Source organism: Columba livia, chromosome 18 (assembly GCF_036013475.1).
Source record: "Columba livia isolate bColLiv1 breed racing homer chromosome 18, bColLiv1.pat.W.v2, whole genome shotgun sequence".
NCBI classification, from domain to species: Eukaryota; Metazoa; Chordata; class Aves; order Columbiformes; family Columbidae; genus Columba; species Columba livia.
In genome coordinates this window covers 1,295,195-1,367,283 of record NC_088619.1, presented here as the reverse complement: position 1 = coordinate 1,367,283, position 72,089 = coordinate 1,295,195, and the positions used below count along the sequence as shown (strand labels likewise).

Here is a 72,089-nt window from a genome sequence, read left to right as displayed (position 1 = left end):
ATAGAGCACCCTAGACACAGCACCCCAGATACAGTGTCCCACAGAGAGCATCCCAGATACAGCATCCCAGATACAGCATCCTAGATACAGCATCCTAGATACAGCATCCCAGATACAGCATCATAGATACAGCATCCTAGATACAGCATCCTAGATACAAAATCCCAGATACAGCATCATAGATACAGCATCCTAGATACAGTATCCTAGATACAGTATCCCAGATACAGCATCCCAGATACAGCATCATAGATAAAGCATCCCAGATACAGAATCCCAGATACAGAATCTCAGATGCAGCATCCCAGATACAGCGTCATGTATACCGCATCCTAGATAAAGCATCCCAGATACAGCATCCAAGATACAACATCATAGACACAGCATCCTAGATACAGCATCCTAGATACAGTACCCCAGATATAGCATCCCAGATACAGCATCCCAGATGCAGCATCCTAGATACAGCATATCAGATAGAGCATCCCAGATAGAGCACCCTAGACACAGCACCCCAGATACAGTGTCCCAGAGAGAGCATCCCAGATACAGCATCCCAGATACAGCATCCTAGATACAGCATCCTAGATACAGCATCATAGATACAGCAACCTAGATACAGTATATTAGATACAGCATCCCATATACACCACCCCAGATACAGCATCCTAGATAGAGCATCCTAGATACAGCATCCTAGATACAGCAGCCCAGATACATCATCCCATATACAGCATCCTAGATACAGCATCCTAGATACAGCATCATAGATACAGCATCCTAGATACAGCATCCCAGATACAGCATCATAGATACAGCATCCTAGATACAGCATCGTAGATGCAGCATCCTAGATACAGCATCGTAGATACAGCATCCTAGATACAGCATCCAGATACAGAATCCCTGATACAGCAACCTAGACACAGCATCATAGATACAGCATCCTAGAGACAGCATCCTAGATATAGAATCTCAGATACAGAATCCCAGATACAGCATCCCAGATACAGCAGCCCAGATACAGCATCCTAGAGACAGCATCCTAGATACAGCATCCCAGATACAGCATCCCAGATACAGCATCCTAGATACACCATCCCAGATACAGCATCCCAGATAGAGGATCCCCAACACACCATCCCAGATACATCATCCCAGATACAGCATCCCAGATACAGCATCCTAGATACAGCATCCCAGATACAGCGTCCTAGATACAGCATCCCAGATACAGCATCCTAGACACAGCATCATAGATACAGCATCCTAGATACAGCATCATAGATACAGCATCCTAGATACAGCATCCCAGATACAGCATCCTAGATACAGCATCCTAGATACAGCATCCTAGATACAGCATCCTAGATACAGCAATCCAGATATAGCATCCCAGATACAGCATCCCAGATGCAGCATCCCAGATACAGCAACCCAGATACAGCATCCTAGAGACAGCATCCTAGATACAGCATCCCAGATACAGCATCCCAGATACAGCATCCTAGATACACCATCCCAGATACAGCATCCCAGATAGAGGATCCCCAACACACCATCCCAGATACATCATCCCAGATACAGCATCCTAGAGACAGTATCCTAGATACAGCATCCCAGATACAGCATCCCAGATATAGCATGCTAGATACAGCACCCCAGATACAGTCTCCCAGATACAGCATCCCAGATACAGCATCATAGATACAGCATCCTAGATACAGCATCCCAGATACAGCGTCCTAGATACAGCATCCCAGATACAGAATCCCAGATACAGCATCCTAGACACAGCATCATAGATACAGCATCCTAGACACAGCATCATAGATACAGCATCCTAGATACAGCATCCCAGATACAGCATCCCAGATACAGCATCCTAGATACAGCATCCTAGATACAGCATCCTAGATACAGCATCCCAGATACAGCATCATAGATACAGCATCCCAGATATAGCATCCTAGATACAGCATCCTAGATACAGCAACCCAGATATAGCATCCCAGATACAGCATCCCAGATGCAGCATCCTAGATACAGCATCTCAGATACAGCATCCCAGATACAGCATCCTATATACAGCACCCCAGATACAGCATCATAGATACAGCAACCTAGATACAGTATCCTAGATACAGCATCCCATATACACCACCCCAGATACAGCATCCTAGATAGAGCATCCTAGATACAGCATCCTAGATACAGCAGCCCAGATACAGCATCATAGATACAGCATCCTAGATACAGCATCCTAGATACAGCATCCCAAATACAGCATCCCAGATACAGCATCCTAGATACAGCATCCCAGATACAGCATCCCAGATACAGCATCCTAGATACAGCATCGTAGATACAGCATCCTAGATACAGCATCCAGATACAGAATCCCTGATACAGCATCCTAGACACAGCATCCCAGATACAGCATCCTAGATACAGCATCGTAGATACAGCATCCTAGATACAGAATCCCAGATACAGCATCCCAGATACAGCATCCCAGATATAGCATGCTAGATACAGCACCCCAGATACAGTCTCCCAGATACAGCATCCCAGATACAGCATCATAGATACAGCATCCTAGATACAGCATCCTAGATACAAAATCCCAGATACAGCATCCTAGATACAGCATCCTAGATACAGCATCGCAGATACACCATCATAGATACAGCATCCCAGATACAGCGTCCTAGATACAGCATCCTAGATACAGCATCCTAGATACAGCAACCCAGATTTAGCATCCCAGATACAGGATCCCAGATACAGCATCCCAGATACAGCATCATAGATACAGCATCCTAGATACAGCATCCCAGATACAGCATCCTAGATACAGCATCCCAGATACAGCATCCCAGATACAGCATCCCAGATACAGCATCCTAGATACAGCATCCTAGATACAGCAACCCAGATATAGCATCCCAGATACAGCATTCCAGATGCAGCATCCTAGATACAGCATCTCAGATACAGCATCCCAGATACAGCATCCTATATACAGCACCCCAGATACAGCATCATAGATACAGCAACCTAGATACAGTATCCTAGATACAGCATCCCATATACACCACCCCAGATACAGCATCCTAGATAGAGCATCCTAGATACAGCATCCTAGATACAGCACCCAGATACAGCATCCTAGATACAGCATCCTAGATACAGCATCATAGATACAGCATCCCAGATACAGCATCCAGATACAGAATCCCTGATACAGCATCCTAGACACAGCATCATAGATACAGCATCCTAGAGACAGCATCCTAGATATAGAATCTCAGATACAGAATCCCAGATACAGCATCCCAGATACAGCATCCCAGATACAGCATCCCAGATACAGCATCCTAGATACAGTATCCCAGATACAGCATCCCAGATACAGCATCCCAGATACAGCATCCTAGATACACCATCCCAGATACAGCATGCCAGATAGAGGATCCCCAACACACCATCCCAGATACATCATCCCAGATACAGCATCCTAGAGACAGCATCCTAGATACAGCATCCAAGATACAGCATCCCAGATACAGCATCCTAGATACACCATCCCAGATACAGCATCCCAGATAGAGGATCCCCAACACACCATCCCAGATACATCATCTCAGATACAGCATCCCAGATAAAGCGTCCTGGATACAGCATCCCAGATACAGAATCCCAGACACAGCATCCTAGACACAGCATCATAGATACAGAATCCTAGATACAGCATCCTTGATACAGCATCCCAGATACAGCATCCTAGATACAGCATCCTAGATACAGCATCCTAGATAGAGCATCCTAGATACAACATCCTAGATACAGAAACCCAGATATAGCATCCCAGATACAGTATCCCAGATGCAGCATCCTAGATACAGCATCCCAGATACAGCATCCCAGATACAGCATCCCAGATACAGCATCCCAGATATAGCATGCTAGATACAGCACCCCAGATACAGTCTCCCAGATACAGCATCCTAGATACAACATCATAGATACAGCATCCTAGATACAGCATCCTAGATACAAAATCCCAGATACAGCATCATAGATACAGCATCCTAGATACAGTATCCTAGATACAGCATCCCAGATACAGCATCCCAGATACAGCATCATAGATAAAGCATCCCAGATACAGAATCCCAGATACAGAATCTCAGATACAGCATCCCAGATACAGCGTCATGTATACCGCATCCTAGATAAAGCATCCCAGATACAGCATCCAAGATACAACATCATAGACACAGCATCCTAGATACAGCATCCTAGATACAGTACCCCAGATATAGCATCCCAGATACAGCATCCCAGATGCAGCATCCTAGATACAGCATCTCAGATAGAGCATCCCAGATAGAGCACCCTAGACACAGCACCCCAGATACAGTGTCCCACAGAGAGCATCCCAGATACAGCATCCCAGATACAGCATCCTAGATAGAGCATCCTAGATACAGCATCCCAGGTACAGCATCATAGATACAGCATCCTAGATACAGCATCCTAGATACAAAATCCCAGATACAGCATCATAGATACAGCATCCTAGATACAGTATCCTAGATACAGTATCCCAGATACAGCATCCCAGATACAGCATCATAGATAAAGCATCCCAGATACAGAATCCCAGATACAGAATCTCCGATGCAGCATCCCAGATACAGCGTCATGTATACCGCATCCTAGATAAAGCATCCCAGATACAGCATCCAAGATACAACATCATAGACACAGCATCCTAGATACAGCATCCTAGATACAGTACCCCAGATATAGCATCCCAGATACAGCATCCCAGATGAAGCATCCTAGATACAGCATATCAGATAGAGCATCCCAGATAGAGCACCCTAGACACAGCACCCCAGATACAGTGTCCCAGAGAGAGCATCCCAGATACAGCATCCCAGATACAGCATCCTAGATACAGCATCCTAGATACAGCATCATAGATACAGCAACCTAGATACAGTATACTAGATACAGCATCCCAAATACACCACCCCAGATACAGCATCCTAGATAGAGCATCCTAGATACAGCATCCTAGATACAGCAGCCCAGATACATCATCCCAGATACAGCATCCTAGATACAGCATCCTAGATACAGCATCATAGATACAGCATCCTAGATACAGCATCCCAGATACAGCATCATAGATACAGCATCCTAGATACAGCATCGTAGATGCAGCATCCTAGATACAGCATCGTAGATACAGCATCCTAGATACAGCATCCAGATACAGAATCCCTGATACAGCAACCTAGACACAGCATCATAGATACAGCATCCTAGAGACAGCATCCTAGATATAGAATCTCAGATACAGAATCCCAGATACAGCATCCCAGATACAGCAGCCCAGATACAGCATCCTAGAGACAGCATCCTAGATACAGCATCCCAGATACAGCATCCCAGATACAGCATCCTAGATACACCATCCCAGATACAGCATCCCAGATAGACGATCCCCAACACACCATCCCAGATACATCATCCCAGATACAGCATCCCATATACAGCATCCTAGATACAGCATCCCAGATACAGCGTCCTAGATACAGCATCCCAGATACAGCAACCTAGACACAGCATCATAGATACAGCATCCTAGATACAGCATCATAGATACAGCATCCTAGATACAGCATCCCAGATACAGCATCCTAGATACAGCATCCTAGATACAGCATCCTAGATACAGCATCCTAGATACAGCAACCCAGATATAGCATCCCAGATACAGCATCCCAGATGCAGCATCCCAGATACAGCATCCTATATACAGCACCCCAGATACAGCATCATAGATACAGCAAACTAGATACAGTATCCTAGATACAGCATCCCATATACACCACCCCAGATACAGCATCCTAGATAGAGCATCCTAGATACAGCATCCTAGATACAGCAGCCCAGATACAGCATCCTAGATACAGCATCCAAATACAGCATTATAGATACAGCATCCTAGATACAGCATCCCAGATACAGCATCCCAGATACAGCATCCTAGATACAGCATCGTAGATACAGCATCCTAGATACAGCATCCAGATACAGAATCCCTGATACAGCATCCTAGACACAGCATCATAGATACAGCATCCTAGAGACAGCATCCTAGATATAGGATCTCAGATACAGAATCCCAGATAGAGCATCCCAGATACAGCATCCCAGATACAGCATCCTAGATACAGCATCCCAGATACAGCATCCCAGATACAGCATCCTAGATACACCATCCCAGATACAGCATCCCAGATAGAGGATCCCCAACACACCATCCCAGATACATCATCCCAGATACAGCATCCTAGAGACAGTATCCTAGATACAGCATCCCAGATACAGCATCCCAGATACAGCATCCTAGATACACCATGCCAGATACAGCATCCCAGATAGAGGATCCCCAACACACCATCCCAGATACATCATCCCAGATACAGCATCCGAGATACAGCATCATAGATACAGCATCCTAGACACAGCATCATAGATACAGCATCCTAGATACAGCATCATAGATACAGCATCCTAGATACAGCATCCCAGATACAGCATCCCAGATACAGCATCCCAGATACAGCATCCTAGATACAGCATCCCAGATACAGCATCCCAGATACAGCATCCCAGATACAGCATCCTAGATACACCATCCCAGATACAGCATGCCAGATAGAGGATCCCCAACACACCATCCCAGATACATCATCCCAGATACAGCATCCTAGAGACAGCATCCTAGAGACAGCATCCCAGATACAGCATCCCAGATACAGCATCCTAGATACACCATCCCAGATACAGCATCCCAGATAGAGGATCCCCAACACACCATCCCAGATACATCATCCCAGATACAGCATCCCAGATAAAGCGTCCTGGATACAGCATCCCAGATACAGAATCCCAGATACAGCATCCTAGACACAGCATCATAGATACAGAATCCTAGATACAGCATCATATATACAGCATCCTAGATACAGCATCCCAGATACAGCATCCTAGATACAGCATCCTTGATACAGCATCCCAGATACAGCATCCTAGATACAGCATCCTAGATACAGCATCCTAGATAGAGCATCCTAGATACAACATCCTAGATACAGAAACCCAGATATAGCATCCCAGATACAGTATCCCAGATGCAGCATCCTAGATACAGCATCCCAGATACAGCATCCCAGATACAGCATCCCAGATACAGCATCCCAGATATAGCATGCTAGATACAGCACCCCAGATACAGTCTCCCAGATACAGCATCCTAGATACAACATCATAGATACAGCATCCTAGATACAGCATCCTAGATACAAAATCCCAGATACAGCATCATAGATACAGCATCCTAGATACAGTATCCTAGATACAGCATCCCAGATACAGCATCCCAGATACAGCATCATAGATAAAGCATCCCAGATACAGAATCCCAGATACAGAATCTCAGATACAGCATCCCAGATACAGCGTCATGTGTACCGCATCCTAGATAAAGCATCCCAGATACAGCATCCAAGATACAACATCATAGACACAGCATCCTAGATACAGCATCCTAGATACAGTACCCCAGATATAGCATCCCAGATACAGCATCCCAGATGCAGCATCCTAGATACAGCATCTCAGATAGAGCATCCCAGATAGAGCACCCTAGACACAGCACCCCAGATAGTGTCCCACAGAGAGCATCCCAGATACAGCATCCCAGATACAGCATCCTAGATAGAGCATCCTAGATACAGCATCCCAGATACAGCATCATAGATACAGCATCCTAGATACAGCATCCTAGATACAAAATCCCAGATACAGCATCATAGATACAGCATCCTAGATACAGTATCCTAGATACAGTATCCCAGATACAGCATCCCAGATACAGCATCATAGATAAAGCATCCCAGATACAGAATCCCAGATACAGAATCTCCGATGCAGCATCCCAGATACAGCGTCATGTATACCGCATCCTAGATAAAGCATCCCAGATACAGCATCCAAGATACAACATCATAGACACAGCATCCTAGATACAGCATCCTAGATACAGTACCCCAGATATAGCATCCCAGATACAGCATCCCAGATGAAGCATCCTAGATACAGCATATCAGATAGAGCATCCCAGATAGAGCACCCTAGACACAGCACCCCAGATACAGTGTCCCAGAGAGAGCATCCCAGATACAGCATCCCAGATACAGCATCCTAGATACAGCATCCTAGATACAGCATCATAGATACAGCAACCTAGATACAGTATACTAGATACAGCATCCCATATACACCACCCCAGATACAGCATCCTAGATAGAGCATCCTAGATACAGCATCCTAGATACAGCAGCCCAGATACATCATCCCAGATACAGCATCCTAGATACAGCATCCTAGATACAGCATCATAGATACAGCATCCTAGATACAGCATCCCAGATACAGCATCATAGATACAGCATCCTAGATACAGCATCGTAGATGCAGCATCCTAGATACAGCATCGTAGATACAGCATCCTAGATACAGCATCCAGATACAGAATCCCTGATACAGCAACCTAGACACAGCATCATAGATACAGCATCCTAGAGACAGCATCCTAGATATAGAATCTCAGATACAGAATCCCAGATACAGCATCCCAGATACAGCAGCCCAGATACAGCATCCTAGAGACAGCATCCTAGATACAGCATCCCAGATACAGCATCCCAGATACAGCATCCTAGATACACCATCCCAGATACAGCATCCCAGATAGACGATCCCCAACACACCATCCCAGATACATCATCCCAGATACAGCATCCCAGATACAGCATCCTAGATACAGCATCCCAGATAAAGCGTCCTAGATACAGCATCCCAGATACAGCAACCTAGACACAGCATCATAGATACAGCATCCTAGATACAGCATCATAGATACAGCATCCTAGATACAGCATCCCAGATACAGCATCCTAGATACAGCATCCTAGATACAGCATCCTAGATACAGCATCCTAGATACAGCAACCCAGATATAGCATCCCAGATACAGCATCCCAGATGCAGCATCCCAGATACAGCATCCTATATACAGCACCCCAGATACAGCATCATAGATACAGCAACCTAGATACAGTATCCTAGATACAGCATCCCATATACACCACCCCAGATACAGCATCCTAGATAGAGCATCCTAGATACAGCATCCTAGATACAGCAGCCCAGATACAGCATCCTAGATACAGCATCCTAGATACAGCATTATAGATACAGCATCCCAGATACAGCATCCCAGATACAGCATCCTAGATACAGCATCGTAGATACAGCATCCTAGATACAGCATCCAGATACAGAATCCCTGATACAGCATCCTAGACACAGCATCATAGATACAGCATCCTAGAGACAGCATCCTAGATATAGGATCTCAGATACAGAATCCCAGATAGAGCATCCCAGATACAGCATCCCAGATACAGCATCCTAGATACAGCATCCCAGATACAGCATCCCAGATACAGCATCCCAGATACAGCATCCTAGATACACCATCCCAGATACAGCATCCCAGATAGAGGATCCCCAACACACCATCCCAGATACATCATCCCAGATACAGCATCCTAGAGACAGTATCCTAGATACAGCATCGCAGATACAGCATCCCAGATACAGCATCCTAGATACACCATGCCAGATACAGCATCCCAGATAGAGGATCCCCAACACACCATCCCAGATACATCATCCCAGATACAGCATCCGAGATACAGCATCATAGATACAGCATCCTAGACACAGCATCATAGATACAGCATCCTAGATACAGCATCATAGATACAGCATCCTAGATACAGCATCCCAGATACAGCATCCCAGATACAGCATCCCAGATACAGCATCCTAGATACAGCATCCCAGATACAGCATCCCAGATACAGCATCCCAGATACAGCATCCTAGATACACCATCCCAGATACAGCATGCCAGATAGAGGATCCCCAACACACCATCCCAGATACATCATCCCAGATACAGCATCCTAGAGACAGCATCCTAGATACAGCATCCCAGATACAGCATCCCAGATACAGCATCCTAGATACACCATCCCAGATACAGCATCCCAGATAGAGGATCCCCAACACACCATCCCAGATACATCATCCCAGATACAGCATCCCAGATAAAGCGTCCTGGATACAGCATCCCAGATACAGAATCCCAGATACAGCATCCTAGACACAGCATCATAGATACAGAATCCTAGATACAGCATCATATATACAGCATCCTAGATACAGCATCCCAGATACAGCATCCTAGATACAGCATCCTTGATACAGCATCCCAGATACAGCATCCTAGATACAGCATCCTAGATACAGCATCCTAGATAGAGCATCCTAGATACAACATCCTAGATACAGAAACCCAGATATAGCATCCCAGATACAGTATCCCAGATGCAGCATCCTAGATACAGCATCCCAGATACAGCAACCCAGATACAGCATCCCAGATACAGCATCCCAGATATAGCATGCTAGATACAGCACCCCAGATACAGTCTCCCAGATACAGCATCCTAGATACAACATCATAGATACAGCATCCTAGATACAGCATCCTAGATACAAAATCCCAGATACAGCATCATAGATACAGCATCCTAGATACAGTATCCTAGATACAGCATCCCAGATACAGCATCCCAGATACAGCATCATAGATAAAGCATCCCAGATACAGAATCCCAGATACAGAATCTCAGATACAGCATCCCAGATACAGCGTCATGTATACCGCATCCTAGATAAAGCATCCCAGATACAGCATCCAAGATACAACATCATAGACACAGCATCCTAGATACAGCATCCTAGATACAGTACCCCAGATATAGCATCCCAGATACAGCATCCCAGATGCAGCATCCTAGATACAGCATCTCAGATAGAGCATCCCAGATAGAGCACCCTAGACATAGCACCCCAGATACAGTGTCCCACAGAGAGCATCCCAGATACAGCATCCCAGATACAGCATCCTAGATAGAGCATCCTAGATACAGCATCCCAGATACAGCATCATAGATACAGCATCCTAGATACAGTATCCTAGATACAGTATCCCAGATACAGCATCCCAGATACAGCATCATAGATAAAGCATCCCAGATACAGAATCCCAGATACAGAATCTCCGATGCAGCATCCCAGATACAGCGTCATGTATACCGCATCCTAGATAAAGCATCCCAGATACAGCATCCAAGATACAACATCATAGACACAGCATCCTAGATACAGCATCCTAGATACAGTACCCCAGATAGAGCATCCCAGATACAGCATCCCAGATGAAGCATCCTAGATACAGCATATCAGATAGAGCATCCCAGATAGAGCACCCTAGACACAGCACCCCAGATACAGTGTCCCAGAGAGAGCATCCCAGATACAGCATCCCAGATACAGCATCCTAGATACAGCATCCTAGATACAGCATCATAGATACAGCAACCTAGATACAGTATACTAGATACAGCATCCCATATACACCACCCCAGATACAGCATCCTAGATAGAGCATCCTAGATACAGCATCCTAGATACAGCAGCCCAGATACATCATCCCAGATACAGCATCCTAGATACAGCATCCTAGATACAGCATCATAGATACAGCATCCTAGATACAGCATCCCAGATACAGCATCATAGATACAGCATCCTAGATACAGCATCGTAGATGCAGCATCCTAGATACAGCATCGTAGATACAGCATCCTAGATACAGCATCCAGATACAGAATCCCTGATACAGCAACCTAGACACAGCATCATAGATACAGCATCCTAGAGACAGCATCCTAGATATAGAATCTCAGATACAGAATCCCAGATACAGCATCCCAGATACAGCAGCCCAGATACAGCATCCTAGAGACAGCATCCTAGATACAGCATCCCAGATACAGCATCCCAGATACAGCATCCTAGATACACCATCCCAGATACAGCATCCCAGATAGAGGATCCCCAACACACCATCCCAGATACATCATCCCAGATACAGCATCCGAGATACAGCATCATAGATACAGCATCCTAGACACAGCATCATAGATACAGCATCCTAGATACAGCATCATAGATACAGCATCCTAGATACAGCATCCCAGATACAGCATCCCAGATACAGCATCCTTGATACAGCATCCTAGATACAGCATCCTAGATACAGCATCCCAGATACAGCATCATAGATACAGCATCCCAGATATAGCATCCTAGATACAGCATCCTAGATACAGCAACCCAGATATAGCATCCCAGATACAGCATCCCAGATGCAGCATCCTAGATACAGCATCTCAGATACAGCATCCCAGATACAGCATCCTATATACAGCACCCCAGATACAGCATCATAGATACAGCAACCTAGATACAGTATCCTAGATACAGCATCCCATATACACCACCCCAGATACAGCATCCTAGATAGAGCATCCTAGATACAGCATCCTAGATACAGCAGCCCAGATACAGCATCATAGATACAGCACCCTAGATACAGCATCCTATATACAGCATCCCAAATACAGCATCCCAGATACAGCATCCTAGATACAGCATCCCAGATACAGCATCCCAGACACAGCATCCTAGATACAGCATCGTAGATACACCATCCTAGATACAGCATCCAGATACAGAATCCCTGATACAGCATCCTAGACACAGCATCGTAGATACAGCATCCTAGAGACAGCATCCTAGATATAGAATCTCAGATACAGAATCCCAGATACAGCATCCCAGATACAGCATCCCAGATAGAGGATCCCCAACACACCATCCCAGATACATCATCCCAGATACAGCATCCCAGATACAGCATCCCAGATATAGCATGCTAGATACAGCACCCCAGATACAGTCTCCCAGATACAGAATCCCAGATACAGCATCATAGATACAGCATCCTAGATACAGCATCCTAGATACAAAATCCCAGATACAGCATCATAGATACAGCATCCTAGATACAGCATCCTAGATACAGCATCGCAGATACACCATCATAGATACAGCATCCCAGATACAGCATCCCAGATACAACATCCTAGATACAGCATCCCAGATACAGCATCCCAGATACAGCATCCCAGATACAGCATCCTAGATACAGCATCCTAGATACAGCAACCCAGATATAGCATCCCAGATACAGCATCCCAGATGCAGCATCCTAGATACAGCATCTCAGATACAGCATCCCAGATACAGCATCCTATATACAGCACCCCAGATACAGCATCATAGATACAGCAACCTAGATACAGTATCCTAGATACAGCATCCCATATACACCACCCCAGATACAGCATCCTAGATAGAGCATCCTAGATACAGCATCCTAGATACAGCAGCCCAGATACAGCATCCTAGATACAGCATCCTAGATACAGCATCATAGATACAGCATCCTAGATACAGCATCCCAGATACAGCATCCCACATACAGCATCCTAGATACAGCATCGTAGATACAGCATCCCAGATACAGCATCCAGATAAAGAATCCCTGATACAGCATCCTAGACACAGCATCATAGATACAGCATCCTAGAGACAGCATCCTAGATATAGAATCTCAGATACAGAATCCCAGATACAGCATCCCAGATACAGCATCCCAGATACAGCATCCCAGATACAGCATCCTAGATACAGCATCCCAGATACAGCATCCCAGATACAGCATCCCAGATACAGCATCCTAGATACACCATCCCAGATACAGCATGCCAGATAGAGGATCCCCAACACACCATCCCAGATACATCATCCCAGATACAGCATCCTAGAGACAGCATCCTAGATACAGCATCCCAGATACAGCATCCCAGATACAGCATCCTAGATACACCATCCCAGATACAGCATCCCAGATAGAGGATCCCCAACACACCATCCCAGATACATCATCCCAGATACAGCATCCCAGATAAAGCGTCCTGGATACAGCATCCCAGATACAGAATCCCAGATACAGCATCCTAGACACAGCATCATAGATACAGCATCCTAGATACAGCATCATATATACAGCATCCTAGATACAGCATCCCAGATACAGCATCCTAGATACAGCATCCTTGATACAGCATCCCAGATACAGCATCCTAGATACAGCATCCTAGATACAGCATCCTAGATAGAGCATCCTAGATACAACATCCTAGATACAGAAACCCAGATATAGCATCCCAGATACAGTATCCCAGATGCAGCATCCTAGATACAGCATCCCAGATACAGCATCCCAGATACAGCATCCCAGATATAGCATGCTAGATACAGCACCCCAGATACAGTCTCCCAGATACAGCATCCTAGATACAGCATCATAGATACAGCATCCTAGATACAGCATCCTAGATACAAAATCCCAGATACAGCATCATAGATACAGCATCCTAGATACAGTATCCTAGATACAGCATCCCAGATACAGCATCCCAGATACAGCATCATAGATAAAGCATCCCAGATACAGAATCCCAGATACAGAATCTCAGATACAGCATCCCAGATACAGCGTCATGTATACCGCATCCTAGATAAAGCATCCCAGATACAGCATCCAAGATACAACATCATAGACACAGCATCCTAGATACAGCATCCTAGATACAGTACCCCAGATATAGCATCCCAGATACAGCATCCCAGATGCAGCATCCTAGATACAGCATCTCAGATAGAGCATCCCAGATAGAGCACCCTAGACACAGCACCCCAGATACAGTGTCTCACAGAGAGCATCCCAGATACAGCATCCCAGATACAGCATCCTAGATAGAGCATCCTAGATACAGCATCCCAGATACAGCATCATAGATACAGCATCCTAGATACAGCATCCTAGATACAAAATCCCAGATACAGCATCATAGATACAGCATCCTAGATACAGTATCCTAGATACAGTATCCCAGATACAGCATCCCAGATACAGCATCATAGATAAAGCATCCCAGATACAGAATCCCAGATACAGAATCTCAGATGCAGCATCCCAGATACAGCGTCATGTATACCGCATCCTAGATAAAGCATCCCAGATACAGCATCCAAGATACAACATCATAGACACAGCATCCTAGATACAGCATCCTAGATACAGTACCCCAGATATAGCATCCCAGATACAGCATCCCAGATGCAGCATCCTAGATACAGCATATCAGATAGAGCATCCCAGATAGAGCACCCTAGACACAGCACCCCAGATACAGTGTCCCAGAGAGAGCATCCCAGATACAGCATCCCAGATACAGCATCCTAGATACAGCATCATAGATACAGCAACCTAGATACAGTATACTAGATACAGCATCCCATATACACCACCCCAGATACAGCATCCTAGATAGAGCATCCTAGATACAGCATCCTAGATACAGCAGCCCAGATACATCATCCCAGATACAGCATCCTAGATACAGCATCCTAGATACAGCATCATAGACACAGCATCCTAGATACAGCATCCCAGATACAGCATCATAGATACAGCATCCTAGATACAGCATCGTAGATGCAGCATCCTAGATACAGCATCGTAGATACAGCATCCTAGATACAGCATCCAGATACAGAATCGCTGATACAGCAACCTAGACACAGCATCATAGATACAGCATCCTAGAGACAGCATCCTAGATATAGAATCTCAGATACAGAATCCCAGATACAGCATCCCAGATACAGCAGCCCAGATACAGCATCCTAGAGACAGCATCCTAGATACAGCATCCCAGATACAGCATCCCAGATACAGCATCCTAGATACACCATCCCAGATACAGCATCCCAGATAGAGGATCCCCAACACACCATCCCAGATACATCATCCCAGATACAGCATCCCAGATACAGCATCCTAGATACAGCATCCCAGATACAGCGTCCTAGATACAGCATCCCAGATACAGCATCCTAGACACAGCATCATAGATACAGCATCCTAGATACAGCATCATAGATACAGCATCCTAGATACAGCATCCCAGATACAGCATCCTAGATACAGCATCCTAGATACAGCATCCTAGATACAGCATCCTAGATACAGCAACCCAGATATAGCATCCCAGATACAGCATCCCAGATGCAGCATCCTAGATACAGCATCTCAGATACAGCATCCCAGATACAGCATCCTATATACAGCACCCCAGATACAGCATCATAGATACAGCAACCTAGATACAGTATCCTAGATACAGCATCCCATATACACCACCCCAGATACAGCATCCTAGATAGAGCATCCTAGATACAGCATCCTAGATACAGCAGCCCAGATACAGCATCCTAGATACAGCATCCTAGATACAGCATCATAGATACAGCATCCCAGATACAGCATCCCAGATACAGCATCCTAGATACAGCATCGTAGATACAGCATCCTAGATACAGCATCCAGATACAGAATCCCTGATACAGCATCCTAGAGACAGTATCCTAGATACAGCATCCCAGATACAGCATCCCAGATACAGCATCCTAGATACACCATGCCAGATACAGCATCCCAGATAGAGGATCCCCAACACACCATCCCAGATACATCATCCCAGATACAGCATCCCAGATGCAGCGTCCTAGATACAGCATCCCAGATACAGAATCCCAGATACAGCATCCTAGACACAGCATCATAGATACAGCATCCTAGATACAGCATCATAGATACAGCATCCTAGATACAGCATCCCAGATACAGCATCCCAGATACAGCATCCTAGATACAGCATCCTAGATACAGCATCCTAGATACAGCATCCCAGATACAGCATCATAGATACAGCATCCCAGATATAGCATCCTAGATACAGCATCCTAGATACAGCAACACAGATATAGCATCCCAGATACAGCATCCCAGATGCAGCATCCTAGATACAGCATCTCAGATACAGCGTCCCAGATACAGCATCCTATATACAGCACCCCAGATACAGCATCATAGATACAGCAACCTAGATACAGTATCCTAGATACAGCATCCCATATACACCACCACAGATACAGCATCCTTGATAGAGCATCCTAGATACAGCATCCTAGATACAGCAGCCCAGATACAGCATCATAGATACAGCATCCTAGATACAGCATCCTAGATACAGCATCCTGGATACAGCATCATAGATACAGCATCCTAGATACAGCATCCCAGATACAGCATCCCAGATACAGCATCCTAGATACAGCATCGTAGATACAGCATCCTAGATACAGCATCCAGATACAGAATCCCTGATACAGCATCCTAGACACAGCATCGTAGATACAGCATCCTAGAGACAGCATCCTAGATATAGAATCTCAGATACAGAATCCCAGATACAGCATCCCAGATACAGCATACCAGATAGAGGATCCCCAACACACCATCCCAGATACATCATCCCAGATACAGCATCCCAGATACAGCATCCCAGATATAGCATGCTAGATACAGCACCCCAGATACAGTCTCCCAGATACAGCATCCCAGATACAGCATCATAGATACAGCATCCTAGATACAGCATCCTAGATACAGCATCCTAGATACAGCATCCCAGATACAGCATCATAGATAGAGCATCCCAGATACAGCATCCTAGATACAGCATCCTAGATACAGCATCCTAGATACAGCAACCCAGATATAGCATCCCAGATACAGCATCCCAGATGCAGCATCCTAGATACAGCATCTCAGATACAGCATCCCAGATACAGCATCCTATATACAGCACCCCAGATACAGCATCATAGATACAGCAACCTAGATACAGTATCCTAGATACAGCATCCCATATACACCACCCCAGATACAGCATCCTAGATAGAGCATCCTAGATACAGCATCCTAGATACAGCAGCCCAGATACAGCATCCTAGATACAGCATCCTAGATACAGCATCCCAGATACAGCATCCCACATACAGCATCCTAGATACAGCATCGTAGATACAGCATCCCAGATACAGCATCCAGATACAGAATCCCTGATACAGCATCCTAGACACAGCATCATAGATACAGCATCCTAGAGACAGCATCCTAGATATAGAATCTCAGATACAGAATCCCAGATACAGCATCCCAGATATAGCATCCCAGATACAGCATCCCAGATACAGCATCCTAGATACAGCATCCCAGATACAGCATCCCAGATACAGCATCCCAGATACAGCATCCTAGATACACCATCCCAGATACAGCATGCCAGATAGAGGATCCCCAACACACCATCCCAGATACATCATCCCAGATACAGCACCCTAGAGACAGCATCCTAGATACAGCATCCCAGATACAGCATCCCAGATACAGCATCCTAGATACACCATCCCAGATACAGCATCCCAGATAGAGGATCCCCAACACACCATCCCAGATACATCATCCCAGATACAGCATCCAAGATACAGCGTCCTGGATACAGCATCCCAGATACAGAATCCCAGATACAGCATCCTAGACTCAGCATCATAGATACAGCATCCTAGATACAGCATCATATATACAGCATCCTAGATACAGCATCCCAGATACAGCATACTAGATACAGCATCCTAGATACAGCATCCCAGATACAGCATCCTAGATACAGCATCCTAGATACAGCATCCTAGATAGAGCATCCTAGATACAACATCCTAGATACAGAAACCCAGATATAGCATCCCAGATACAGTATCCCAGATGCAGCATCCTAGATACAGCATCTCAGATACAGCATCCCAGATAAAGCATCCTATATACAGCACCCCAGATACAGCATCATAGATACAGCAACCTAGGTACAGTATGCTAGATACAGCATCCCATATACACCACCCTAGATACAGCATCCTAGATAGAGCATCCTAGATACAGCATCCTATATACAGCAGCCCAGATACAGCTTCCTAGATACAGCATCCTAGATACAGCATCATAGATACAGCATCCTAGATACAAAATCCCAGATACAGCATCCCAGATACAGCATTCCAGATACAGCATCCTAGATACAGCATCGTAGATACAGCATCCTAGATACAGCATCCAGATACAGAATCCCTGATACAGCATCCTAGACACAGCATCATAGATACAGCATCCTAGAGACAGCATCCTAGATATAGAATCTCAGATACAGAATCCCAGATACAGCATCCCAGATACAGCATCCCAGATACAGCATCCTAGAGACAGCATCCTAGATACAGCATCCCAGATACAGCATCCCAGATACAGCATCCTAGATACACCATCCCAGATACAGCATCCCAGGTAGAGGATCCCCAACACACCATCCCAGATACATCATCCCAGATACAGCATCCCAGATACAGCGTCCTAGATACAGCATCCCAGATACAGCGTCCTAGACACAGCATCATAGATACAGCATCCTAGATACAGCATCCCAGATACAGCATCCTACATACAGCATCCCAGATACAGCATCCTACATACAGCATCCCAGATACAGCATCATAGATACAGCATCCTAGAAACAGCATCCTAGATGCAGCATCCCAGTTACAGCATCATAGATACAGCATCCCAGATACAGCATCCTAGATACAGCATCCTAGATACAGCATCCTAGATACAGCAACCCAGATATAGCATCCCAGATACAGCATCCCAGATGCAGCATCCTAGATACAGCATCTCAGATACAGAATCCCAGATACAGCATCTCAGATACAGCATCCCAGATACAGCATCCTATATACAGCACCCCAGATACAGCATCATAGATACAGCAACCTAGATACAGTATCCTAGATACAGCATCCCATATACACCACCCCAGATACAGCATCCTAGATAGAGCATCCTAGATACAGCATCCTAGATACAGCAGCCCAGATACAGCATCCTAGATACAGCATCCTAGATACAGCATCGTAGATACAGCATCCTAGATACAGCATCCAGATACAGAATCCCTGATACAGCATCCCAGATACAGCATCCCAGATACAGCATCCTAGATACACCATCCAAGATACAGCATGCCAGATAGAGGATCCCCAAGATACCATACCAGATACATCATCCCAGATACAGCATCCTAGAGACAGCATCCTAGATACACCATCCCAGATACAGCATCCCAGATACAGCATCCTAGATACACCATCCCAGATACAGCATCCCAGATAGAGGATCCCCAACACACCATCCCAGATACATCATCCCAGATACAGCATCCCAGATACAGCGTCCTAGATACAGCATCCCAGATACAGAATCCCAGATACAGCATCCTAGACACAGCATCATAGATACAGCATCCTAGATACAGCATCATAGATACAGCATCCTAGATACAGCAGCCCAGATACAGCATCCTAGATACAGCATCCTAGATACAGCATCCCAGATACAGCATCATAGATACAGCATCCCAGATACAGCATCCTAGATACAGCATCCTAGATACAGCATCCTAGATACAGCATCCTAGATACAGCAATCCAGATATAGCATCCCAGATACAGCATCCCAGATGCAGCATCCCAGATACAGCATCCCAGATGCAGCATCCTAGATACAGCATCTCAGATACAGCATCCCAGATACAGCATCCTATATACAGCACCCCAGATACAGCATCATACATACAGCAACCTAGGTACAGTATCCTAGATACAGCATCCCATATACACCACCCCAGATACAGCATCCTAGATAGAGCATCCTATATACAGCATCCTAGATACAGCAGCCCAGATACAGCATCCTAGATAAAGCATCGTAGATACATCATCCCAGATACAGCATCCCAGATACAGCAGCCCAGATACGGCATCCTAGATACAGCATCCCAGATACAGCATCCCAGATACAGCATCCCAGATACAGCATCCTAGATACACCATCCAAGATACAGCATGCCAGATAGAGGATCCCCAAGATACCATACCAGATACATCATCCCAGATACAGCATCCTAGAGACAGCATCCTAGATACAGCATCCCAGATACAGCATCCCAGATATAGCATCCTAGATACACCATCCCAGATACAGCATCCCATATAGAGGATCCCCAACACACCATCCCAGATACATCATCCCAGATACAGCATCCCAGATACAGCGTCCTAGATACAGCATCCCAGATACAGAATCCCAGATACAGCATCCTAGACACAGCATCATAGATACAGCATCCTAGATACAGCATCATAGATACAGCATCCTAGATACAGCATCCCAGATACAGCATCCTAGATACAGCATCCCAGATACAGCATCCTAGATACAGCATCTCAGATACAGCATCCCAGATACAGCATCCTATATACAGCACCCCAGATACAGCATCATAGATACAGCAACCCAGATACAGTATCCTAGATAAAGCATCCCATATACACCACCCCAGATACAGCATCCTAGATAGAGCATCCTAGATACAGCATCCTATATACAGCAGCCCAGACACAGCATCCTAGATACAGCATCCTAGATACAGCATCATAGATACAGCATCCTAGATACAAAATCCCAGATACAGCATCCCAGATACAGCATCCCAGATACAGCATCCTAGATACAACATCGTAGATACAGCATCCTATATACAGCATCCAGATACAGAATCCCTGATACAGCATCCTAGACACAGCATCATAGATACAGCATCCTAGAGACAGCATCCTAGATATAGAATCTCAGATACAGAATCCCAGATACAGCATCCCAGATACAGCATCCCAGATACAGCATCCCAGATAGAGGATCCCCAACACACCATCCCAGATACTTCATCCCAGATACAGCATCCCAGATACAGCATCCCAGATATAGCATGCTAGATACACCACCCCAGATACAGTCTCCCAGATACAGCATCATAGATACAGCATCCTAGATACAGCATCCTAGATACAAAATCCCAGATACATCATCATAGATACAGCATCCTAGATACAGTATCCTAGATACAGCATCCTAGATACAGCATCCTAGATACGGCATCCCAGATACGGCATCATAGATACAGCATCCTAGATACAGCATCCTAGATACAGCAACCCAGATATAGCATCCCAGATACAGCATCCCAGATGCAGCATCCTAGATACAGCATCTCAGATACAGCATCCCAGATACAGCATCCTATATACAGCACCCCAGATACAGCATCATAGATACAGCAACCTAGATACAGTATCCTAGATACAGCATCCCATATACACCACCCCAGATACAGCATCCTAGATAGAGCATCCTAGATACAGCATCCTATATACAGCAGCCCAGATACAGCATCCTAGATACAGCATCCTAGATACAGCATCCTAGATACAGCATCCTAGAGACAGCATCCTAGATACAGCATCCTAGATACAAAATCCCAGATACAGCATCCCAGATACAGCATCCTAGATACAGCATCGTAGATACAGCATCCTAGATACAGCATCCAGATGCAGAATCCCTGATACAGCATCCCAGACACAGCATCATAGATACAGCATCCTAGAGACAGCATCCTAGATATAGAATCTCAGATACAGAATCCCAGATACAGCATCCCAGATACAGCATCCCAGATACAGCATCCTAGATACAGCATCCTAGATACAGCATCCCAGATACAGCATCCCAGATACAGCATCCTAGATACAGCATCCCAGATACAGCATCCCAGATACAGGATCCCAGATACAGCATCCCAGATACAGCATCCCAGATACAGCATCCTAGATACAGCATCATAGATACAGCATCCTAGATACAGCATCGCAAATACAGCATCCCAGATACAGCATCCTAGCTACAGCATCCTAGATACAGCATCCTAGATACAGCATCCAGATACAGAATCCCTGATACAGCATCCTAGACACAGCATCATAGAGAGAGCATCCTAGAGACAGCATCCTAGATATAGAATCTCAGATACAGAATCCCAGATACAGCATCCCAGATACAGCATCCCAGATACAGCATCCTAGAGACAGCATCCTAGATACAGCATCCCAGATACAGCATCCCAGATATAGCATCCTAGATACACCATCCCAGATACAGCATTCCAGATAGAGGATCCCCAACACACCATCCCAGATACATCTTCCCAGATACAGCATCCCAGATACAGCATCCTAGATACAGCATCCCAGATACAGAATCCCAGATACAGCATCTTAGATACAGCGTCCTAGATACAGCATCCTAGATACAGCATCCTAGATACAGCATCCCAGATACAGTATCATAGATACAGCATCCTAGATACAGCATCCTAGATACAGCAACCCGATATAGCATCCCAGATACAGCATCCCAGATGCAGCATCCTAGATACAGCATCTCAGATACAGCATCCCAGATACAGCATCCTATATACTGCACCCCAGATACAGCATCATAGATACAGCAACCTAGATACAGTATCCTAGATACAGCATCCCATATTCACCACCCCAGATACAGCATCCTAGATAGAGCATCCTAGATACAGCATCCTAGATACAGCAGCCCAGATACAGCATCATAGATACAGCATCATAGATACAGCATCCTAGATACAGCATCCTAGATACAGCATCCTAGATACAGCATCCCAGATACAGCATCCCAGATACAGCATCCCAGATACAGCATCGTAGATACAGCATCCTAGATACAGCATCCAGATACAGAATCCCTGATACAGCATCCTAGACATAGCATCATAGATACAGCATCCTACATAAAGCAACCCAGATACAGCATCCCAGTTACAGCACCCTAGATACAGCACCCTAGATACAGCATCCTAGATACAGCATACCAGATACAGAATCCCAGATACAGCATCCCAGATACAGCATCCCAGATACAGCATGCTAGATACAGCACCTCAGATATAGTCTCCCAGACACAGCATCCCAGATACAGCATCTCAGATATAGCATGCTAGATACAGCACCCCAGATACAGTCTCCCAGATACAGCATCCCAGATACAGCATCCATGATACAGCATCCTAGATACAGCATCATAAATACAGCATCCTAGATACAGCATCCCAGATACAGCATCCCAGATACATCATCCTAGATACAACATCCCAGATACAGCATCCCAGATACAGGATCCTAGATACAGCATCCCAGATACAGCATCCCAGATGCAGCATCCTAGATACAGCATCTCAGATACAGCATCCCAGATACAGCATCCTATATACAGCACCCCAGATACAGCATCATAGATACAGCAACCTAGATACAGTATCCTAGATACAGCATCCCATATACACCACCCCAGATACAGCATCCTAGATAGAGCATCCTAGATACAGCATCCTATATACAGCAGCCCAGATACAGCATCCTAGATACAGCATCCTAGATACAGCATCCTAGATAGAGCATCCTAGATACAGCATCATAGATACAGCATCCTAGATACAAAATCCCAGATACAGCATCCCAGATACAGCATCCTAGATATAGAATCTCAGATACAGAATCCCAGATACAGTATCCCAGATACAGCATCCCAGATAGAGGATCCCCAACACACCATCCCAGATACATCATCCCAGATACAGCATCCCAGATACAGCATCCCAGATATAGCATGCTAGATACAGCACCCCAGATACAGTCTCCCAGATAGAGCATCCCAGATACAGCATCATAGATACAGCATCCTAGATACAGCATCCTAGATACAAAATCCCAGATACAGCATCATAGATACAGCATCCTAGATACAGTATCATAGATACAGCATCCTAGATACAGCATCCTAGATACAGCATCCCAGATACGGCATCATAGATACAGCATCCTAGATACAGCATCCTAGATACAGCAACCCAGATATAGCATCCCAGATACAGCATCCCAGATGCAGCATCCTAGATACAGCATCTCAGATACAACATCCCAGATACAGCATCCTATATACAGCATCGTAGATAGAGCATCCTAGATACAGCATCCTAGATACAGCATCCTAGATACAGCATCATAGATACAGCATCCTAGATACAGCATCCCAGATACAGCATCCCAGATACAGCATCCTAGATACAGCATCATAGATACAGCATCCTAGATAGAGCATCCAGATACAGAATCCCTGATACAGCATCCTAGACACAGCATCCCAGATACATCATCCTAGATACAGCATCCCAGATACAGCATCCCAGATACAGGATCCTAGATACAGCATCCCAGATACAGCATCCCAGATACAGCATCCTAGATACAGCATCCTAGATACAGCATCCCAGATACAGCATCCCAGATACAGCATCCTAGATACAGCATCCTAGATACAGCATCCCAGATACAGGATCCCAGATACAGCATCCCAGATACAGCATCCCAGATACAGCATACTAGATACAGCATCATAGATACAGCATCCCAGATACAGCATCCCAAATACAGCATTCCAGATACAGCATCCTAGCTACAGCATCCTAGATACAGCATCCTAGATACAGCATCCAGATACAGAATCCCTGATACAGCATCCTAGACACAGCATCATAGAGACAGCATCCTAGAGACAGCATCCTAGATATAGAATCTCAGATACAGAATCCCAGATACAGCATCCCAGATACAGCATCCCAGATACAGCATCCTAGAGACAGCATCCTAGATACAGCATCCCAGATACAGCATCCCAGATATAGCATCCTAGATACACCATCCCAGATACAGCATCCCAGATTGAGGATCCCCAACACACCATCCCAGATACATCTTCCCAGATACAGCATCCCAGATACAGCATCCTAGATACAGCATCCCAGATACAGCATCCTAGATACAGCATCCGAGATACAGAATCCCAGATACAGCATCCTAGATACAGCATCCTAGATACAGCATCCTAGATACAGCATCCTAGATACAGCATCCCAGATACAGCATCATTGATACAGCATCCTAGATACAGCATCCTAGATACAGCAACCCGATATAGCATCCCAGATACAGCATCCCAGATGCAGCATCCTAGATACAGCATCTCAGATACAGCATCCCAGATACAGCATCCTATATACTGCACCCCAGATACAGCATCATAGATACAGCAACCTAGATACAGTATCCTAGATACAGCATCCCATATACACCACCCCACATACAGCATCCTAGATAGAGCATCCTAGATACAGCATCCTAGATACAGCAGCCCAGATACAGCATCATAGATACAGCATCCTAGATACAGCATCCTAGATACAGCATCCTAGATACAGCATCCCAGATACAGCATCCCAGATACAGCATCCCAGATACAGCATTGTAGATACAGCATCCTAGATACAGCATCCAGATACAGAATCCCTGATACAGCATCCTAGACATAGCATCATAGATACAGCATCCTAGATAAAGCAACCGAGATACAGCATCCCAGTTACAGCACCCTAGATACAGCACCCTAGATACAGCATCCTAGATACAGCATACCAAATACAGAATCCCAGATACAGCATCCCAGATACAGCATCCCAGATACAGTATGCTAGATACAGCACCTCAGATACAGTCTCCCAGATACAGCATCCCAGATACAGCATCTCAGATATAGCATGCTAGATACAGCACCCCAGATACAGTCTCCCAGATACAGCATCCCAGATACAGCATCCCAGATACAGCATCCTAGATACAGCATCATAAATATAGCATCCTAGATACAGCATCCCAGATACAGCATCCCAGATACATCATCCTAGATACAACATCCCAGATACAGCATCCCAGATACAGGATCCTAGATACAGCATCCCAGATACAGCATCCCAGATACAGCATCCTAGATACAGCATCCTAGATACAGCATCCTAGATACAGCATCCCAGATACAGCATCCCAGATACAGCATCCTAGATACAGCATCCCAGATACAGCATCCCAGATACAGGATCCCAGATACAGCATCCCAGATACAGCATCCCAGATACAGCATCCTAGATACAGCATCCTAGATACAGCATCATAGATACAGCATCCTAGATACAGCATCCCAGATACAGCATCCCAGATACAGCATCCTAGATACAGCATCCTAGATACAGCATCCTAGATACAGCATCCAGATACAGAATCCCTGATACAGCATCCTAGACACAGCATCATAGATACAGCATCCTAGATACAGCATCCTAGATACAGCATCCCAGATACAGCATCCCAGATACAGCATCCTAGATACAGCATCCCAGATACAGCATCCCAGATACAGGATCCCAGATACAGCATCCCAGATACAGCATCCCAGATACAGCATCCCAGATACAGCATCCTAGATAGAGCATCGTAGATACACCATCCTAGATACAGCATCCAGATACAGAATCCCTGATACAGCATCCTAGACACAGCATCATAGATACAGCATCCTAGAGACAGCATCCTAGATATAGAATCTCAGATACAGAATCCCAGATACAGCATCCCAGATACAGCATCCCAGATACAGCATCCTAGAGACAGCATCCTAGATACAGCATCCCAGATACAGCATCCCAGATACAGTATCCTAGATACAGCATCCCACATACAGCATCCCAGATAGAGGATCCCCAACACACCATCCCAGATACATCATCCCAGATACAGCATCCCAGATACAGCATCCTAGATACAGCATCCCAGATACAGCATCCTAGATACAGCATCCCAGATACAGAATCCCAGATACAGCATCCTAGATACAGCGTCCTAGATACAGCATCCATCCTAGATACAGCATCCTAGATACAGCATCCTAGATACAGCATCCCAGATACAGCATCATAGATACAGCATCCCAGATACAGCATCCCAGATACAGCATCCTAGATACAGCATCCTAGATACAGCAACCCAGATATAGCATCCCAGATACAGCATCCCAGATGCAGCATCCTAGATACAGCATCTCAGATACAGCATCATAGATACAGCAACCTAGATACAGTATCCTAGATACAGCATCCCATATACACCACCCCAGATACAGCATCCTAGATAGAGCATCCTAGATACAGCATCCTAGATACAGCAGCCCAGATACAGCATCATAGATACAGCATCCTAGATACAGCACCCTAGATACATCATCCTAGATACAGCATCATAGATACAGCATCCTAGATACAGCATCCCAGATACAGCATCCCAGATATAGCATCCTAGATACAGCATCCTAGATACAGCATCCTAGATACAGCATCCAGATACAGAATCCCTGATACAGCATCCTATACATAGCATCATAGATACAGCATCCTAGATAAAGCAACCCAGATACAGCATCCCAGATACAGCATCATAGACACAGCACCCTAGATACAGCATCCTAGATACAGCATACCAGATACAGAATCCCAGATACAGCATCCTAGATACAGCATCCCAGATACAGCATGCTAGATACAGCACCCCAGATACAGTCTCCCAGATACAGCATCCCAGATACAGCATCCCAGATACCGCATCTCAGATATAGCATGCTAGATATAGCACCCCAGATACAGTCTCCCAGATACAGCATCCCAGATACAGCATCCCAGATACAGCATCCTAGATACAGCATTATAAATACAGCATCCTAGATACAGCATCCCAGATACAGCATCCCAGATACAGCATCCTAGATACAGCATCCCAGATACAGCATCCCAGATACAGGATCCTAGATACAGCATCCCAGATACAGCATCCCAGATACAGCATCCTAGATACAGCATCCCAGATACAGCATCCCAGATACAGGATCCCAGATACAGCATCCCAGATACAGCATCCCAGATACAGCATCCTAGATACAGCATCCTAGATACACCACTAGATACAGTAAGTTTTTTTGGGGGGTTTTCAATTTCCTCTGTTGACACGTCGTATAACAACTGTTTGCTGCAGTGCTCATGAATTAACAGGAGGATGATTGCAGAAATTGTTTGGCTTTTGGTTTATTGAAAAATTATGATTTAATTCAAAAATCAATAAGATCTTGCAGTGGTCTTCTAATACCTAGTGACAGCTTTTTAATGTACTGGTTTGGAACTTTGAGATGCTATTGGATATGCAGTGGCTGTTCCATTGTGGAATAGTGCAGGAGTAAACTCTTGCATTTCAGCATTCCTGGCAGATCTGCAGCTTGATAAAGACCTCAGGCTGTTTGGTTTAATCAGACTTTTGTAGATCCCACCTTCACTGCTCAAAGCACCGGCTGCCAATGTGTTTTCTGGTGTTGTCACTGCTTTCTGAGCAAAGACGGCAGAGGCAGCAGCTCTGCTGGTTTTGTCTGTTTGATTGAAACATGGGTATCTGCAGGAACTTTAACCTGAAAGCTCAGAAAGCTGTGGTCGGTGGTATATCTTTGTGATGTTTGTAGATTCTTCTGTAGATGTCCTTATGCCAACGAGCACGGAACGTTTGTGAGTGTGACCTGCTGTGCGGACAGCGCCGCTCCGGCGGCTCCGGGCCGGGAGGGGGGGCGGGGCCCGGTGGCGGGCGCGGACGGGATTGGCTCCTGCGCGGGATGGGCGGGGCCACGCTGCAGAAGCGCGCGGGCCGAGGAGCGCGTGCCGCCGGTGCGTCGGCGGGAGCAGCGCGCGAGGAGCGGCGGGGCCGGCGGTGAGCGAGGGGCGGGCGGACAGCGGGGAGACTGGACGGGGCCGCCCCGGTCCCGGCTGAGGGGGGAGGCTGGAGGGGGAGGGCCGGGCTGGGTTCGGCAGGAGGAAGGCGAGGGCCAGCCAGCCGCAAGAGCGCGGCCCCGGGCCGGGCCGGGCAAGGGGCGAGGGGGAAACACGCGGGCGGCTGTGAGGGAAGGGAGCCCCGGGCTGAGCGCTGCGCGGGGCTCGGGCGGGGCCGTGGGGCGGAGGGGGGAGCCCGCGGTGCCGCAGGGCAGAGGGAGGAAAGCGAGCGGGAGGGGGCAGCGCCGGGTCGGGAGCGGCGCAGGCGGGGCCGGGGCCGCCGTGGGGGCGCCAGGGGGCGCGAGGGGCGGGGGCGGCGCTGCCGCGGGGAGGGGCCGGGAACGGGGGGAGCGGCGGGAGCGGCGGAGGAGCCTGAGGGCGGGACGGCGCGGAAGGAGCTTGGGCGGGAAAGGCTGAGGGAGCTCAGGGAGGGGGGTGTTATAAATAAGAGCCAATAAATCGATTTTGAGCCAATCAATCGATTTTATTTAGGAAGCCGTAATTAGGCAAAACAGCGCTGGGTGACCGGGGGAAGCTCAGTTCCGCCAACAGGCACACCACTCAACTTTTCGTGTGTGCTTATATATGTTATACGCTCGTTCACACGCTGGGAATTTCCGTCTCTGGAACTTTGTTATCTGTGGCACCATCCGGGAGTCCTGTTACCTGTGGCACCATCCGGGAGTCCTGTTACCTGTGGCAGCATCCGGGAGTCCTGTTACCTGTGGCACCATCCGGGAGTCCTGTTACCTGTGGCACCATCCGGGAGTCCTGTTACCTGTGGCACCATCCGGGAGTCCTGTTACCTGTGGCACCATCCGGGAGTCCTGTTACCTGTGGCACCATCCGGGAGTCCTGTTACCTGTGGCACCATCCGGGAGTCCTGTTACCTGTGGCACCATCCGGGAGTCCTGTTACCTGTGGCACCATCCGGGAGTCCTGTTACCTGTGGCACCATCCGGGAGTCCTGTTACCTGTGGCACCATCCGGGAGTCCTGTTATCTGTGGCACCATCCGGGAGTCCTGTTATCTGTGGCACCATCCGGGAGTCCTGTTATCTGTGGCACCATCCAGGCAATCCAGGCATTGGCTTAACTACTACTACAAGGTGCTACAAAACATAATCAAACTTGCACAAGCGCAGTTACTGCTTACAACAATATGCATAATATAATTGAATCCTACTCGATTTGTTCAACATTAACAATTTTGACCATCACTTATTACAATTCCCCCCCTTTTTTTTTTTACTCATTTATTTGTTGATCAAATCGAATTACCGCTTTTCGGGCTAGTAAGGTCATTTCAGCTTCTTCATCAGTTCCATGTTTCTGTAGCAGCATAAGGTGTACCGGCTCTACACGGTTTTTAACTAGTCCAATAAGTCGATTTAGGATACAGGGTCCAAAGGTTAGGGTGAGTAATAATATCATCAAGGGTCCAGCTACTGTGGATAGCAATGCAGTTAGCCACGGGGACTGAAGAAACCAAGACTCGTACCACCCTTTTGCAGCTTCTCTTTCCCTTTTTCTCTGTTCCAGTCTCTCCCTTAATTTTGCCATTGAATCTCGGACTACCCCTGTGTGATCTGCATAAAAACAACACTCTTCCTTCAAGGCTGCGCATAGTCCACCTTGCTGTAAGAAAAGGAGATCCATCCCTCTCTGTTTTGCCACACCACTTCAGATAGCGAGGTTAGAGATCTCTCTAAGGCGGTTATGGAGTTTTCAATTTTCTCTAGGTCCTCATCTATCGCAGTCTTCAAGGAACTGAATCCTTGATTTTGTTGAACAAGTGAAGCTCTCCCTGTTCCTGCTCCGGCTGCCCCTAACCCTAGCAACGTGGCTATAGTAATGGCTGTAATGGGTTCCCGTTTGGTATGATGGAGCCCTGTATCCCAAATATCATACATTACATTTTCTTGATGATACAATATCCTTGGGATGATGGTAACTAACATGCAATACTCTCGGGAACTGTTGAACACCTTTAAAGACACACATGGAGTAAGTCCCGTCCTAGAACATATCCATTTTGTTCCATTTGGGGGAATAATATATCCTGTGGTTTCGTTAAGGCTCGGTACGATATTCCCACAAAGTGGTCTCTTGGAGTTTGGTACTTTCCCTATACAAGTCCCTATCCCAGTTACATGTCGCATAGTTATCCCTCTTTTCTGCTTTTCCCAAGGACATTGAATAGGCACAGACTCCTTGTTTATGGTATACCGACGATTATCCCCCATAGCTTCATAAAAGGGTGGATTAACTTTATAACACAACCAGCAACCAGTGGTTAAGTTGGGTTGAGTATAGTTTAGGGTTTGATAAGTAGCCCGGATAATTTCCCATAGAGGATTCAAAGATTCCGAGGCTTCAGTATTCAGAGATTTCAAGGCTTCAGTGACAGTTTCCTCTTTTACTATTATATTCTCCTTCTCTACTGTCCTTGTCTCCTTACCCAGAGGGGGAGGGGATTTTACTACTGGATTGGGACCTATCGCTCGAGGGGTCGGTTTAACTTCTTCCTTCTTTATGAAGAACATGCCTCCCCTATCATCACCCGGTTCATAATACCGCATTCCCCAGGTTTTCCCAACAAGCCATCCACTATGTTCAGGGTTTGTTATGTTAAGGAATATATATTCACACTCGCCATCACTGTCCCGCTCGTTTCGGTTGCGAGGATAACCGGGTTTTAGTCGGCGGCCTTGGTTCACGACTCCCGAAGGAGGAATGCATCCTACAGGTCCCCATCCAACCTTTAAGAACTTATCAGTATTTGCCGGAGGAATTGGCCAGCTTGAGGCAATCGTTTCACACCCCCAGTAAGCGCAGTAATAGTGTCCTGGGGTATTACAATACGAGGGCCCTGTGCTGGGGCACATATAAAACCCCATTTTGTTAAGGCATGGCTCAATCTGAACTAATTGGCAGAAGGTTGCAGTAAAAGAGGGTGACCCTGATGTGGTCTGTTGTTGTATTATCGTTTGGTCCTCCCATCGATCCATTTAAAAGGTTGGTGAGAACTCCCCTGCTTTATTGCTATTATTACCGGTAAGGTAAGGAGGATTAGGGAGAGCGACCCGGCCCCTGGTTGGCTGAAAATCAGCCAGTGGAGGTTCATTTTGTTGAGGGTTGTTCTGCTTAACGGAGCTGCTTTATTTTAGGAGTCTTCGGAGGCACTTGCCAATCCCCACAAGGATACCCCTCTGCCTTGCCCTGGGCCTACTCTGTTGCTTCAGAGTAGCCGGGTAAGTTTTCTTCTCGGCAGCAGTTGTAGTCTTCAGGGGACTGCCTCCTGAATCCTCTCCTTGTTCTGTCACAACCCACTTTTCAATATTCAATCCAATAGGGCTATTTTGAATACCAGGTTTTGGCCACTGTCCCAAATCCTCACAGGGTCTGGAACATTCCCGTATTTTTACTAAACGCTTCTTACACTTCCTCTTGGTTATTTCCCAAATGTCTGGACTTACGGGTCATACAGAAAGTACTGAATATTTTTACTACACTCTATGTTCTTAACTATAAGTTCCTCTCCTAACTGTGCAACAGTTCTGTACCAATCTCTTCTATAATGTCCGTATCTAGGCCAATTTTCCCGTCCAGTAATTTCCACAGTATTTCCACAGTATTTATGGTTTTTCCCAAACGCTCATCACACCACCGTTCAACATAAGGAAACTTTTCCCACTGCTGTATCCTGCACCCGCTACACACACGACATACCCAAGGATTACACTGTTTGCATACAGGACATGCGATATGTAACTTCCGCAATTCCTTACAGTTGTCCATAAGAAGCTTAGTATCTACGGCTATACGTCACGTGTCTGTTTCCTCCTGAAGGTCAGCTTCAACTCATCCGGTTCCCCGGTGACTTCCCAGTCTGTATGTAGGATAGGACCTTTTACTCGACTAGCGTGTGTCCATCCTCTTTCTGCGGCGCGGACTGCGGTATCTGTGGTGAGTAAAACAAGGAAAGGTCCCTCCCAGCGAGGGGTTAACGATGATTCCTTCCATGTTTTTACGAGTACTTGATCTCCCGGCTTAATACTATGTATTGCTACATCTAAAGGTGGTCTTTGAACCACCAGGCCTCGCTTTAACAGTTCTTGCCTCCTTCTCATGAGTTCTATAAGATATTCTTGTAACATCTTTTCTTCCACTTTAGGGTGTTCGATTGGCTTCTCCAAATCATAGGGCATTCCATATAACATTTCAAAGGAGGAAAGTCCTGTATCGGCCCTCGGTTGTGTCCTTATGTTCAAGAGGGCTAAGGGGAGGCACTTCACCCAGTTCATTCTGGTTTCTATCATTAATTTGGTCAGGTGCTTTTTAATTTCTCCGTTCATCCTTTCAACTTTTCCTGAACTCTGGGGGTGCCAAGGAGTGTGATATTCCCATTTGGTTCCCAGAGCTTCTAACGTTTCTCTAATTATTTTGGAAGTAAAATGGGGTCCTCTGTCCGAATCGATAACTGACATGATCCCATATCTAGGTATGATATGCTCTAATAATATTTTTACTACTGTCCTCGCAGTGGCCCGAGCTACCGGAAAGGCCCGAGCTACCGGAAAGTGAGTTAGGTGGTCTACCAAAACTAGAAGGTATTTATATCTGCCTACCTTTGGTAACTCCGTAAAGTCTACCTGAATCCTTTCGAATGGCTTTTTGGCTAGTTGTCTTCCCCCAGGGATTCTCTCCCTAAGGTGCTGTTTATTTATCCTTTGACATGTTAAACATTCTCCAACAATTCCTTTTGCTAGATCGTGCACCCCCATAACCATATATTTGTTAGCGAATTGATCTACCAGAGCCTGCACTCCCCAATGGGTTTGTCTATGAAACTCTCTCAGGACTTGCCAAGCCACTCCTTTCGGAAGCATTTCTCTCTCATCCGGTAGCCACCACTTCCGCTCTCGTTCGACTATTCCCATTTGCCCCAATTTCTCCTTTTCCTGATTTGTAAATCTCATAGCATACTTAGTTTGTACAGGATCCTGTTCGACTGCTTTTATTGCCAGTAGTGCAGCTTTCTTAGCTTCTTCGTCGGCTAAATTATTTCCTCTTACTTGCGTGGAAGTTCCCTTCCGATAGCCCTTTACGTAAACTACTGCAATTTGTTTGGCCCCTCTTAATGCCTCCAGGGTTTGCTTTATTAAGGTCTCATGTTGTCGAGGGTTAAGATTGCGGGGTGACAATAAAACCCTGGCAGATGTATTGTTAACCCCCTCTCCCCCCCACTTCCCCCTTGTGCCCCTCCCTCTCCCCTTTTCCCACTCAGGACAGGCGATCGGGAGGGCAAGAAGGACAGAGAGAAGAGAGTTGGAAAAATTAAAGATGTTTTACTAATGCTACTAATAAGAATAGAGAAAATAATACAAAATATACAAAACCAATCTTGAAAGTCTCAGCAACTGCAGAGCCGGCAACCAAAGTCCTGGACTGGACTCTGCAGCCAACCGGAGCTGGATTCAGTCTGTCACTAGGGCTCAGTTCACAAGCCAGCACCCAAAGTCCTGGACTGGACTCTGCAGCCAACCGGAGCTGGATTCAGTCTGTCACTGGCCTCAGTTCGCAAGGACGACTAGCAAGGTCCTCTCCTAATGCTGGCCATAAGCAGAAGGGAAAAGCAAAGGCAAAAGGGAAAAGGGACGAGATCCTCGTGATCTCCCACTTTTATATGAAGTATTCACGTGAATGGAATGTTATACACAGTTGGTCAGTTTCTTGGTCACTTGTTTCTCGTCGCCCCTCTCGCGAGATGTCCATCCGTGCTTATCAATAAGTTTGCATTCCATTGCTAGTTTTACCAAAACATGTGTCTGGTTCTCCAGGAAAATGCAGTTAATATGAAGCTTCAGCTGACAGGCAAAATCACTAAAAGAGAAACTGGTTTTTAACAAAACCAGGACAGAAGGGCTTCGGCCTTTCATCAACCTTATCAATACAATCTATCAACACAATCTAATTACTCACTACTACTATATCTATATACATATGTACATATATACACAGGAGTAATTAATCAGTGGACCATCCTTTGAAAAGTTCATTAAGTTCATTTGTCACGACAGTCTCCAGGGCAGGAAAATGGTACAAGTGCATCTCATGACCACTGTTTGTGGGTTAAAGACATCAACTTCGAAGAAGTTGTCAGGCGCCACTCGAAGAAGCTAGCTCTGGTTTCATCATCACTGTTTTGGTCTGAAAAACACTTATTAAACACTGTTAGTACGGCAATTCACATCATGCAGTTCAGTATTGAATATTTTCACCTAAACTCAAATCCCCTTGAGGTACACACCGAACTTCTCCATCCTTAAGCATCACCCACCAGGTGCTGCCAGGTCCCTGGGCGAAAACAATCCCACGAATGGGCTTGACTTTGCTGAGCCAGGATTGACCCAGACTGCCTTTCCTAACATGATATCATGTGTACTACAGGGACTTTATCTCCTTCTACAGTCCGTAGAATTTCTGATTGGGCAGGCCCGGCTCGATTGGTTGATCCCCTGGTGTTGACCAACCAAGTGGCTTTTGCTAAATGTGAATCCCAGTTTTTAAAGGTTCCACCACCCAACGTCTTTAGTGCAGTTTTAACAAACCATTGTACCTTTCCATTTTCCCAGAGGCTGGTGCATGATATGGAATATGATATACCCACTCAATACCATGTTCTTTAGCCCAATTGTCTATAAGACTGTTATTGAAATTAATACCGTTGTCTGATTCAATTCTTTCTGGCGTACCGTGTCGCCAAAGGACTTGCTTTTCAAGGCCAAAGATGGTATTTCGGGCTGTAGCATGAGGTACGGCATATGTTTCCAACCATCCAGTGGTTGCTTCCACCATTGTAAGTACATAACGCTTACCTTGACGTGTTTGTGGAAGTGTAATATAATCAATCTGCCAAGCTTCTCCATACTTATACTTTAACCATCGCCCCCCATACCGTACAGGCTTTAACCGTTTCGCTTGTTTGATTTCGGCGCAAGTCTCACATTCATGAATAACCTGTGAAATAGTGTCCATAGTTAAATCCACCCCTCGATCGCGAGCCCATTTATATGTTGCATCTCTACCTTGATGCCCTGAAGCATCATGGGCCCATTGGGCTAGGAAAAGTTCACCTATATGTTGCCAGTCCAAGTCCACCTCAGCTACTTTAATCTTAGCAGCTTGATCTGCTTGTTGGTGGTTTAGATGTTCCTCGGTGGCTCGACCTTTAGGCACATGAGCATCTACATGCCGAACTTTCACAGGCAGGCTCTCTAGCCGAGCAGCAATGTCTTGCCACAGTGTGGCAGCCCAAATGGGTTTACCTCTGCGCTGCCAGTTGCTTTTCTTCCATTGCTGTAGCCACCCCCACAAGGCATTTGCCACCATCCATGAGTCAGTATAGAGATAAAGTATTGGCCGCTTCTCTCGTTCAGCAATGTCCAAAGCCAGCAGGATGGCTTTCACTTCTGCAAATTGACTAGATTCACCTTGTCCTTCAGTGGCTTCTGTAACTTGTCGTGTGGGACTCCACACAGCAGCTTTCCACCTTCGATGTTTTCCTACAAGACGACAGGATCCATCTGTGAACAGTGCATACTGCTTATCAGTCTATTATACTCTTATCAGAGTATTATACGGTGGTGCTTCTTCAGCACGTGTTACCTCCTCCTCATCTGGAGACATCCCAAAGTCTTTACTTTCTGGCCAGTCTGTAATCACTTCTAAAATCCCTGGGTGACTGGGATTTCCAATTCGAGCTCGTTGCGTGATCAATGCAATCCATTTACTCCACGTAACTTCGGTTGCATGATATGGAGAGGGAACCGTCCCTTTGAACATGCAGCTCAGCACCGGCAGTCGAGGTGCCAGGAGGAGCTGTGCTTCAGTACCGATCAGTTCTGAAGCAGCTCGAACTCCTTCCTATGCTGCTAGTATCTCTTTTTCAGTTGGAGTATAGTTGGCCTCAGATCCTTTGTATCCTCGACTCCAAAAACCTAAGGGTCGACCTCGGGTTTCTGCTGGTGCTTTCTGCCAGAGGCTCCAGGTAAGTCCATTATCTCCGGCTGCGGTGTAGAGCACATTTTTAACATCTAGTCCAGTCCTAACTGGTCCAAGGGCCACCACATGAGTTATCTCACGCTTAATTTGCTCAAAGGCTTGTCGTTGTTCAGGGCCCCACTCAAACTGGTTCTTTTTACGAGTCACTTGATAGAGAGGGCTCACAATCTGGCTGTAGTCAGGAATATGCATTCTCCAAAAACCTACAACGCCCAAGAAAGTCTGTGTCTCCTTTTTATTAGTAGGTGGAGACATTGCTGCGGTTTTGTTGATCACATCCATTGGGATCTGACGACGGCCGTCTTGCCATTTCATTCCTGAAAACTGTATCTCTCGGGCAGGTCCCTTGACCTTGCTTCATTTTATGGCAAAACCAGCATCCAAAAGAATCTGAATTATTCTCTCATCTTTCTCGGAGACTTCTTTCGCCGTGTCACCCCATACGATGATGTCATCAATATATTGCAAGTGTTCTGGAGCTTTACCTTGCTCCAGCGTGGTCTGGATCAGCCCATGGCAGATGGTAGGACTGCGTTTCCACCCCTGGGCCAAGCGATTCCACGTGTACTGGATGCCCCCCCAGGTGAAAGCGAACTGCGGCCTGCACTCTGCTGCTACAGGAACAGAGAAAAATGCATTAGCAATGCATTGCGAGATGTCCATCCATGCTTATCAATAAGCATTCCATTGCTAGTTTTACCAAAACATGTGTCTGGTTCTCCAGGAAAATGCAGTTAATATGAAGCTTTAGCTGACAGGCAAAATCACTAAAAGAGAAACTGGTTTTTAACAAAACCAGGACAGAAGGGCTTCGGCCTTTCATCGCAGGCTTAAGTGGGCTTGAGCATGTAGTTTTGCCTTTTATACCTCCTGTTGCGTGATCGGTACCCGTGTGCAAGCTTCCACCATCTCTGCTAGAGATGCAGTTTTTCCCAAAGCGGCTCATATCTGTTGGCATTGGGTGTTTGCGTTCATTGGGTGTTTGCGTCGACGCATATTTGCAAACCCGTCTAACCCAGTCTCCAGCCCTTTTCCATGCCACGATCTCAAATATTCATCTGCTCCTGTTACAGACCACATCCCACCTTCAACACATTGTCTAGCCCATTTTTGTGTTCGCTCCCTTTTAATACAGAGCTCCTCAGGAGTGAGGTCTAATTCCACCCCCTCCCTTTCCTGTTTTCCCCGTTTTTCACATCCCCTGCCAGTTGCCTCCAGCCCGTCCTTCATCGCATCTGACGCCTTTTGATATGCTCTTAACCACGAAGTTTTACTGTTACCGCCAACTAGTCGCCTCACGGCGTTTAGAACTTCTTGCATCTGGCTCTCCTGCCGTCTCAGTAAGTCCTTCGGGCTCTGCACGTGGCTCTCCTGTCGCGGTTGAGACGGACAAGCGACATGGGCCAAGTTCTTTCAAGATGAAAGGAATGGATGCTATTGATTGTTATAAGTGCATTTTTATACAATTCTACCAGTTCATGTGTCTTTTCACTATTGGTTACAAGTTACAGCACTAACATCTCACTGGTTAATTTTGCTATCATCCATGTTATTCTTCTATCCCCTTCTCTCTCACGGGTACATCTCTCCTTTCTCACGGGTACAACTCCATATCTCCGGATACTCCTTTACTCCCATCCTTCTCAAGGGTAAATCTTAATATCTTCAAGGCTGATCTCTACTCCCATATTTTCTGACAAGGATTCCACAGACCCGCTGTAGTTTCCCACACTCTCCTCCTGGAAGCCAGGGCGATTCTGCGGTGCTGCATTCTCGTGCTCCACCGGGTCCTCCGGCAACGGCACTTCAGCTGGATTAACCTGTCCGGGCTCGTTGAACCTTGCTGGTTGCTGCCGATGCTCGTCGGAGGCAGGCGATGGCTCAAAGGGCGCAGAGGGTATAATTTGCTCTCCGCCCCAGAAATCCAAATCTGACACGGGACATACCAGCGGTATCGATTGTTCAGAGTCCTCGGAGGGGGGGCAGCTCGCGGCGGGCGGCTCCGGGGGGACGGCACACAGCTCCGGCTCCGCTGAGACCTCCTGCATCAGCCGCCTGACCTCCCGCCACGGCCCGGCGAGGTCGCAAGCCTCGCGGCTGCCCCTTGTGACCGCGTCCCACAGTTCGGTCCCTGTGTCCTCCCGTGTACCGGGAGAAAAAAATCCGTCCGTCGAAGGGGACACACGCCTTCCGCTGGGCGAATCGCAGCAGGCGCTTTAACGCGTCTGTTTCAAAATACCTTCCTGTTCGTGCATTCAGCTGCAGAACACTTTGCATTATGATTTTTTCTTCCGCAGATGCCGTGTTTCCCACGCCACCTGCTTCTCCGCAGGCCTGCTTTCCGCTATTCTTCAAGCGCAGGGCTAACTTCGCCCTCCAGGTGCCTTTCCTGGCGTCTTCACGTCCCAACGATCTTGCTTCGATACGAAGTATCACGTTGGGGTCACCAAAATGTTGCTTTTTCCATGCGAGACACGGAACCTGACACAGCAATGTGATGTTCACAGGGTTCGCTTTATTGCCGGAGCGGGCTGGCTTTATAGCAAAGCTGCCCTGTCCACGCGCCTTACAACAACGCTCCTTTAGTTTCTTCTGTCTCTGGCTTCACCTCTCAGCCAGGCTGGCGACAGCCCCATCCCCCCGGGGCGGGGGGGCTCTGCCACTACAGAAAAGCAAAGATTGGTAAGAAGAAATAAGGCAAAAAGACAAGGGATTACAATTACCCACAGTAGGGAAAAACCTGTTTATAGATCTTATGGAAAATAGCCCAGGAATTAAATGTCACCTCATGCTGGATATGTGGGGGGTCTCAAATGACTGATACATTGGACGAACCTCTTGTAAGCTAGTGTCGCGGGTAAATTCATCAAATACCTCTATTGCTCCCACTTGGTACCCAGGCCCACCTAATGGATATTGGTCTCGAAATGGTAGCCTGGTGGAAGAAAACAGGGTTCGTGATAGCATGTGCATTTCTGGGTTTACTGTTTGTGCCATGTATGATCCTGTGCTTTATTCGGTTAATACATCCAGTAGTCCAAGGCATGCAAATCTCAGGCATGCCCTATAGATCCTAAAAAGGCAACTTAGCAAGATTTGTCAGGAAGCAAAAATTCAATGGGCTCAGGCCTTGCCAATAGTGGTGTTGTGTATTAGAATTAAACCTAGGAGCGGAATGTCAGTAAGTCCATACGAAATTCTGTATGGCAAGCCATATGAAGCACCGGATCCAGATCCAAGTGTACATGTAAAAGGTAACCAGGACTTCTACAATTATGTGTTGCCTCTCGGCAGGACACTGAATCAACTCAGATCTGCACCAGTGTGGAATCGCCCACTAGCACTTGAGAATCCGGTACATGATACAGAGCATGGAGACACGGTGCATATAAGAACTTGGAATAAAGAAACTTTAAAAGAACGTTGGGACGGACCCTATCAAGTACTCTTAACCACATTAACCGCAATTAAGGTTGCTGGAATAGACTCCTGGATACACTACACCATTCAACACAAGAACCGAGAGGCTTTTGACACCTGCTTTCTTGTCGGTGTCCTACTGAGCACTAGCACAAAGCCAAGAGTGTTGCTCAGCAGCACCAACCACGTCTGCCAGGAATTAGTCTTCAACATGAACCAGGGGCAGCAGAAGGCAATCACCAGCACCACAGACAGCAAAGGAGAAGTCTGCAAGATCCCGTAAGGCTGGAACAGACTGTTGGCATCTGCTCTCCATGGCAAAACCGGAGGAGAGCGTAGAGGGAAAAGAAATGAAAGTCATTGACCGTGAAAAATGCGTGGCGAAACACAGGAGGTTCTGACACAAAAAGACCCTCCCGGGAGCAAGCCATGACTTCTGGATCCAGCATCTCTGGCCCGGGATGAAGGCTTGCCCATTGCCGTGCGGCCACTTGGGGTGCAAAACTGGGGTTTGAGGGGGGCTGTTGCCCCCCAGTGTCTTGCTCTGCCTGGAGATGTCTCTGCAGAGGTCCCTGGACAGGACGCCGCTTCCTCAGTCAGCGCTTGCAAAAGCCATCTGGGGACACGCTCCGTCCTCTGGAACTCTTGCTTGTGTGACTCGCAGCTCACGTGTGACAGCGCTGCTCCAAACTTGGCCATCTCCAAGGACCGGCTTTCTTTGGGATGTGGGGTTCACTCTCAGAGGAATCATGGCAGCCCTGCTTTCTGTGTTGGGGTCTCCCTTTCAGCTATGGAGCAGCTTCAGTTCCCAGTGCAAAAGGATCTTGCAATGGCTGTGCAGATAGCAGCACCGTTTCTGAAGCATCAGAGGAGATGTCAGAGCCATCAGGCTGAGGGACGGCAATGCCAGCAAAAGATGGCCCGTGTTTCAAAAGGGAGGCAGCCGTGCCAGCTGGAGAACCTCTCTCACAGCTCCATCCCCAGCAAAGAGCTGTCTCTAGAGCAGTTCGTGCTGCTTACAGGCAAGATCAGCCTTTGCATTTGAACCACCTTCTTGCACAGGTGACAGGAAACATACTCTGGTTTATGTCGTTCTAGCTGCAAAGGCCAGGACAGTGTTCATGAGGGAGCAAGCGATGAGCACATTTCCTGGTCAGCAGCCGCTGGCTCGTGCCAACGGTCAAGAGAGGCAGAAGAAATCCCTTCAGAACAGCTCCCTCTCAAAAGACATCCTTCTGCTTGATGAACCGCAGGGAAAGGCATCCTAAACCAGGCACTTTGACCTTGTTTTCAGCCCAGGTTCCCAGTGCTGGTGCACTCGTGAGCCAGTCGCTGCACATCTGCCACCAAGGGGAATCGCCTCCGAGGCCAACTGTGCCATGGGGAAAGGAAAGGGTGAAACGTCGGGAGAGTTTGATTTAGTGCACAACACGGATAAAGCCATTCTCTCTGCAATTAAAACTGAGGGTATTTAATTCAGTGAAAGGAGATTTCATTCCCCATGACCTGTGCGATTGTCTTTTGAATCTGGGCACGGGCTGCAGTGACCTGCCACAACATTTGAGGTGTCACCAGCTGCATTGTGGGTGGTAAAGTGGGAAAGGCAGGAGGGAGCCTCAGCATCTCCCATCCCGTGGGTGACTTCATCACAAAGGACCAGGGCGGCGCCCGCTGGCTCCTGGGGCGGCTGTTGCCGGGCAACAGAGACACTATATTGTCCCCTGTCACCTGTGCCCCTCGCCCATTTGGTCACTGGCCGTGGTGGGATCACTTGCCGTGGTGGGATCACTGTGGTGGTGGACTCATTTTGGCAGTTGGATCGCTTTTGGTGTTGGGATCGCTCTTGGTGGTTGCATCACTTTTGGTGGTGGGATCGCTACTGGTGGTTGAACCACTTGTGGTGGTTGAACCGCTTTTGGTGGTTGAACCACTTCTGGTGGTGGGATCGCTATTGGTGGTTGAACCACTTCTAGTGGTTGAACCCCTTTTGGTGGTTGAACCAGTTCTGGTGGTTGAACCGCTTTTGGTGGTTCGATCACTTTCGGCACTTGGATCTGTTTGTTGACTGGATCACTTTCATCACTCGGATTGCTTTTGGAGGACCTGGGCTTTCTGGGCCCTGCTGGTGGCTGAAGCGATGGCTGCCAAAGATGAAGAGGACCTGCCAGCCTATTTCCTCAAGCAGTACAGGCAGAACCTCCTGCCCTTGCTCAGGTGAGGGGACTCCTCCACCCACCTCCATGCCCTCCATCCTCTTCTCCCGTTTCCTCCATCCCTCCTTCCCCCACGGTGGCAAACTCCCCGATCTCCACCACTTCAGCCTCCTCTCCTCCCTCCCTTCCCCACCCTGTTCCTCCCTGTGCCCCCCCTTGCTCTGTCAGAGGGTTCCCTGCTGGGGATGCCATGCGGCCAGACGGCATCTGAGATGGTGCTGGGTTGCTCTGGCCCGTCATCCCACTCTGGACACAGTCCAGCACCCTGCCCAGGCACCAGACCCAACGTGTAACCTTGATGGAAACTTCTGTGGCAGGAAACACAGGCTGACAGAGGAGGGCTCCCTGTCTCCATTTGTTCGCCTCCAGGAGAAGAGGAAAGAAGCCAAGCAGGTGCAAAAGGCTCTGGAGGAGAAGCAAGAGGTGAGAAAGATGGGAGGGTGCTGGGGCATGGTAGGGGTGTTGTGGTTTTTTGGAGGGCAGCAATGGGCAGTGAGTGGCTCCAGGTGCGGACGGCCACGTCACGCTCGCTCTGGTGCTGCCAGGCCTTCAAGGAGACGATGGCCGACATAGCCCGCCGGTGGAGGGAACTCCATGCCAAGGAGGACCAGCTGAAAACCTACATGGAGAAATCTATGAGGAGGTTAAAGGTACGCCTGCCCCTGATCAGCTCCTCTGACGTGACCCTGAGCCACAGCGCCACCTTCTCCCCTTCCCCGGGGAGACAGTCTTGGGCCAGCACTTGTGTCCAAGCCTCCCTTGAGCCTGGAGGGGTGAGGGACAGGACTGGCAGGGCATGGGGGTGTGTACTACAGATGTGGAAAGCCCTGATAGCGCTTGGGCAGCAGAGAGCTTGTCCAGCACCAGCGTGATCTCCTGAGGGCCCCAGACATCCCCCAAGAAGGATCTCAGCCTGTCCCCACTGTTGACACGCAGGTGACTCCCAAGGGCAGATCCTAGTAGGTCTGAAACTCAGAGTTCTGTCCCAGGTGCCTGTCTCCAAGAGCAAAGGGTCAGTGCAAGAGGGGTGGCCATGTGTCGTGGGGGAGTAATTTAGGGTTCTGCTTACTGCAGAACAGTGCTTAGATTTCCCAAAGAGAAGTGCGACTTGAAAGAGTTCGGTGGCAGGTTCACCCTGTTATTTACTGCCTGGGGGAAATATGTCAAGCCGAATGCTGCTGACCTTCTCTCCAGGAGCCTGTACCCTGATAACCGTTCACTGCGGAGTCTGTGTCTTGAGCTCCAGAGGTGAACTTTGAGGCGAGGCCGTATCCGTCACAGTGCAAACTCTCAGGATTCTTCTCTCCCTGATAACAGTTTGCTGCAGAGTCTGCACTTTGGAGCTCTGGAAGCAAAGTTTCAGGGCGGGCCTGTACCACACCATGTTAAACAGGGAGTGAGGATGTTCCCAGGGGTGCTGCAGCACTGGTCTGTCCCCTGTCAGTGTATCTCCTCCCAGTGCTGCTGGCTGACCCAGCTCCATCTTCCCTTGCCTTCCTTTCCTTCTCTGTGTGTGTGTATTGGTGGGGGAAACATCACTAGGAAGATGATAAGCTGCGAGTCCAAGCTCTGAAGAAAGCCATGAGAGAAAGAGAGCAGAAAACACAAAAGGAGATGGAGCTTGTGAGGGCTAAGAAGAAACTCGAAGCCCTGAAAAAGGAACACCAGAAGCTGAGCAAGGAAGTGCAGAAGTACTCCATCTTCAAAGAATACCTGGAGGACGTGGTGAAGATCTCACCACAGGTGAGTCTGGACATGGGAGAGACAGATCGTGGCCTCAGGGAGGGCTTTATGCAGATGTCAAACCTGGAGGAGATAAGGCAAGTCCAGGGAAATCATGACACTTGGTCAAACCCAGAGACCTCAGGTGGGATGGGAGGAGGTTCCCTGCAAGCAAGGTGAGCCAAGGGGACCAGAGTGAGGGGAGGAAAAGCAGAGAAGGAGATGGAGGCTTGAGAAAACCAAAGAAAAAGTGTTAGAAGGGGGAAAGGCACAGAGCTGAGGGGAATGGGGACCCCTTTGTGTCACTGTTTCATGTGACATGGATGGTTTGGGAGAAGTGCAAAGCTGCCCGAGAATGGGAGCCCAGGCAGCTGTCAGAAAAGCTGTGGCCTCTCTCAAGGGTGTCCGCGCGTCCCTCCCTGCATCGCTCACACTCCTGCGGTCCGGCTGCCCCACTCCCATGGCTGGGTGACTTGGCGCTGGCAGCTGCAGTTGTGCTTTGTCTCCTATCAGAGCACTTCTCACCTGGGGAGTGGTACAACATGTCCCCTTGCTGCTGGCAGTGGCAGCTCTGGGACCGGCACAATGGGGTGTCATCAAACAGGGAATGTGGCAATGCTCACAAACCAGCTGGGGCAACAGGCTCGCCAAGAGGGGAAGATCTTTCAGCTGGGGGGGGTGTTGTCCCTGGTCAGGACAGGGTGCCAAACAGCATGAGACTTGCAGTCATGAGGGGAGGGCAGGGGCATTACTAAACCCAGGATCCTTGTGCTGCAGTTTGAGGACATCCAGGACGTCATTTCCCGCTACAAGCTGCTGGTGAGGACGCGCAAGGACCTGCAGCAGTCACAAGAGAAGGACAAGGAAATGCTTAAGCAAACCAAGGTGCTCCTGGACCGGTACGAGGCAGAGAAAGAAGCTGAGACCCTGCAGTACCAAAATGAGCTGGAGCAGCTCCAACAACGTTTTGCGCAGGCTCAAAGTGATGTCCGCTCCTGGGTGAGGAACTGCGGGACGGGCAGGGGAAGATCTCCAAGGCCTGGCTGTGTTAAGCCACAGGTCATGGCAAGGCACAGCAGCAGACTTTGTAATTGGAGGAGATGCCTCATTTCATCCCTGCAGGGGGCTGCAGAAGGACAAATGACAGACAGGCCTGGAGCAGGTTATGTCAGGGGTTAAAACAAGGCCCTCACAAAACCGCCAGGATCTTTCCCTTCTTGTTTGAACTCACACTCAAAAGAGATCTGCTACCTGGGCTATGGGGAGGTTTGCCTTGGCACAAAACCCAAGCATGCTCCATCACATGCCTCTTGGGTTTGTGTAGCCCGGTCAGACTCATTTCCATCCACCATTCCTTGCAGCATCATCCCTGTAATGGGGCTTCAGTGTGGAACATCTCGTGGTCTCCACTGTTCATGGCTCGGGCCTCAGAGTGAAGCTGGCTTTGCTGTTTTTTTATTTGTTTTCATCCTTTGCACAGCATCTACACACCAGGGCTCAGCCCTTCTCCTCCCTCCTTACCAGTCCAAAAATGACCAAACTGGTGGTCATCTGGGCTGTAACAAGGCACATCAATGTGTAGAAATGCCCGCAGCCCTGCTGGCCTCTGTTCCCTTTGCATCACTCTGAGGGGGCCTTGCAAAATTCCCTCCCTGGATACTCCCAGCTGCAGGAGTTGAGTCCCACCAGGCAAAGCTGGAAAGCGCCTGGTCCGGGCGGGTGGTGGTGGGATGTGCTGCCCCCAGGGTGTCAACTGTCGGGGTATCTGGAGGACCCACTAGAATGAGGAGTGCAGGAGCTGGCAGAGAGATGGGGCTGCTCGAGGAGCAGCTGTGGTAGTTCCTGGATCTGCTTCCACCACACCAAGCTGAACCACCTCCAGCACAGCCCTGGGCAAGGACAGGTTCTTCCTAGCAAAACAAAGGAGTGTGGAAGCCAGGGTCTCCAGCACCGAAGCAGCATCTTTGCTGGGACATATCACCATGCTGTGTGTCTCTCCTTCTCTTTCCTTCTCCTTCTCCTTCTCCTTCTCCTTCTCCTTCTCCTTCTCCTTCTCCTTCTCCTTCTCCTTCTCCTTCTCCTTCTCCTTCTCCTTCTCCTCCTCCTCCTCCTTCTCCTCCTCCTTCTCCTCCTCCTTCTCCTTCTCCTTCTCCTCCCCTCCTCAGACTGCTCGCTGGGCCGACATCCAGAACAGGAATGTCAAGAATGGCCTCATGCTGACGACTATGAAGATGGCCATCCACAACCTCTTCCAGTGCGTGAACACGCAGCTGAAAGCAAAAGTGCATGTGCCGAAGGATGACAGCCTCAGACAGCTGGACATGGTAGAGCCAAGCCAGACCCCCCTCCCTGCCCAGAAAGAGGAGCAGTAATGACCCTCAGCTGCCCAAAGGGAGGGGAAAGCCCAGAGAAATCAAGGTGCCCAACAGACACTTTCCGTTCCACCTGGGCTGTCTCTTGGGCACGGGGAATGGGTGGAGGACACCAGGCAAACCTGTCTCGTCCCAGGAGGCAGAGCAGGGGGTGGGTGCCTGTTGGGAGCTGGGCAGGCTGGGGCAGGGGGTGCAGATCCACCCATGGCTACAGGGCTACACTCTGGCTTCATTCACCCCTCTGACTCACCTGTAAAAGCCCATTCTGGTGGTGCAGATCCAGCAGGGCAATTGCCTTTATCCTCCTGCTCATTTGGTTGGTGAAATTTGCACTCCAAAAGGGCCAATGGGCTCCTCTCTGCCTCCTGTTCCCAGCCCTGCTCTGACCTCTGCCATCTCTCTTCCCTACCTTAGATTCAGCAGTCTATCCTAGACCTCAATGACATCGTTACGGAGGTGAAACGAAGGACATGGAGAGCCACCGGCGAGCAGCTAAGCACGAGCATTAAGGGCAAGAGGAGGACAGAGAGCCCTAGGGATGTTGTGTTACGTCCGTGAAGGTTCCAAACCTTCCTAGCTCTTTTGTCCTGCCCAGTTGCTGAGTCCCTTTCATACTATTAAAATAACCAAAGATTTTGAAGTGTCTCTCCATTTCCTGGGAGGGTTGGAAGCATCAGAGCATCTTCACCCCAGAGGCCATGGGGTGCCTTTTCTGGTAGGTGGATTCTGGTTGCAGGAGACAGTATCCCAGCAAAGCAGGCAAAATAGGGAGAGCAGGCCGGGACAGGAGTAGAGTTTCAAATCAGCATTAGCGCTGGTGTTCACATTCGGACCTTCCACCCAGACTAAGCTCTGAGGTGTTTAAGAGGGACGTCACAGCAGGGTGGGGGCTGGTGCTTTGGAAGAGCTTCAGAGATCTTGCACCACCACACCCAGCACATCTACAGATGTGGATTTCGCTGCACAGCCATGTGCTGCGTACTGAAACTCACCTTCCCCCTCAGGATGTTGGGAAAGTGTGGAGAATGGATATAGGTGAAGGATGAACCAGCCAGGCGGGTGCACCAAGCATTTGGCTGTTCATGGTGAGTGCTGACCTGACGAATGCAAAACAAGAGGCCTAAAAATGGCTCTGGAGTCCCACTGTGGAGTTCAGGCTGGGCTCAGAGTCTGTTAGGGAGGACATTTGAATGGACCAAAGACCCAATGATATAAGTTTACAGATTTGTGCATCAAAGAGACCATTGATCACGTACTTGCTCCCTCCTCTCCACTGGTTTTTCCTGTCCTGAGCCCAGAGAAGTGGATTCAGCTAATGCATCCTCCAGGAAAGTCTGAGTGCAGTTGGTCTGTGTTTATAATGCCTGGAGGCTGCTCAGGCACCTGATCCCTTTGAGAGTGAGGAAGACACAGATGAATCCCCTCCCTTCCCCAAATCTGCGCTTTCGTGAGCGACAAGGAAAAGAGATGTACTGCAGGGCTGGTGCTGCTGCTCGTTGGGGCAGCAGAGGAAGGGGGAGTTCAGGGCGGGAGCACCGGGTGCAGAGTCAACTGAGGACATTCCCTCTGTGTCTTTGCTGGCACTTTCTCTACAGGCTCGAATTGATAGGAATAAAGTCAATTAGAAACACGGTACTTTGGTTCAGGTCTCAGCAAGAACTCATCCTGGAAACCCAATTTCCCTCGAGCCTCTTGAGCTCAGCCCCATTTTGGGCCACTGAAGCTCAGTGAGTTACCACCCATCAGCAGAAAAATGACCCTGTGCAGTGTGACGCCAGTGCAGAAGAAAACAATAGTGAAAACCTTTGTTGCAGAGGCAAGGGCAGTAATTGTTTCTCAGCTGCTATATGTGGAAGCGGAGCTCATTTCTTTCTGAAACCTTGACATGTAAGTGCAGTGTGGGCCACGACATGTCTCGTGTTCTTCTGAATAGATCCCCGGAGCAGTGGGAGATGAGTGACAGTTTGCATTTCAGCTGGCAAGGAAAAGTAAAAGCTGATGCAACTTTCTGCAGCCACCATGTGCCTGCACTTCAATGATCACGTTGTATTCGGTCACAGCCCCAAGAGCGAAAATATTCAAGAAGCGCCTGGACAACGCCCTGAGACACGTGGCGTGAATTCTGGAGTTGTCCTGTGCAGGGACAGGAGTTGGACTCAGTGACCCCTGTGGGTCCCTTCCAACTCAGGGCATTCTATGGTTCTATGATTCTCTGTTTCTCTGGCTGTGTCCAGTGATTTCCACGCTGGTCTGCAGGCATGAGGCAGGTCTCAAGGGACCGGCCTCATGAGGAGCATGTCACCTCCTTGGGGACAGCAGCTCTCTGTGCCAGGGCTGGATCTGAAAGCCTTCGCTCCCCAGCCAGCAGCATCCTCAGATGCCTTCCTTGCTGTTCTGTCAGACCCAATGCACAGCAGCAGCAAAGAGAAACCAAACAAGCAGGAGAGAATGAACTTTGCTGTGGCCCTCAGGGGTCCCAGAGGTTGGTAAATGTCTCACAGAAGCACCGGGGATGAAACCGAGAGCTGCCGCCTGCGCTGGAAAAGTCAACTCAGGACTCATCCGAGCAGAAAGAATGGACGTTTGTGCCCTTGCATCTCGTCTCCGCACTGACATATTCAAAGGGACTGGGAGCATTTACACCCATCCTGAGGTGACTCAGCTGCCCCTGCTCCTTCCCCCCACAGCTGCCCCTCATTTTGATGCATCTCACTGGTGGCAGCTGATGGGAGCTGATGGGAGCTGCTGGGAGAGGAGCAGCTCTGCCCAGTCCCTGAGGAAGACAGGGGCTGCAGCTCTGAGCCTGACGCTCGGTGCGTGATGGCCTGAGGACATGGCTGTCTTCAGGCTGGGCTTATGGAGAGGACAGACCGATGGGTCAGGTTTCCTGAAGTCCTCTGGACACTGAGCACTGGCCATTTTGGAGACTTGCCTCTTATCTGGATGCCTGAGCTGAGCTCTTGAGGAACCTTCAGCATGGGACAGAAGGACAATGAGATGCATTGGTCCAACCAGGCAGGCGCTGTGCTGATCTGCTTCCACCACACCAAGCTGAACCACCTCCAGCATAGCCCTGGGCACGGACAGGTTCTTCCTAGCAAAACAAAGATAGATGTTAGATAGATATTTTTAAAAAATGAGAGGAGAGAAGACCATCTAGAGGCCCTCAAGGGCCAGTGCCCTCCCCAGCAGTGTGTGTCCCCCACCCTAGAAAAATCTTCCAGTGAGATTCTCAGGGGAGCCCCCACTCCAAAGCCCTGGCCCGGGACCCCAAATGAAGTGGGGCACGAGGCAGAGGGACGCTGGGCAGGGCTGTGCCTGGGGGCTGCGGCTGAATTGCACGGGCAGAGCTTTATCTCCCCTTCTTCCCCTCCCATGGATCTGTTTTGCGGGCTCTCTAGTTCAAAAGTGCCTTAGCAACTCCTGGGACACCCTTCCCACTCTTCCCCCCTGCTGCCCTTCACACTGGTGACACCAATGGCCACGGAGCAGGGGCACAGAGTGACAGGGAGAGAAACGGGGAGGGGACGAGGGCCCAGCTCCCTCCCGGGGCACCAGAGGACACTCACCAGGCCAAGCGTCTCCTGGATCTCCTGGATGTCCTCTGCCAGGCCAGAACGCGCCTTCTGCATGGCCCGCATCTCCTCTGCCAGGCCAGACTGCACCTCCTTAAACTTGCACATCTCCTCACACAGATCCTGGAGGGAAGCCCTGTCCTCACCAGGCCAAGCATCTCCTGGATCTCCTGGATGTCCTCTGCCAGGCTGGAATGCGCCTCCTGCATTGCATGCACGTCCTCTGCCAGGCTGGAATGCACCTCCTGCATTGCATGCATGTCCTCTGCCAGGCTGGAATGCGCCTCCTGCATTGCATGCATGTCCTCTGCCAGGCTGGAATGCGCCTCCTGCATTGCATGCACGTCCTCTGCCAGGCTGGAATGCGCCTCCTGCATTGCATGCATGTCCTCTGCCAGGCTGACACGCGCCTCCTTAAAGTTGCTCATCTTCTCGCAGGTCTGAGGGCGCCACGACAGCAGCGCGGAGCCCAGAGGGAGGGGACATCCCCTGGGGGAGCACCCAGGGAGCAGTAAGAGCTGCCCAGGGCAGCCGTGCAGCTTCAGCTGTGCTTGCCATGGGCTTTCGGGTCTTACAGCTCCCCCATCGCTGCCACATGTGGCCCAGGTTCTGGCTGTGAGAAATGCAGCTGTGATTCCTGCTGAGGAGATGTTCAATGTTTACAGATCTAACCAAATGAGGCACGGGCTCTGAACCTGGAAAAAGGAAGAGCTGGTTAAGTTCTATGTAAAAAGTTATGAAACTTGTTCATGAAGTTATATTGATAGAGGGAACTGACATTTTAAGGGTTAACCAACCCCATTGCAACGGCCTGCTAACGAACTAACACTTTAAGTCACATAATGAATATCTAGTTTAGAGCTGTATGTAACTAGTTAAGAAAAAAAACCAGAACCCCAGCTGTAACCTTGAGGAGACAAGACAGCCAAGATTTACAGCAAAAAGGGGGCGCCAGTCTGATTTCAGTCCACTTGGCAGCTTGGGTTCCAGTCAATTGATCATAATGAGCCACAGGTAAAAAGTTCACTGTGACGAAGCTGAAGGAGCTTCATCCAAAGACCCCTCCTCAAAATCAGCAAGTGACACTGCGCAGGCACAACGGGGAGGAGTCAAGGAGGAGACTACGGAAATCATTATCTGAGACTCATTTTAATCAGAAGCGGGGAAAGGTTATGAATATGTACAGGCATTCCTGGGGTCATTATGAATACGTAACACCTTACTGTATTTCAGCACACTTCTTATTGTTTAAAGGTGTGCGTGTTGGGCGGAGCGAATCCCCCGCGCACCCAGCGCTGTTTTGCTTTTGCTCTAATGAACACGTGTTTAAGGAATACAATTACGGAATTGGATTAAATGTTGCTTATCCATAGAAAGAGCTTAAGTTATTTATTTCAATTGGTGACCCCGACGTGACAACCTTGGATAGCTCTGTGTCACCTGAGGTTCCAGGGAGGCGCCCCACTTTAACAGTGGCCCTTGGACTCGGGTGTGCGGAGAGCTACCAACGTTATTCAAAATTAAAATAGAAGCAAAAGAATGGAGCTCGCTCCCCCTCAATACTGCATTTTACCCGAAATCCAGAGTGCACGAAGGTGCGACGGGAAAAGTGGACTGTAAGTACCGCCGGGTCGGGTAGGTCCTGATGGGAAGAACGGACTGTAAGTACCGCCGGGTCGGGCAGTGTGATTGTGTGACTGGTGTTGGCTGAGACGCAACCTGGTTGTGAAGCGAGTGCGGAGTCCTTCTAAGTGCGGTTCCAACACCCCGTGAGGGGCTTGGCCACTGAAGGGACAAAGCCAGTGAAGAACTCTGTGTGGTGGGTTCGATGCCCACGTTGTAAGTCAGTTGTAGTGGGTTCAATCCCCAGGTTGTGAGACGGGTTCCGTGGGTTTGATCCCCGCAAGAGGTCTAAGGGGAGCGACCTGCCGGAGGTACCCCCTGACAGTCCCTTGGGGGTTGAGGGGGTGGGGGTCACGTTAGAGTTTTGGACCCCCCAACAGTCTCTTGGGGGGGATCATGCTAGAATTCTGGGATGAAGAGAAGTTCACCCAAGGAAAAAGCAAGGGATAAATGGACTCAAGGAGTGGACCCCCCAGTCTGTAACAAAGTCCTGGGGAGATATAAGAAAGAAACTAGAAAAACTCAAAGAGATAAGGAGAAACAAAGAGTGAACTCATCCCACCTGTTGGGACGGGACAGTTCATTTGGTGTCAGAAGTGGGATATTCTGTGAGAAGCGGTTTGGGGGGGGATAGGAGCCGGAGGCTCTAAAGGAGGACGGATCGGTCTGTGCCGCGTTCTCTGGCAGTGGGTCATGGCATCCCGGGTCAAGCCAGGCCTGGACTGCTCCCTGATGTTGAGCTTACTGGAAGATTATAAGGCTTGCCGGACTCCTGAGGGTCTTAGGTGGGCTTCTGGACATTGGTCGTCTCCAGATACTGTACCTGAGCAAACAAGGGACTTGGCAAAAGAAAGCAGATTTGAGATCTCTGCTGTTTTGGAAGCAGCACTGATAGCTGCCCCAAAGGACAAGCAAACTGAGCAAGAGATCATTAAATCACTGTAGACAGATTTACAACAGAATGGTTTGAACTTCAACAAGCGGAGAGAGAATTAGCTGATAACAAATGAATCACAGAAAACTTTGCAGAACAGTCTGCAAGATGCCTTTTAGTAATAGCTTTTTTTCTTTGTGGGTATCTGTTTGAATGTGTTGCAGTTTCTTATCTTTGCCTGTTGTATGGTATAGTGAGACCACAGATTGACCTAAAATGTACATTTTGTGATGATGAGCAATTTAGCTATTAACTGTGTGAATGTGGTGATAAGGTTTTGTGTGTGATGGCCGTTACTTTTCTTTCTAGCCCACTGGCTTTATTCCAGCACCCAGACTTGCGCAGCTCTGTGACAGGCTGTGTCTCATCCCCGTGTACTAAATTTGGCTCTTTTGTATGCGCACCGGATAAAGAATCCTGGTTTTGGGGTAACAGTTGTGGCGCCCCAGATGGGACACTGATCAAAGCCTTGCCCGGTCCAGCTCGCTGCGGCGGGGGGGCGGGTGCCGATGGGGCTCCAGCCGCACTGACCTGTTTTGTCAGAGACCCAGCGGTGCCTCCACCTGCTGAGCAGTGAGCGGTTCAAGGGTGCGATGCAAACATCGAGACACTGTCTTGAATTAGTGTAACTGCGATCTGTTCGCATATTTGAACTTGGTGTTTGGTTTGCGTGTCTGAGCTCAGTACTTTAGTTTGTATATTTATATTTGGTATCGAAAGGGGAGGTAATTCCAAAATGAGAACCGGTTCCATTACTAAAGTACCACCTTGCTCCCCCTTCAGATGCATCTGTACACATGCGAGTAAATTAGTGGGGGAAGTGATTTGAATGTGAAATTCTGGGTTAGCTGTATTGCAGTTAGTGTTGTTCTGTGGACAGACTGATTTGGATCTAAAATTAATGGAAGGGATTGACGCTTAATATGCTGTTTATTGACATCTGTAAGAAATTGCAAAAGGTAGGAGCTGAGGGATGTAAGTATTGCTCAGCTAATTAAAATTGCATATACAGTTTATAGTCGCAGGAATTAAATGGAGAAAAAGGGCAAGAGGAGCCCAAGCCTGTGCTGTGAAGTTTGAACATGAAGTTCAGGCCCGGCAGCTCCCCCTCCATAAGCTGCGGCCAGAAGAAAAGAAGTAAAAAGCTGACTGGCTGCTAAAGCGGCGGAAAAAGGTGTCGGGGGGGAGAGCGGCGGCTGCTGGAGCTGGAGCTGCAGCTCCTCTCCTCCGGGCTCGCCGCCCGCGGGGGATGAAGCGGGGGGGCAGTCGCCGCCTGGCCCGTTCCTGCTGGGCTGCTTGGTTTGTGTAACGCGCACAGAGCACCCGGATTTCCCCTTAGATATCCACCTTCTGACCCAGGTTCCGAAGTAGGAATTCGGCCACTAATACCCTTCCAACAGGGTTATTAAAGGAATGTGAGTCCAGTTATTACACCCCTGCATTGCCTGTCTGCAAGCCAGACGGGTCATATTGGGTGCTTCAGGACTTAGGAGCTATAAACAAAATAACTGAGGACCTCTACCCAGTGGCAGCAGACCCATACACCCTTCTGACAGTATTAACACCTCATTTGACTTGGTTTATCGTTTTAGATTTAAAAGGTGCTTTCTTTTGCCTCCCTCTCCATGAAGCTAGCCAGACAATACCTGCATTTGAATGAGAGAACCCTAAAAATAAATGTCAAACCCAGCTCACATGGACGGTGTTGCCACAAGTATGCAAGAATAGCCCGACAGTATTTGGAAATCAGCTTGCTGAAGATTTTGAATCCTGGGAAGCCCCGTCTGATGAGGGACAGATGCTACAATATGTGGATGACATTTTAATCACTACTAGAACCAAGGAGACGTGCATGACCTGGACCCTGTGGACCAGAAACACCTGCAATGGAATAAGGAAGCGACACGAGCCGTTAAGAACTTAAAAAGGCTTTGATGTCAGCCCCTGATCTAGGACTCCCAGATGAGAGTAAACCATTTTCCCTATTCTCTCACGAGAAACAGGGAATACCCTTGGGTACATTGGCACAGGATCTTGGCCCATATCAACAAGCAGTGGCCTATTTCTCCAGACAGTTAGATGAAGCTGCAAAGGGGTGGCCTGGATGCCTGCGGGCAGTTGCTGCAGCGCTACTGAATATACAGGAGGTCCAGAGATTTGCCGTGGGTCAGAAAATGACTGTGCTAGCATACCCCCCAGTGTCTAACAAGATGGTGTAGAAATTATCGTCACTAACATTGTCAACCCAGCTTCTTTCCTCAGTGGCAACTTTGGAGAACCAGTTCATCATGACTGCCTGGAGACTATTGAAACATCATCCAATCGACCAGATCTAAAAGACATTCCTATTGAAAACGCTGAGAACTGGTTTATGGACAGAAGCAGCTAGCCGTGAGGTGATCTGGGCCTTTGCCTCAAAATCCTTTCGCACAAAAGGCAGAAATAATTGCCCTTACTCTGCTCTGAACTAGCTCAAGGTAAAACTGTTAGCATCTATACTGACTCCAAGGATGCTTTCAGGGTTGTGCACGTGCACAGAGCAATTTGGAAAGAAAAGGGACTTTTGAACTCTCGAGGCAAACAGATCAAACATGTGGAGGAGATATTGAAACTACTGGAAGCCGTTCAACTTCCTAAGAAAACAGCAATCGTGCACATTAAGGCACAGCAGAAATTGAGCTCGGAATCGGAAAGGGCTGGCGGACAGAGAGGCAAACCAAACGGCTCAGCACAAGGTAAAAACAGAAAGTGCTCTAGTCCTTGGGGGACAGGTCTCTGTAACAGGTAAGACAGTGTGTACTAAAGAGAATCGAATCTCATCATAGATTTAGAGGAATCATAAGGAAGGGTGGGCTCACACCCCCCAGGGAAAACTTGTCGTCCCCTCTCATCTGGTTTGGCCTTTAGTAAGGGAAGAACATAGGAAAGGATTTTGGGTAGTAGAACCACTATGCAAACATTTGATTAGGGAAACAAGAGCTAGAGATTTGTCTGTCACTGTAGAACAGGTGACAGCACTGTGATCTTTGCCTCCAGACTAATCCCAAAAATATGCCCAAGCTAGAAATGGGTCAAATGGGGAAGGGAATGGGCCTGGACCACAATGGCAACTTGATTGTTCAGAACTCCCAGGAAAAGGCGGGTACCGATATTGGTTGGTATTAACTGCTGTTTTTTCAGGTTGGCCAGAAGCATTCCCCACCAGGACAGCAAAAGCTTAGGAGGTGACTAGAACATTGATACACAAAATTATACCAAGGCTTGGAGTTCCAGCTGTTAGATCCTCTGACTGAGGGCCACATTTATTTATGTGAATGTGAAGTCTTTTGCAGAGAACTTTGAAATCATCATAGGAAGGTCCATTTCAAGACCCCCTGACATCCTTCACTGCTACCAGTATGAGAGAACAGAATGCCTGGATTCACCATTCCAGAGTGAAGAAAGCCTGCGAAACACCACGGAGGGTAACCCGGGTGCAACCTGGAAATCTCTGTTTTCCACAGTCACCTTTTGGTCCTTCTGGGGGACCAGCCTGGGTGGTGCTTCCCGCATTGGGAAGAAGAAACCCAAAAGAAAAGTGCTAGAACTGCAGTGAGCGGGGTCACCACGCCAAAGAGCGCGAGCTCCCGCTGCAGCCCAACAGATGCCATTTCTGCCGGGGCACCAGCCACCTGGTCATCAGCTGCCCCAAAAGAGCAACTCGAATGTTTTGTTCAACATTAGAATTTGTTTGTTCTTGGAGGGAGAAAGGTAAGTCTTCTCATGTAGAAGTAGCCTTCTTGCTTGTGGTCAGAGAAAATGTTAAATAGGGAATCATCGTATTAGTAAAAGAATTTACTAACCTTCCTGAAAAGGGGGGAAGGGGGAAGTGGTAGAGGGAACTAACTAACTAACACTTTAAGGGTGCCTATTTTAGAGCCTTTTGTAACCCATTATGTTCAGAAAAAAACAGAACCTCATTGAATGCCAAGGTAAGAAGTTTACAGCACCTAGATGTAAACTTAAGGCACCTGGTTGTGAACTTGAGAAGACGAGATAACAAAGATTTACGGCAAAAGGGGGGAACCAGTCTGGTTTCAATCGACTTGGCGGCTTGGGTTCTAGTCAATTCAACATAATGAGCCAAAGGTAAAAAGTTCACTGTGATGAGGCTGAAGGAGCTTCATCCAAAGACCCCTCCTCAAGACCACCAGATGGCACTGCGCAGGCGTAACAGGGAGGGGTCAAGGAGGAGACTATGGAAATGATTACCTGGGACTCATTTTAATGAGAAGCGGGAAAGGTTATGAATATGTAGAGGCGTTCCTGGGGTCATTACGAGCATGTAACACCTTACTGTATTTAAACACACCTCATATTGTTACAAGTTGCGCATGAATGGTGGAACGATCCCCCTTGCGCCCGATGTCGAAATAAACATACCTGCTTTATAACCTTGTGAGTTGTGAAGTTTTATGACTTTATAGGTTGTAAACTTGTTTCCACGCATCATCATGGCCAGAGAGTCCTGCAGCCCCGGCGGAGCTCTGAAGTGAGAAAAGACAGATTTAGAAGGGAACCCCAGCTCCTGCAGCATCCTTTTCTGACTCCCCGCAGTGATTACCGCCCCTTAAGGGGTGGGGAGGAGGAGCAGATCCCTTCGGGACCTGCAGTCTGCTGGTTCACTGCTGGGGGCAGTGGCAGGGGCGGGAAATACGAAAATAAACCGGAGCAGCAGCGCTGCTGGGGCGGGGGGTGTTCCCTGCAGAGCAGCCCCCCGGGAGCCAGGCCTCGGCTCGGCCCGACCCAAACCCGCCCCACGCCCACCCGGAGGAACCTCAGGAACCAGGGGACAAGTGACCCCAAGATGGGGTGGCGGGCAGAGAACGGGTTCCCTCTGGCTGGGAAGCGGGGGGGGAGCTGCGGGGGAACGGGAGGTTTGGAAAAGGGGAAGGCGGTTCCCTGTGGGGCAGCGAGGCTGCAGTGGGTCCCGTCCCCTCACGCAGCCACGCGAGCTCCGCCAGGGGCTGGAGCGCCGCTCCCCGCCGCCGCCGTCCTGTCCGCGCCGAGAGACCGCCCCGCCGCCATCTCAACTGAGGGCACAGCGGCCGCGCTCTCCCCGCACAGCGACAGACACTTCATCAGCCACCGCCCGAACGGCGCCGGTACCCGAGAAGGAGGACTCAGAAGGACGTTAACTCTCCCTCCTCGGGGGTGGGTGCGCCGCCCGCTTCCTAGAGCGGCTCCCACAGCGACGAGCTCCCCTTCTCCCCGGCGGTACCAGGCACGGCCTCAGTGCGGCGGCTTCACTGCCCGCGCCAAAGATGGCGGCCGCTCCGGCAGCGCGATGGGAGCGGGAAAGTGTGAGGCGCTGCAGGCGTCAGGCCCGGCCCAGGAGCCGCCAGCCGCTCGGGCTCCCACGCACCCCCCCGTTTTCTTTACATTTGTATATCGTATATAAATGCAGAGAGAAGGAGCAGCAGCACGGAGCAGGCTGCTGGGTACCAGGTGTTCCCTCAGCACGCACACCCACACAGCCGCCCCATCCCGGGCCGCTCGGCACGAAAGGGAAGGTGAGGGAATGACAAGCACTAAAGGCACAGAGGTGTCCTGGCTGAACCCGAGCTGCGCTCACCCACCCCTTGAACGGCAATTCCAAAGGCACAGCCCCACTCGCCAAAGCTGGTGGCTGCGCAGGGTCCCCAGCAGACACGGCCACTCACCGGCGGGGCGGGGGGGTCTCTGCCCGGGGAACCCCCGCGGGGTCCGCGGTCTGAGGACAACGCTCCGCCCCACAGCCCCGCACACACACTGCGACACGGCGGCTGCGGGCACCCCGGGGCGGGGCACGAAGCTGCTGCGTCCCCCCAGTTCTGGATCCCCCGACCCAGAGCAAAGCGCTCCCCTCCTCCGGCTGCCGACAGCCAGCCCGGCTTCTTGCACAGCCCCCTGGCTCCCCCCTCACCCCGTCCCCCCAGTTAGTGCCAGGGGGTGCTTCTGAAGCCCATGGACACCTCAGCCCCAGCCGGGGTGCAGGATGGGCCTCTGCTGGCTCTGCCCTGGTGCCCACTGGTTTGCTCCCCGTGCTCCCTCTGGGGACCCTGGATACCACTGGATCCACCTGGGCACCCCCAAAGCGCCTTTTTAGCACTTATTTTTCTCCTGAAAAAGCAAACACAGGGGGCTTTCTGCCATCCTGCCCCAGGGACCACCACTCAGACCACACCGGCGCTTGGTTGCCCATCGCCATTTATTGCAGCCGCTGCCGGCTCAGCACCCGGGGCGGTGGGACCGGGGCCGGGACCCCCGTCCTGCCCGGCTGTCAGGGCGCTGATTTAATGCGGTGTGGCAGCAGCTTCGGTGCCTGGGTGAGGCGTCCGGGAGATGAGGCTGGTTGGCGCTTCAGCACGGCTAACAGCAGCGGGGAGGCGGTGCCTGGGGGCGAGGGGCAGGGTCAGCCACAGACACCCACCAACAGGGTCCTGCCCCCACCCTGAAGCACACAGGCTGTTGTCCCCCACTGCCCAGCACCACCCCACATGTCACCCCAGCTCCCTCCAGCTCCACCACAGGGACCGGCTGCCCCAGCAGCCAGTGCTGCCCCCACAGCCCAGCCCAGAGCCCAGACCCCCGTCCAACCCTGCCCAGCTGTGGGCACAGACCCGTCCCCCCAGACAGCGGGGTGTCCTCTGCCCCCCGGTGCCCTGACAGGGCCATACTTTTCTGGCTCCTCGAGGTTGAGGTCTCTGGGGTGGCCGTTGGTGTTGTGGGCAGCTGAGAGCCCCCCATCATGGAGAGCTGCTCGTCCTGCCGCTTCCCATCAGTGCCGTCCTGGCCCGACAGCTGCATCGCGTCCTTCTGGGAAGGGGAGAGCGTGTGACCCAAACACGGGGCCCCGTTCCGCATCCCCCAGCAACCCTCCCCCAGCCAGCTCTCCCCGGGGAAACTGAGGCACAGATCCCCCCGCAGGCTCAGCATCCCCCTCCCCACCTCTGCCATCCCTACCTTGTTGGGGCGGCGGGCACTGGGTTGGGACGGCCGTGGGGTGCTGGGCGGTTGGGGCTGGAAGCGCGGGGGCGTGACGGTGTGTGGGCCCCCACAGCTCCGCGGAACAGTGGGGTATCTGCACTCGCCCGTCCGCTCCCTGTGGGACAGGACATGGGGGTGCTCAGTGCCCGGCAGGTGGCACCCCATGTGTCACTCGACGCCAGGGAGGGGTCAGGGGGTGCTCCCTGTTCGGGGGGCAGTTACTCACGGTCCAGGCGCCAGCATGTTGAGGGGCCGGTCACAGGACAGGCAATGGAAACCGGGCAGCAGCTGCCTGGAGTGGGGAGAAAAGGGCTGGGGAGCTCCTGGGGGGCACAGCCCCACCTGCACACCTGCCACAAAAAGCCTCTGCACCCACCCCCCAAGACTGGTTCAGGAGGGCTCCTCCCACACGTGCCCCCTCATTGTGCCGCTTCTATCGCTGCGAAGCTGCAGCTGGCAGGAGCACAAGGCACAGCCACTTGCTCAGCATCCCCAGGGGCGCTGCCCACATGGCTCCCACGCCAGGTACCACACCAGCACGAGCCGGGACAGCCAGCAGGAACAGGGCCAGCACTGCCAAAGCCACCACTGTCCCCATCGCACTCACTTCCTAATCCCAGCGGCATTGTCACGCTCTGCCTGCAGCGCCTTCTCCTGGAGCTGCCCGCTGAGGCTCTTCCACCGCTCCTCCTGCTGCTTCCGGAACGCCCCCAGCTCCCGGCGGTCCAGCTGTGGACGGGTGACACCCTCAGCCAGCTACCCCAGGATGGGACATGGCGGTCCCCGGGGGCACAGCCGGGAGGGGGGACCCTCGCAAGGATGCTGCCTTAGGCTGCCAGGCCCCCAGGGTGCCAGTGCTGCGTGGAGGGGACGAGCCCTCACCTTGCAGTCCATCTGCCTCTGCAGCTCTTTCTGGAACTGGAGCCAGCCGTTCTCCTGGCCCGTCACCCGGCTCGTCACCTCCTCCATCATCTTGGTCAGCCGGTCCTCGCACGCCTCAAGCTGGCTGCGACTGACTTTGTCAGCCAGGGCGCCTTTGTCTGCTTTCTAGCAACGGGGAAAGGCAGGAGAGCGGTGGGGACAGGATGCAGAGACAACAGGAGAGGGGAAGTGGCTACGTGGTCCTGTTCACCCCATCACCCCCGTGGCGTTGGTCCCACCAGCCGAAGGGACTCGGGGTCACAGAGGGACCTGGCAAGGGACCTGCAGCCGGGCTAGAAATCCTCCCTCCCCCTGGCTGCTTCTGCCAGCCGGCACCCAAGGGACAAGGGGTGTTTGTCACCCTGCCAGGGACATCCTTGACTGGCACCGGGGCCCCTTGAGCCCGTACCTCATCGATTCCCAAAACCAGCAGCTCCTCCTTGTCTGCTTGCTTCTTCTCCAGCCTCCCCAGGGCCTGGGACAGAGCCTTCCAAGGCAGACAGCAGCCCGTGATGCCACGGCAGGGTCGGAGCTGCCCCCGGCCAGCCGAGCACCCCCTGCCTCCCCACCCCATCAGAAACCTCCAGGAAAGGCATGGGGAAGCTGTGCAGGGCTGCGAGCAGGGTGGCAGGGGGACAGACCCCTTGGGGTCCCAGCCTGGGCTCTGCACGCGGGTCACAGCCACCCACCTTGACGTCATTCTGCTCCTGCTGGCGATCCTGCTGGAGGTTTGCAAGGTCCGAGCTGAACTTCTCATAGCCTTTTTGGAGCTGCACGATGCTGGTCTGGAGGCACTTGAGCTGCTCGTCCTGCTGCAGGGACTAAGAGGACAAGGCGGTGCTGAGCAAGGGGGTGGCTGCCCCACGGGGGCAGACCCAGGGTATTTTGGCTGATGGCCACGGGCCCTCAGTGCAAGCAGGACATTTGCTCCAAGGCTTTAATTCCCTTCTGTGCTGCTGACTCCGACAAGCCAATTAGGGGGGCAGCGAGGGGCTCCCCTACGTTACAGCCAAGCAGAAATGCCTGGGGGTTCCTGGCAGCTCAAGCCCCCTACACCGCATCTCCTTACCTGTCTCCTCCACTTTGGATAACTGTCCACCTTGCCGCCCGCCTTCTGGGCCAGGGACTCCACCTGCTCCTCGAGCTTCTCGCAGCGCTGGAGGAGCTTCCCCAGCAGCACCCTGGTGTCCGGGCTGCAGAAGTGGCACCCTGCGTGCTCGTGTCCCCCGCTCTGCACCGTCGCCCTCGGCTCGTCCTGCTGCTGGCAGGGGAGGAGGAATCAGCTCTGAGCCGGGCTGGATGCCGCCCACAAGCCCAGGTGCCGTGGAGGCTCCATGGCCCCATCCAGCCAGGGGACGTGGCCGGGACCCCGCCAGGACTCCCCCCGAGCCAGCGGGGGCTGGGAGCGCTGCTCCCGGGCCTCACCTCTGCCTGCAGCTGCTGCGCTGCCTCCATCACCAAGTTATTCACGTACTTGGCCGCAAACTGCTCCAGCTCGGCCTGGGTCGGCTCCTGCTGCTTCCCCAGCTCCTTGCGCTCTGCCTTGACCTTCTGTCCCTTGGGCCTGGCCAGCGAGACGGGGGCAGGGGCAGGCTTAGCCTTCGTGGGGGTGTCCCTCGGCCCCCAAACTGGGATGCTCCCAGACCCCAGGCTCCCTCGCAGCCCTGCGGGGTAGGAAACCCTCTCCCATCCTTTTACCGTGGCTGTCGGGTCATCTGGCCGCTGCCGTCTGCTTTTCTGCCGGCTCCAGACCCCCTCGTCTTTCTGGGAGCATCCTCCACCTTGCTGATCTGGGAACGGCAGTGGGGGCGGTGAGGGCACAGCCCCCTGTGTCATTCCGGCACGGGGACCCTTCGGCTGCCCCCTCCCTGCCCAAACTGGCATCCCCGCAGCCCCTCGGGGACTGCTGCCGGCTCACCTTCTCCTCCTCCCCGCGGAGGGCCCTGGCCATGTCTTGTAGGAAGGACACCTGGCACCTGAGGTCGGCCAGGATGCTGGTGATGCTCTCCCGGCCTAGAGGGACATGGTGCAAGGGGATGTGCTGTTGGTGAGGGGGTCTCTGAGCATGACGAGCCCCTGACCCAGGGTGACCCCACGCCAAAAAACCCCCGCCAGTCCTCCCGTGCTCTCACCTCCCTTCGGGAAGAGCCGGCGCAAGTTCTCAAGATCCGCATGTTCTGCTTTGGTAGATTTAAGCTGCTCCACCTGCTCCTTCAGACCAGTGCAGAGGTGGCCGAGCTGCCCAACCTGGGAGAGAACCTCCCGCATCTCCGACTCGTAGCTGGAGGTGCTGGTGGAGCCCCAGGGCTTGGCCGGCTCTTGGGCATCCCCTGGGATGGTGGCTTGGGAGCTGGAGGACCCAGGCTGCACCCCAGGGGTGGTGGTGTGGGTCCCAGGGGATCCTGGCTGCATCCCTGAGGTGCTGGCCTGGGTACCCCGTGATCCTGCCTGCATCCCCGCGGTGGTGGTGCCGGCACCAATAGACCTCGTGTGATCAGAGGGAGCGCCTGACAACTTCACAGGGGTCGCTGGTTCCCCCTGTGTCCCTGCTTGCATCCCCAGGGAGCCAGACCCTGCAGTCCCCTTGCCGGTCTCCATCCCAGGCCGTGTCCCACGTCCCTTCGGCCCCAGTGCTGAGCTCCTCCTGGACTGGCTGTCCACGGCCACCTGGGTGGGCTCAGCAGGGGCAGACTGGCCCCCACCGCCCTCCTGGGAAGAAGAGGCAAAGGGCAGCAGGTTTACTGGCAGCTGGGCAGCCGTGAGGACAGACCCCAGAACCCCCCGCCATGTCCCCAGTCCCTGTCCCCAAACCACCATCTCGCGGGGCCAAACTCATGTTGAACATGAGAGCCCAAATGCAAAGGGATCATGGAGTCAGCCCAGCCATGGAGCTGGGGGGATGGGACATCCAGGGATGGGACCCCCAGCATCACTGCCCAGCACCCCACCCCACAGGCTGTGCCCCGAGGCAGGAGGGCTGGTGTCCCCGAGGGAGCGGGGGACGCAGCCGCCTCCTGTCCCTGTGCAGCCCGGCAGCGTCCTGGGGCTTCCCCTGGAGCTGGGTGAGGAGAGGGACACCCGTTCAGATGTGGGAGCGGGATTTAAAGAGTATCCCCAAATGAACTGGGGCAGGAGACAGAGGGACGCTGGGCAGGGCTGTGCCTGGGGGCCGCGGCTGAATTGCACGGGCAGAGTTTTATCTTCCCTCCTCCCCTCCCAGGTGTTGCTAAGGCACTTTTGAACTAGAGAGCCCTCGAAACAGGAGGGCTCTCTAGTTCAAAAGTGCCTTAGCAACTCCTGGGACACCCTTCCCACTCTTCCCTCCTGCTGCCCTTCACGCTGGTGACACTGATGGCCGTGGGGCACGGGCACAGTGTGACAGGGCAGCAGGAGTGGGGAGGGACGAGGGCCCAGCTCCCTCCCGGGGCACCAGGGGATGCTCACCAGGCCAAGTGTCTCCTGGATCTCCTGGATGTCTTCTGCCAGGCCAGAATGCGCCTCCTGCAGGGCATGCATGTCCTCTGCCAGGCCGACATGTGCCTGCTTCATCTCCTGGATGTCCTCTGTCAGGGCAGAATGCACCTTCTGCATGGCCTCCTGCATCTCCCTCATGTCCTTTTCCATGACAGAATGACCCTCCTGCATCGCTTGTTGCATGGCCCGCATGTCCTGTTCCATTCCAGAATGCGCCTCCTGCATCGCCTCCTTCATCTCGCGCATGTCCTCTGCCATGCCAGAGTGCGCCTTCTGCATGGCCCGCATGTCCTCTGCCAGGCCGCACTGCGCCTCCTTAAACTTGTTGATCTCCTCCCACAGGTGCTGGAGCGAAGCCCTTTTCTGGGAGAGCGGGTGGGGGGTGAGCCCAGGGGAGGGTCCCTGGGGACCTGGGCCCCGCTGTGCTCTGCTGCGGGAGCTCGGGCTTAACCCAGCCCTTGGGCTGAGGGCGGCACGACGGCAGCGCGGAGCCCAGAGGAGGGGGCGTCTCGTGGGGGAGCACCCAGGGACCAGCAAGAGCATCTACCTTGGAGACGGCTCTCTCCTCCTCCTTGGTTGTTGTTGGCATCAGCTCCTTGGCCATGGAGGAGACCTCGGAGTTGCTCCCGGTCCCCTCCAGCTGCTCCTCTGGTTTCCAGAGCTGCTGCCCTGTGCCCAGGGCTCCGTCCTCCTCCTTCTCCTGGCCAGGCTGGTCCTTGCTGTCCTGGTCCTTTGCCAGGCCGGGGGCCGGGCTCTGCCCTGGCTCCAGGACAGACAGCTGCAGCTGGCCCAGCTGCCCGATGATGGCCTCGAGCAACTTGTGAAGCGCCACGAAGTCAACAACCCCCAAATTGGGTGTCCCGATGGCGGCCTTCAGCATCTCCAGCAGACCGAGTGTGGCCATCGCTGCTGCTCTGCCGGAAAACACGGAGCCTGATGTGGGAAGACGGGAGCTTTTCTGTCCAGAGGTGATCTTGGAGGGATGGGCAGCCAGCAGCCTTTCTCCTGCTCCTTCTTGCCACAGAAAGCGATCAGTCACCAAAACAGATCCAAGTGCCGAAAGCAATCCAAGTGATGAAAGCGATCCAGTCACCAAAGCGATCCAAGTGCCGAGAGTGATCAAACCACCAAAAGCGGTTCAACCACCAAAAGCGATCAAACCACCAAAAGTGATCCCACCACCAGAAGTGATGCAACCACCAAAAGCGATCAAACCACCAAAAGTGATGCAACCACCAGTAGTGATCCCACCACCAAAAGCGATCCAACTGCCAAAATGAGTCCACCACCACAGTGATCCCACCACGGCAAGTGATCCCACCACGGCCAGTGACCAAATGGGCGAGGGGCACAGGTGACAGGGGACAATATAGTGTCTCTGTTGCCCGGCAACAGCCGCCCCAGGAGCCAGCAGGCGCCGCCCTGGTCCTTTGTGATGAAGTCACCCACGGGATGGGAGATGCTGAGGCTCCCTCCTGCCTTTCCCACTTTACCACCCACAATGCAGCTGGTGACACCTCAAATGTTGTGGCAGGTCACTGCAGCCCGTGCCCAGATTCAAAAGACAATCGCACAGGTCATGGGGAATGAAATCTCCTTTCACTGAACTAAATACCCTCAGTTTTAATGGCAGAGAGAATGGCTTTATCCGTGTTGTGCACTAAATCAAACTCTCCTGACGTTTCACCCTTTCCTTTCCCCATGGCACAGTTGGCCTCGGAGGCGATTCCCCTTGGTGGCAGACGTGCAGCGACTGGCTCACGAGTGCACCAGCACTGGGAACCTGGGCTGAAAACAAGGTCAAAGTGCCTGGTTTAGGATGCCTTTCCCTGCGGTTCATCAAGCAGAAGGATGTCTTTTGAGAGGGAGCTGTTCTGAAGGGATTTCTTCTGCCTCTCTTGACCGTTGGCACGAGCCAGCGGCTGCTGACCAGGAAATGTGCTCATCGCTTGCTCCCTCATGAACACTGTCCTGGCCTTTGCAGCTAGAACGACATAAACCAGAGTATGTTTCCTGTCACCTCTGCAAGAAGGTGGTTCAAATGCAAAGGCTGATCTTGCCTGTAAGCAGCACGAACTGCTCTAGAGACAGCTCTTTGCTGGGGATGGAGCTGTGAGAGAGGTTCTCCAGCTGGCACGGCTGCCTCCCTTTTGAAACACGGGCCATCTTTTGCTGGCATTGCCGTCCCTCAGCCTGATGGCTCTGACATCTCCTCTGATGCTTCAGAAACGGTGCTGCTATCTGCACAGCCATTGCAAGATCCTTTTGCACTGGGAACTGAAGCTGCTCCATAGCTGAAAGGGAGACCCCAACACAGAAAGCAGGGCTGCCATGATTCCTCTGAGAGTGAACCCCACATCCCAAAGAAAGCCGGTCCTTGGAGATGGCCAAGTTTGGAGCAGCGCTGTCACACGTGAGCTGCGAGTCACACAAGGAAGAGTTCCAGAGGACGGAGCGTGTCCCCAGATGGCTTTTGCCAGCGCTGACTGAGGAAGAGGCGTCCTGTCCAGGGACCTCTGCAGAGACATCTCCAGGCAGAGCAAGACACTGGGGGGCAACAGCCCCCCTCAAACCCCAGTTTTGCACCCCAAGTGGCCGCACGGCAATGGGCAAGCCTTCATCCCGGGCCAGAGATGCTGGCTCCAGAAGTCATGGCTTGCTCCCGGGAGGGTCTTTTTGTGTCAGAACCTCCTGTGTTTCGCCACGCATTTTTCACGGTCAATGACTTTCATTTCTTTTCCCTCTACGCTCTCCTCCGGTTTTGCCGTGGAGAGCAGATGCCAACAGTCTATTCCAGCCTTACGGGATCTTGCAGACTTCTCCTTTGCTGTCTGTGGTGCTGGTGATTGCCTTCTGCTGCCCCTGGTTCATGTTGAAGACTAATTCCTGGCAGACGTGGTTGGTGCTGCTGAGCAACACTCTTGGCTTTGTGCTAGTGCTCAGTAGGACACCGACAAGAAAGCAGGTGTCAAAAACCTCTCGGTTCTTGTGTTGAATGGTGTAGTGTATCCAGGAGTCTATTCCAGCAACCTTAATTGCGGTTAATGTGGTTAAGAGTACTTGATAGGGTCCGTCCCAACGTTCTTTTAAAGTTTCTTTATTCCAAGTTCTTATATGCACCGTGTCTCCATGCTCTGTATCCTGTACTGGATTCTCAAGTGCTAGTGGGCGATTCCACACTAGTGCGGATCTGAGTTGATTCAGTGTCCTGCCGAGAGGCAACACATAATTGTAGAAGTCCTGATTACCTTTTACATGTACACTTGGATCTGGATCCGGTGCTTCATATGGCTTGCCATACAGAATTTCGTATGGACTTACTGACATTCCACTCCTAGGTTTAATTCTAATACACAACACCACTATTGGCAAGGCCTGAGCCCATTGAATTTTTGCTTCCTGACAAATCTTGCTAAGTTGCCTTTTTAGGATCTATAGGCATGCCTGAGATTTGCATGCCTTGGACTACTGGATGTATTAACCGAATAAAGCACAGGATCATACACGGCACAAACAGTAAACCCAGAAATGCACATGCTATCACGAACCCTGTTTTCTTCCACCAGGCTACCATTTGGAGACCAATATCCATTAGGTGGGCCTGGGTACCAAGTGGGAGCAATAGAGGTATTTGATGAATTTACCCGCGACACTAGCTTACAAGAGGTTCGTCCAATGTATCAGTCATTTGAGACCCCCCACATATCCAGCATGAGGTGACATTTAATTCCTGGGCTATTTTCCATAAGATCTATAAACAGGTTTTTCCCTACTGTGGGTAATTGTAATCCCTTGTCTTTTTGCCTTATTTCTTCTTACCAATCTTTGCTTTTCTGTAGTGGCAGAGCCCCCCCGCCCCGGGGGGATGGGGCTGTCGCCAGCCTGGCTGAGAGGTGAAGCCAGAGACAGAAGAAACTAAAGGAGCGTTGTTGTAAGGCGCGTGGACAGGGCAGCTTTGCTATAAAGCCAGCCCGCTCCGGCAATAAAGCGAACCCTGTGAACATCACATCGGTGTGTCAGGTTCCGTGTCTCGCGTGGAAAGAGCAACATTTTGGTGACCCCAACGTGATACTTCGTATCGAAGCAAGATGGTTGGGACGTGAAGACGCCAGGAAAGGCACCTGGAGGGCGAAGTTAGCCCTGCGCTTGAAGAATAGCGGAAAGCAGGCCTGCGGAGAAGCAGGTGGCGTGGGAAACACGGCATCCGTGGAAGAAAAAATCATAATGCAAAGTGTTCTGCAGCTGAATGCACGAACAGGAAGGTATTTTGAAACAGACGCGTTAAAGCGCCTGCTGCGATTCGCCCAGCGGAAGGCGTGTGTCCCCTTCGACGGACGGATTTTTTTCTCCCGGTACACGGGAGGACACAGGGACCGAACTGTGGGATGCGGTCACAAGGGGCAGCCGCGAGGCTTGCGACCTCGCCGGGCCGTGGCGGGAGGTCAGGCGGCTGATGCAGGAGGTCTCAGCGGAGCCGGAGCTGTGTGCCGTCCCCCCGGAGCCGCCCGCCGCGAGCTGCCCCCCCTCCGAGGACTCTGAAGAATCGATACCGCTGGTATGTCCCGTGTCAGATTTGGATTTCTGGGGCGGAGAGCAAATTATACCCTCTGCGCCCTTTGAGCCATCGCCTGCCTCCGACGAGCATCGGCAGCAACCAGCAAGGTTCAACGAGCCCGGACAGGTTAATCCAGCTGAAGTGCCGTTGCCGGAGGACCCGGTGGAGCATGAGAACGCAGCACCGCAGAATCGCCCTGGCTTCCAGGAGGAGAGTGTGGGAAACTACAGCGGGTCTGTGGAATCCTTGTCAGAAAATATGGGAGTAGAGATCAGCCTTGAAGATATTAAGATTTACCCTTGAGAAGGATGGGAGTAAAGGAGTATCCGGAGATATGGAGTTGTACCCGTGAGAAAGGAGAGATGTACCCGTGAGAGAGAAGGGGATAGAAGAATAACATGGATGATAGCAACATTAACCAGTGAGATGTTAGTGCTGTAACTTGTAACCAATAGTGAAAAGACACATGAACTGGTAGAATTGTATAAAAATGCACTTATAGCAATAAATAGCATCCAGTACTTTCATCTTGAAAGAACTTGGTCCATGTCGCTTGTCCGTCTCAACCGCGACAGGAGAGCCACGTGCAGAGCCCGAAGGACTTACTGAGACGGCAGGAGAGCCACATGCAAGAAGTTCTAGACGCCGTGAGGCGACTAGATGGCGGTAACAGTAAAACTTCGTGGTTAAGAGCATATCAAAAGGCATCAGATGCGATGAAGGACGGGCTGGAGGCAACTGGCAGGGGATGTGAAAAACGGGGAAAACAGGAAAGGGAGGGGGCGGAATTAGACCTCACTCCTGAGGAGCTCTGTATTAAAAGGGAGCGAACACAAAAATGGGCTAGACAATGTGTTGAAGGTGGGATGTGGTCCGTAAGAGGAGCAGATGAATATTTGAGATCGTGGTATGGAAAAGGGCTGGAGACTGGGTTAGATGGGTTTGCAAATATGCGTCGACTTACTGATCCACAGGGAAGCACAAGGGAATTGTATAGCAGTGATAGTAATGATAATCCAAGGGTTTTGCAGCAAACGCAAGGGCTTGCTCTGGCAGCAGTGAGTTACCCAATATAGGTAACCCTGTGCCACCCTATTCTACAATAAAGCAGGATCCTGGGGAACCATATATGAAGTTTGTGGACCGTTTAAAAGAAGCTATAGATGCTTCTCCTAACCTGATTCCAGAGGCAAAAGCTGCTGTGGGGAAAGATTTGGCCATGATGAACGCAAACACCCAATGCCAACAGATATTAGCCGCTTTGGGAAAAACTGCTTCTCTAGCAGAGATGGTGGAAGCTTGCACACGGGTACCGATCACGCAACAGGAGGTAGAAAAGGCAAAACTACATGCTCAAGCCCACGCTGCGGCCTTGGCTGCAGCACTTAAGCCTGCGATGACAGGCCGAAGCCCTTCTGTCCTGGTTTTGTTAAAAACCAGTTTCTCTTTCAGTGAATTTTGCCTGTCAGCTAAAGCTTCATATTAACTGCATTTTCCTGGAGAACCAGACACATGTTTTGGTAAAACTAGCAATGGAATGCTTATTGATAAGCACGGATGGACATCTCGCAATGCATTGCTAATGCATTTTTCTCTGTTCCTGTAGCAGCAGAGTGCAGGCCGCAGTTCGCTTTCACCTGGAGAGGCATCCAGTACACGTGGAATCGCTTGCCCCAGGGGTGGAAACGCAGTCCTACCGTCTGCCATGGGCTGATCCAGACCACGCTGGAGCAAGGTAAAGCTCCAGAACACCTACAATATATTGATGACATCACCGTATGGGGTGACACGGCGAAAGAAGTCTTCGAGAAAGGTGAGAGAATAATTCAGATTCTTTTGGATGCTGGTTTTGCCATAAAACGAAGCAAGGTCAAGGGACCTGCACGAGAGATACAGTTTTTAGGAATAAAATGGCAAGACGGCCGTCGTCAGATCCCAATGGATGTGATCAACAAAATTGCAGCAATGTCTCCACCTACTAATAAAAAGGAGACACAGACTTTCTTGGGCGTTGTAGGTTTTTGGAGAATGCATATTCCTGACTACAGCCAGATTGTGAGCCCTCTCTATCGAGTGACTCGTAAAAAGAACCAATTTGAGTGGGGCCCTGAACAACGACAAGCCTTTGAACAAATGAAGCGTGAGATAACTCATGCGGTGGCCCTTGGACCAGTTCGGACTGGACTAGATGTTAAAAATGTGCTCTACACCGCAGCCGGAGATAATGGACTTACCTGGAGCCTCTGGCAGAAAGCACCAGGAGAAACCCGAGGTTGACCCTTAGGTTTTTGGAGTCGAGGATACAAAGGATCTGAGGCCAACTATACTCCAACTGAAAAAGAGATACTAGCAGCATGCGAAGGAGTTCGAGCTGCTTCAGA

General features: G+C 50.1%; 1 protein-coding gene and 2 long non-coding RNA genes across 6 annotated transcripts; 1 reads left to right on the top strand and 2 right to left on the bottom strand.

The window, feature by feature from the left end:
* Nucleotides 1-35,155: 35,155 nt before the first annotated feature.
* Nucleotides 35,156-58,876, bottom strand: LOC135575716 (uncharacterized). 2 transcript variants are annotated; one of them, XR_010466949.1, is made up of 4 exons: nt 58,173-58,876; nt 51,188-51,888; nt 47,869-50,712; nt 35,156-40,553 (listed from the first exon to the last, which is right to left on the bottom strand). It is a non-coding gene; the product is annotated as an uncharacterized LOC135575716 (long non-coding RNA). The 2 variants fall into 2 exon arrangements; XR_010466948.1 differs by lacking the exon at nt 35,156-40,553 and adding an exon at nt 40,605-46,083.
* On the top strand, nt 43,295-48,258 carry LOC135575715 (coiled-coil domain-containing protein 42-like). Of its 3 annotated transcripts, XM_065034412.1 has the most exons (7): nt 43,295-43,525; nt 43,842-43,947; nt 44,070-44,174; nt 45,067-45,267; nt 46,024-46,245; nt 47,412-47,570; nt 48,033-48,258. In XM_065034412.1, the coding sequence occupies exons 1-7, from the start codon at nt 43,449-43,451 to the stop codon at nt 48,174-48,176; spliced, it is 1,014 nt and encodes a 337-aa protein (XP_064890484.1). In that variant the 5' UTR covers nt 43,295-43,448; the 3' UTR covers nt 48,177-48,258. The 3 variants fall into 3 exon arrangements, with proteins under 3 accessions (XP_064890484.1, XP_064890482.1, XP_064890483.1); XM_065034410.1 differs by having other exon boundaries at nt 43,462-43,947; XM_065034411.1 differs by having other exon boundaries at nt 43,462-43,947; nt 47,412-47,664.
* A 1,098-nt stretch (nt 58,877-59,974) lies between the features above and the next one.
* LOC135575679 (uncharacterized) lies at nt 59,975-61,064 on the bottom strand. The gene is made up of 3 exons (XR_010466909.1): nt 60,735-61,064; nt 60,449-60,587; nt 59,975-60,164 (listed from the first exon to the last, which is right to left on the bottom strand). It is a non-coding gene; the product is annotated as an uncharacterized LOC135575679 (long non-coding RNA).
* Nucleotides 61,065-72,089: the final 11,025 nt, after the last annotated feature.

Bases quoted from the DNA above. Each gene is read 5' to 3' on its own strand.
- LOC135575715 (XM_065034410.1), top strand. From the start codon at position 43,462: ATGAAGAGGACCTGCCAGCCTATTTCCTCAAGCAGTACAGGCAGAACC. The intron at 44,175-45,066 runs GTACGCCTGCCC...AAACATCACTAG, and splicing joins AATCTATGAGGAGGTTAAAG to GAAGATGATAAGCTGCGAGT. The intron at 45,268-46,023 runs GTGAGTCTGGAC...CTTGTGCTGCAG, and splicing joins TGGTGAAGATCTCACCACAG to TTTGAGGACATCCAGGACGT.